At 35.3% G+C, this 72,089-nt stretch overlaps 1 long non-coding RNA gene across 1 annotated transcript; it reads left to right on the top strand.

Annotated features, from left to right (window-relative positions):
- The first annotated feature begins 47,359 nt into the window (after positions 1 to 47,359).
- LOC134761407 (uncharacterized) lies at positions 47,360 to 53,778 on the top strand. The gene is made up of 3 exons (XR_010139984.1): positions 47,360 to 47,620; positions 51,743 to 51,975; positions 53,560 to 53,778. It is a non-coding gene; the product is annotated as an uncharacterized LOC134761407 (long non-coding RNA).
- The last annotated feature ends 18,311 nt before the right edge of the window (positions 53,779 to 72,089 follow it).

Raw genomic sequence — 72,089 nt, 5'->3', positions numbered from 1 at the left:
CCTTTCCAATACTTTTGCATCTGTAGTTTCTTTACTAATTACATTATTTAGATCTAGTACCTAATAGTCACATTATGCACATTGTATCTACAAATACGTACCACGTGGCATTTTACATTTAAGGATATTGAAAGTCAGAGAAGCTAACAAATTTGCCCTGCAGCGTAGAGCTAGCAATATAAAAACAAGCCTTTAAATTCACATTTAGCTGCTCCACAGAGCTATTTTTTCTCCACCTTACTACTTTTGCTTTCTAGGTTATTATTATATTTTTAATTTAAAATTTGGTATGGCTAGGAGGTAACTGGTTTTAGGGATTAGTGGCTAAAGGATACTTCAGCCATACTGGTAATAATTAAGGTGATATAAGACATGCATTCATGCATTATTGTTTATTAAAAATAAATTATGTCTTTTAAAATGTTAGTTGGCCTTAGAGTTTGTGAAAAGTTAGCATTTTAGTAGCTGACTTAGAAAAATATGTTTCATCATAAAACACTGGAGGTAGAAATAAGTATATTATGGTAAATCTTGGGTTAGTTTAGCTATAATTATCTCTTTGAATGTGGCAAAGCTGAAGTATAGCTTTAGTTCTTTGTAAATTGAGGCTCTGCCGTAAAAAGGAATTTTATAGAAAAGTGTTTTTTCTTTTGTTGAGAAATATATATGACTAATGAACAGGATTTTTTTTTTTTTCTAGCAAAGCTATAACTTGAGACCTCTGTCTTTGCAAGCTTCTCTTATATTGGTAACTCAAGACACTTAACCAAGAAATTTATGTGTTTGTCTCAGAAGTTTCTTTCTCTTATGTATAGTTGTCTGGATATTATTTCCTGAGCTCTTATGCCAATCTAGAGCCACTAATATATATTTTTTAATAATGGACTTTTGATGTTGTTTGACATATCATAGAATCACACTCAATCACAAGATTTTTCAGGCAACAAACATTGCACTGTAGTGGTAAAATTAAATTAATGATAAATACTTAAGTAAAGTGGAAAATTTTTGTGGCATTTAAAATCACTTAGTCCCCAGCAATTCCCAGTGTCTCATTAGCAAGGGGATTCAACAGAAAAGATCTCTCTAGAAAAGAATTTTAATGCACATTTTAGGAGCAGAAGGGGTAGAGAAAGCCCGTCACTTAACAATTAACTTTGTGTTAGTCTCCTTATGCAAAAGTTATTAGCTCACCAGTCTATGAAATCCTTTTAGGATGAAGCAAAATACCAGATACGATAAATTTTATCATGGTAGATCAGCAGGTAGTAGACAAAGCAGGCAGAGTCTGCAACTAGAAGGGGGACAAATTATGGGTTCTGAGTCTCATTAGCCTTCCCTACCCATCACTAGCACTCATGGATCTGGTGTCTTCCCTGGGACTGGAACGCACATCACAACCAGTAAAGAAATTTTCATTACAATTGGTTTATCCAAGGAAATATAAAAAGGTAGTCCAGAGCCAGAGTAAAGCATGCAAAGACAAAATCAACTATATTTCCAAGTTTGAATTATAAATAGAAATAGGAGACTATTAATTACCCTTGATATTATTCAACAAAAGCTTCTGAGGAATTCAATCCTCTGTGCAAAAAACACAGAAAGTTCTTTTCCTTAGGTATATGCATTATCAAAACTTGAGTTTTTATCATAAATAATAAATCACATAATGAATTTAATATGAATATATGAAAACATAGATTTACTTATCCTCTATGTAAATAAAAACACATTTGAAATTTAATGCATGGAAGATAAAGCTGAAATCTGAAATTTTTGGAATGGATTTTCATTTTTCATCCCTCTCTGTTAAACGTATCTTATAAATAATTTATTTGTAGCTTTTCTTTTAAAAATGTGACTTACCTTTAAAAAATCATGAGCTTTTGTTTGAAATATCATCACCACTGCACAGATTACTGAATCTCAGTTCATAAGCCATGATCATTCCATTTGTTCAAGGATGTAAGAAGAAGATAGCTTGATTTTGTAAAGCTAGACTGCTGAGCAGCAAAATATGCTTTATCTCATGATTGTATCTAATGAACTCAGAAATTAGAGAATAAGCAAATCAGTCTATTTCTAAAAGGACAGCCTCAAAAATATTCACCACCAGACACCCTTAGAACACCATGGGAAGTCGTTCCCAACTTTATATCCTTGGGAACAAGCTCGTGTTGATTGTTCCTTGCTATTTCATATGAAGACATAATGAACTTGAAACCTGTTCATTAACCTGTATATGTAATTCATCTCAGAAGTTAATACTGTAAGATCGAAGGCAACCAGGGAATACAATGAAATCAGAGAGTTTCAAGACCCCTTGGCTTACAATTGCACATTATAGCATAGAAAACCAAAGTGATTGTTATCTGTGTTTTGGGACATATATATATTTAATAGGAACACTTATTCCCTTTACACACCAACACATTCGCAACTGTTAGTCATCAGCTAGTCTTATTGAGCATTACCATGTTTACCTACTGATTTATTAACTAGAGAAAAAAATGATATAGTTAAAATGATTCAAACAACATTTTAGATTACTCAATTAATTTCATTAAAATGTGAGTGGCATTGATTACAAATTACCTACTTGAAGTAACTAAACATCCAAAGAATAGACCAGGTAGAATCTAGAGTGAATTTTATATTTGCAGAAATAAAAGCATGCCAAAAAGTGATAAAGGTAATTGATGCCAGAATAAATAGTTACATCTTCCAATATCAAGAATTTTTTAAGTAAACATTATATAAAAAAAAAATTTTAAATAGACAAATGAACTTGAATAGATGATGGAGAAAGTGGAAAAACTGTATGGGATTTAGAGAGAAAAACCTTAAAATAGCTTGTGCTTACAGGGAGCTGCTTCTGGCTATGTGTCCACACCAAGTAGGAAAAGTTTTCACTCTCCCTGTTATTAGGAATAGTTTGCAGGAAATTTTCTACGAGCACAAATTACTGTTCGTACTATCATACTATTATTATCGTTGGGTTTTTTTTTTTGGTCTTTGTTGGCTTTTTAAAAAAATAATAAACTGATAATACCAAGAGATTTTGTTTTTGTTTTTGTTTTCTTTTTTTACTTTGAGATGTATGGGTTTTTGCACATTTCCAAGCTCTTGAAGTGAGAAGTTAGGAAGCATGGATTTCTGGACAGATAACAATATAACCATATGAGTTTAAGTGAATGAGTACTAGGTTTTCAGCGGCAGCAAGAGCAATTCATGGGTTCAAGATGCAGGGGCAGAAAAAAAGTAACCCCACCAGCTGTAAACTCAGCTTCTCATTTAAACAGATTGCCTGTACTGAGTTGGTCTTTACTCCTGCTACATATATGTATTCATACAATTTGAGAAAGAAAGGAGGTGTGTTTGTGGGCTTAACCCTGGTAATAATTTTCCCATCTTTTAGTTACCTATTTTTGAGATAACAAAGGATTCTCACTCATTATATGAGGTATTTAGAGAAAAATGGAAAGTCAGTGTGGTGTCATAAGCAGCACACACTGGGTTGAAATAATAGCTACTGGCACTCTCTAGCTGTGTGAGCTTGGGCAAGTTATTTAATCTTTCTGAGATTAACCTATATGTGTGTAATAAATAATACAATCTATATGTGTGTAGTAAAAATCTATATTTAATCTCATCTATATGTGTGTAATAACCAACTTACAGGTTGCTAAGTATGAAATTAGATAGTATATGAAAAAATGCTTAGCTTGAGTTATGACACAGGAGTTTAGGGGGTTAAGGAGTGGCTGCTGTCAATAATACTTATATTTTTAAGTACATGGATTATTGTCATATCCATTACATTATATTAATAACTGTGATGGTTAATTTTTAGCATCCACTTGACTGGGTTAAGGGATAGTCAGCTAGCTGGTAAACCATTATTTCTGGGTATGTCTACGAGAGTGTTTCCAGAAGAGATTAGCATCTACCCTCACCAGTATGGGCAAGCACCATATAATTGGTTGAGGGAAGGAATAGAACAGGTAGAGGAAAGAAGAATCTCTCACTTTCCTGGAGATGAGATTTCTGTATTCTCCTGCCCCTGTACATCAGAACTCCAGGTTCTTAAACTCTGGACTCCAGAACATGCACCATCAGCCCGTCAGGTTTTCAGGTCTTCGGCTTCTGACTGAGAGTTACACCACCGTCTCTATTGATTCTCAGGCCTTTGAACTCTTACTCAATTATACCACTGGCTTCCCTGATTCCCTAGCTTGCCGATGGCATATTAGCATATCATAGGACTTTTCAGACAGCATAATCATGTGAGTCAATTCCCAGAATAAATCCCCTATCCCCTCTTTTGTGTATTTTATATATACACACATATATATATACGTGTATATATATATATGTTTTATATATATATATTTATATATATCTCCTATTGATTCTATTTCCCTGGAAAACACCCTAACACAATAACTTTGTCTACAATTACATTTTAGAACATGACTCTAACTCATTTTTCCTCAATATGGGTTATTTAATCAAAAGCAAGATAATATTATAGTATTCAAGGAGGCAGGATAATATATTAAAAGTAGCAATGTAGTAGGGCTTAAGAACACTAATTGTACTCATTCAAACTGAAACTACCAATGCAATCTTTTAGTTTAGCTTGTAAATTTAATTAATAGGCTTTTTTTTTAGTTTAAAGTTTACAGAAAAATGAGCAGAAAATACAGGGTTCCCATAAAACATTATCTTCCCTCAGTTTTCTCCATTATTAACATCTTAAATTAGAGTGGTAGATTTTTTTTATAATTCATAAGCCAATATTAACACATCATTAACTAAAGCTTATGATTTACATTAGAGTTCACTCTTTGTGTTATACATTCTATGGATTTTGAGAAATTTGTAAAGAAATATATGCACCATTACAGTGTAATACAGCATATAGTCATTCACTTCTCAAAAATTGCCTATGCTACACATTTTCATCCCTTTCTCCTTCTCCACAAATTCCGGGCAACTGCTGTTGTTTTTTACTGTCTCCAAAGTTTTGCCATTTTCATTGCTGAATAATATTTTACTCTATAAATTTACCACAGTTTATTCATTCATTCACTTACTAAACAACTTTTGGTTGCCTCCAAGTTTTGGCAATAAAGGTAATGTAAACATTTGTGTGCGGGTTTTTACATAGACAAAGGTTTTCAACTCATCTGGGTAAATATCAAGGATTATAATTTCTAGATCATATGACAAGAGTATGAATAGTTTTGTAAGAAATTGAAATACTTACTTCCAAAATGCCTGGACCATTTTGCACTCCCACAAGCAATGAATGAAAGTTCTTGTTGGTACCCATCCCAGCTAGTGTTCAGTGTTTTCAGTGTTTTGAATTTTGGTCATTCTAATAGGTGTGTTGTAGTATCTCATTGCTGTTATAATTTACAACTTCGTAATGACATATGATGTTGAGCATCTTGTTATATGCTTATTTGTCAAATGCATACCCTTTTTCCCATGCAAATTTGAGGAAGCCAATGACCTTCTCTGGATCAAGAAATAGTAGAGCAAGTAAAGTAGGTCCTATATCACAGAAGTGTGATGCCGAGACACTCATGAAGGAAATAATGGATGTCTAAAGCTATGTTTCAAGATGAAAGGGAAATTGTAAATGTTTACATGATTGAGATTGTTAAACTGAGAAGGGGGAAAATTGATTATGATTTATAATTGCAATTTATTTGTTAGATCAATTCTTTCAAAACATGGGGCCTGATGTTCTTTTTTGCTTTTTTGTTGGTTTGTTTTTGAGACAGAGTCTCACTCTGTCACCCAGGCCGGAGTGCACTGGTGCCATTTCAGCTCACTGCAACTTCTGCCTCCCAGGTTCAAGCAATCCTCCTGACTCAGCCTCCTGAATAGCTGGAATTACAGGCACCCGCCACCATGCCCGGCTAATTTTTGTATTTTTAGTGGAGACGGGGTTTCACCATGTTGGTCAGGCTGGTCTCAAACTCCTGACCTCAAGTAATCTGCCTGCCTTGGCCTCACAAAGTGCTCAAATTACAGGCATGAGCCACTGCGCCCAGCCCTAATGTTCTTTTTTTTTTTTTTTTTTTCTAAGACAGAGTTTAGCTCTTGGCACGATCTTGGCTCACTGCATCCTCCGCCTCCCGGGTTTAAACAGTTCTCTGCCTCAGCCTCCGGAGTAGCTGGGATTACAGGTGCCCACGACCATGCCGGGCTAATTTTTTTTTTTTTTTTTTTTTTTGTATTTTTAGTGGAGACGGGGTTTCACCATATTGGCCAGGCTGGTCTCGATCTCCTGACCTCGTGATCCACCCACCTCGGCCTCCCAAAGTGTTGGGATTACAGGCATGAGCTACCACGCCCAGCCCCAATGGTCTTTATGTTATAACTTGCTGTCTCTCTGTTATGAGCAAACTTCTCTTGCTCATTTGCATAATTGAATGCTTCAACTCTGATTTATCCCCTCTATTTTTTTTCATAAATAGCCATATTAGAATCTTATATTCTATTGTTTCTTCTCATAGTCTCAAAATTCATGGCCACTGGGTATTTATATTATGACGATACAGTTTGCCTTTCTGTATTACAAGATGGAAGATAAACATTTTCACTTCCTGTAGTAAAAATAGCCTACACTGAGACAGCTGATGATGCTCCCACATTCTGGGGAAAATATTTCACTGACATACTCTGTCATCTGGATTATTGCAAATGACACTGAGGCAATTGGTCTGGCAAGTTTTCAGACACATTTCTGACAAAGCCAATCACGTGAATATGTCAAATCCATTCTATCACTGTTTAACTTAGATCCCAACCCTAAAATATATTTCTACCACTAGAATTTCATAGCATGCACAAACACAGTGTATGAAGATTCTGAATAAAGAGTCCTGAATCTGTTAAGAAAGCCACCTTACAACAATGTGCCTCTACTCACAGATGAAGTTTTTGAACTTACCTTACCACCTTCTGTCAACTATTAGAAAAATTGCTCTTTAGTATATTTATTACCCAATTCAGTTTTTCTGTTTCAGTTTCATTTCCACTTCTGTTTCAGAATATTGATGTTTGGTCCATTTCAGGAACGTTTTCTGGATTCCATATCCTGTTTTACCATCATTGAGGTTATATCAGCTCCCAGTATATTCTTACGCAGGGCAATATAGAGATGGAAGTTGTTGACATGATAAAAGTGTGTTCATTGTGGTAAACAGTACCTTTAGGAGTCTGGAAAAGGAACATAACAACTGATTTATACTTGCATCTATAACATATGTCAATTAAAGATACGTGATACAGCTGCATAAGTGAAGAAAATTAAACTTGACAGAATTAAGTTTGAAGTACAGGAAATCAAAGAACTGAACAATAAAACAAGAAGCCTGCAAAGCTGTTGAAATAAATAAACTTAAGGACCTATTTTTTTTAAGTGAGATGATGAAATTTTAATTCACAATTCACAAATCAAGGAAATCATTAGACTCACTTAAATTCCAAAGTGGATATAAGGTAGGTTTCCCTCATAGTTACGTGTCTATATGCTGTAACCTAACGTTAGCTACATATCCTTAGAAAATATGCTTTTTGGGTTTTTATATTTAGTGTGTATTTTTTTCCTTAAAATAGAATAACTCTTCTCTTTTTTCTCTGAAAGCCCTCCCTGAATTTCCTTCTACTTAATTCATATTTTTTTATTCTTCCATAGTAGCATATTCTGACATCTATTAGAATATTTCTCAGAGTATACCTGAGGGTGTGGGTCTTTCTCCCTTATTTGGCTATAAACTCCTCAAGAGCCAGTCCATGTCCTATCTAAATAGACTTCCAATCTCTCCTCTACCACCTAGTGCAAGCTCTGGCATAAAACATTCCTCCAATAATTTATTTCCATTAACTCCATAAGGAGGGACAATTGTGAACCTTCACCTTCCACAGAGAAGGCCTATAAAAATGTGTATTATAATTACCTGTCATGTATAAACACGAAGAGTGACAAATGAGTAGTTAGAGTCTGAAGTTTGTAGCACTATATCTTTTACTTCTTGTCCTTGGCCTCCACAAAAATCCCACAAGTGTTACGTAATATACAGTGGAACCATTTAAAAAACATCCATGGTATAATTTCCAACCACAACCTTCAACTTGAGGCAACGTGCCCGGGGCCTGGTTTGAATTAACAATAAGTCAACTCAGTACTTACAACTAAAGAACACATTTTCAGGTTCTTAGCAGAAAGAGTTCTTAGAAATTTTAATTCCTTACTAAGGGAAAAAGGGAAAAAAATAATTTAAATAGTCTTAGAAGTTGAGATGAATAAAGTATTCATTATCCTTCTCATTCTCTAAACAAGGTATCAGTGAGTGCCATATCCTGTTTTGGAAAAGCTAAATTCTTCTAGTGACTTAGCATAAGGGAATGAAGAGAGTTTAAATAACATGTCTTGTTTAAAAAACAATGTTGTTAATTTGATACTTTTTAAAACCAGTATTCACTAATATGTCAGTAGGGACTTCTTGTAAGAAAGTTCAAGTAGATGCTGGTAAATAAGTTACGAGAATCCAAGTAAAAATCACTATAGAAAGTTTCCAACCTTTCTCCTTGCAGCTTCCAAAGGAGATTTAAATAATCTTCCAAAGGAGATTTAGATAATCTGATCAATCAATCAGTTATAGACATGCCCCAAGTTTTACTGGAAATAAATATTTTGCAAACATGTTCTATGTTTTTCTTTATTCTCAAAGCTTATATTATCTGAAGTGCTGTATACTAAATACAGATGATAACCTAAAACAATGCTTTTGATCACTGAACTATTTTTTGTTTAGCATTATACTCTGCGTATTCTCTAGAAGATAATCACATATTAACAATGAAATATTTCCTTATCTTTTTCTATATATCATCTGAGTTAAAATATATCAATTCTTAGAGCTTTGTTAATAAATTTGGGTCTTACAAATGGCTTCTAATTCCTGCAAAGCTGTTAATGAGAGAAATGACAACAATCCCTTGGACCAATAATTAGGCGAGATGAAAATATTTACAACTACAGTTTGTCTACTTAAGAAACTGCCACTATATCTATCAGAAGAATCAAGTGCTGGCTGACATTTTCTGTGTGCAAACTGACTCCAGAGAAGGGCTAAAACAATCACTCTCCTCCCAGCCTCCTAGGTATGTTAAGAGGACCAGTAAAAAAGGAGGAAGAGAAGAAAGGTGCAAAACAATTAACGTGCTTTGCCACCTAAACCACAGCTTCTTTTGCGATTGAGACTTTTATTTTTATTTTATTGATATATCTTTTGGAGGGCAGCAGGAATACCTGATGCTTACTGGAATCATATGACTATCCAAACATGACATAAAACAGAAGAGAGAGAGTTGTAGGCTGATTCATTAGAGCATTATCAAATGACTGCCCTAGTCATCTATTATTGGGCAACAGACTATCCCAAAATTCAGTGGCTTAAAACAATGATAACCACTTATTTTTCTCATGAAATCTGCAAGTAAATAGGTCTCAGTGGGGAAGGCTGGTCTCTGCTCCATTCAGCATTAATTGGCATTGCTTAACTGAAAACTGAAGAATCTACTTTCAAGATGATTCATTAACATGGTTGGCGAGTTTTTGCAAGATGTGAACCTAGCTTGGACTGAGTGATGAAGGTCTTGCTTCTTCTTATGTGAGCCTCTCTACGTGTCCTGTACTTCTTTACAACCTGGTGTCTGAGATTCAAGATCAAGCATCCTAAGAAAGAGTCCGCAGAAGCTCTATCACTTTCTATGTCCCAGACTCAGAAGTCTCAGTAGTCACTTCTGTCTTACTTCATTAGTTGAGGAATACAAAGTGTCTTTCAGTTTCAAGAAGCAAAAAGAGGGGCAATAGAATTTACCTTTTCATGAAGGAATAATAATGTTCTGGAAGAACAAGTGGGGTGGGAAATATTGTTAAAGCCAGTTCTGAAAAATGAAATCTTTCACAGAACCACTAGGAGTGATATAAGAAATTTGTTACAGAGATTAGAATTAAAGTAATTAAGAGAGCCAGTGAGGAAGTCAATGTAAAGTCTGAGTCCCTAGTTTAGTGGTGGGCCTGAAGTCTGGAAAGGAGGACGGAATATTGGAATTTTGAGAAGGAATTAGAACTCACCTCAGTTTCTCTCCAGAGTTTGCGTCAGTCTCTCACGGCCTCCAGTCCTCCACATTTGATGGTGCAGGTGAAATGCAGAAGAGGTGACACAGTTGGCCAGAGACCTGTACACAAACTGGTCCAGGACTTGGCAATACTGAAAAAAGGAGGCATACTCAGTGCGAACTGCAGGAGTTAATGACCCCGCTGCTACCTTTCTGCAACAAACTGCGCCAGCAGATCCCTTACAACCTGCCTGAACTGTACTGACCTAAGTGTGAACGTGGCGGCTGCTTCACTTCCGCATGTCTCTCACAACATTTTTCTTGTGGCAAGCAGAGCACTAACCCAAAACCATCCAGAGAAGAGAAGTGTGATTCTCTCAATATATGGCTGATATTGTAAATTAAAATATGGCCACTTTTCATGAATTTGTTATGTGCATTTGAAAGTAGGCTGTATTATCTATTTTGGGGATTAGTTATATATTTTAGGATTAGTTATATATTTTTAGGATTAATTATATTGTATAAATTATATATAAACATCAATGATTATGTTTTTAGACCTTCTACAAGCTTACTAATGTTTGCTCAACTTGCTTAGTCTTGGATTAAGAAAGTTTATCCCGTCATTAGTGTGTTTCTCTTTCTGTTGCATAGTTTATGTGTCCTGTTTTAAGAAAATTAACGGTTTGTTATTGAGTATTTAAGTATTAATAAGTCAATTTTCATTGTGATTGTAGCCTTTAGGACTATACCATGTCCTTTTTTGTTTCTTTTCCTTTTTTTTTTTGAGACGGAGTCTGACTCTGTCACCCAGGCTGGAGTGCAGTAGCCTGATCTCGGCTCACTGCAAGCTCCACCTCCCGAGTTCATGCCATTCTCCTGCCTCAGCCTCCCGAGTAGCTGGGACTACAGGCGCCCGCCACCACACCCGGCTAATTTTTTTGTATTTTTAGTAGAGACGGGGTTTCACCATGTTAGCCAGGATGATCTCGATCTCCTGACCTCATGATCCGCCTACCTGGGCCTCCCAAAGTTCTAGGATTACAGGAGTGAGCCACTGCGCCTGGCCTTTTGTTTCTTTTAATACTTTTGATACAGACAGGAGTCAGGGAAATACTGGGGAGAAGAGGGCAGTCCCCAATGAGGGCCATCTTCTCAAGCTGGAACTACAGCCCAAAATGAGGACATGCATTCCGGTTTGCCTGCCAAAATGCTTTTTTTTTTTTTTTTTTCCAAAACCACCCTGGCCCACCCTGCTCCCCATCCTGTACCCACAAAACCCCGAGGCCTCACTGGTGGTGTGGCAGAACAGCAGAGAAGGAGAGAAGAGACGAAGCAGCCAGACATTGGAGAGAAGCAGCTTGATTTCAGAGGGTTGGCTTTATGGTAGAACCTCGAACAAGAGTTCAGCCAGGATGGCCAAACTGCACGGGACGACTACCTTCCCACTCCATCCCATTTCCAGCTCTTCATTCAGCTGAAAGCGACTTCTGCTGCTCAGTAAAATCCTCCATATTCACCACCCTTTGATTCATTTGCACAACCTGATTCTTCCTGGAAGCAGACAAAGACCCAGGTGTGGGTGCAAGAGGCTGTCACACTGACTCTCCACCGAGTTGTTTAACTCTTTAGCCATCCACGGATGGCAAAGCTAAAAGAGCACACTGTAACAAATGACCTCTGGGGCTCTGGGGTTCACAGGCCACCCTTAGATGCTACCACAGGCCCGCATATAGTTCTGTTCCTGCCTGCCCAGAAGCACTTGTACTGGCCTGTGCACTGGCTCACCTGTGTGCTCCCCCGCCTGCAAGGGGCTGAGAGCTGCGAGCTGAGTAAACCAGCCAACTCCTTCTCAAGTCTCACAAAGGGCTCAAAGGAACTATCACATTTCACTTTTTACCTGATTTTTGTTTTAATCAGATATTAATATTGTGACCTCTTCTCCCTCTGCTTGAATTTCTCTTGTAGATTTATCTTTTTAATTCTTAACTGTCTGTCTGTATTTAAGTGAGCCTTGTACAAATAGCAGAATGTTGAATTAGTTTTGTTAGTCAATCATCATTCCGCAGATATTTTTATTTTATTGAGTTAATCCAATTTACATCATTATATTTGATCAGTTATGTCTTATTATTTTGTCTCTCTGTTTCAGAGGAATGAATATATTTTGTCTTTTAGGGAGTGTTTTATTTTTTCAAAATTTTAATTTTAGACTAAAAAATTAATATAATAATTTCACACTCTCTCTTATCCCTATTTTTTTATGGTTTCCTATTGTGAGTTAGTATATATAAGTGAGCATGTAACCTTTTCTTTCCAAAACAGTCTGTCACCCCAGGATCTGAGTTGAAGTAAGGCTGTTGCCTCACTATCCCAGTTAATACTCATACACGGTCCTGCTTCTTTCTACACTTTTAACAAATTTAGCATATACACATTGGCAGAGCATAGAGCACTGCATTACTAAGTTATCTATTTTACTCCAGTAAATAGGTAAAAATATATTTAAAGCTTATCATTTCTTTCTGATGTCAATGTCTTCATTTTATGTTTGCCTTAAGTTTGTAGATTTTTCAGTAAGTGATTATGAGAATATCTTTGCACATTCAAGTCAGTTTATTGGAAGCCTATGTATTTAAAATTCATTTTGACTAGATATAAAAATTTATGGCTCATATTTTCTTTTATTAAATATCTTACATACATTATTTCAATGTCTTCTAGAATAAAATGTTCCTGTGAAAAATATAAAGACAATCTGAACTTCTTTTCTTTATAAATGACTTGCTCTTTATGCCTGAATTCCCAAAAGATTTTTTTCCTTTTTCTTTACAATTTTGTAGATTGACAAGTTTGACAGTATAATGTCTTGCCTTTCTCAGTTGGTTTTAGCAATGTCCTTTGAGTATGTAGCATGAAGTTGTCTTTTAAGAAATTTTTCTTTACGTATGCTTATTTTTTGCTTTGTTTCATAGGAATTTTTTTCTTTTTTGTTATTCAGGAGCTCTTTCCCTCCATCCTGAAGAAAAAAAAAGGAGGAGTTATATATGTATGTATACCTCTTGTGTATCATATTTTATTCTAAATTTTTATGTCTTTTTTATTTGTAAAATTTTCACACTTTCAGTCTTACATTTTTTCTAATATTACTCATTTTTACTATGATGTTCCTTTCTATTTCATTTCCATTTCTGAAATGACTTTTTATTTTATTTTCTGAGTGTATCTTCTTTCATCAAATCTTTTTATCTCAAATCATTTTATTTCTGAATTGATTTGTGTTGTTCTTTCATAGCATCTGTCATTTTAAAATTAGTTTTTGATCATTTTGAGATACCAGATGACTGTATTCATCTGTTCTGTGAGCAAGTCACTCTAATGCACTTTATTGCTCATTGGGATGTTACTCTGCTTCTTATGCTTTTTTTAAATCATAAATTAAGGATAAAATTTGACTAAAACCTTTTTGTTGTTTTTTATTATGTGAAATTAATTTTTCTATGCTTTTAGAGTGTTTGAGTGGCCTAGGAAAACTTTAGTTTTTTTGGAAGTAATGTGATTTTTTTTTTTAACCTGTATAGATCACTCTTCTGTTGCTTTGGCAAATTAATCAAAAATGTTTATATAATTTTCTTAGTCTGATTTTCTACTTTTGTCTGAATCTTCTCTTTCCCTATTTCCTTTTGTTATTCATTTTAAATTCAACTCCCAGCAGTTTCTCCTTAGCATGGGCCTTTGTCTTGTTAGTTTCACTAAGCCACAGGATTCCACTGCTCCATCACTGTTAAACTTTGTCACATCACTGCCCTTTGCATTTCCTGTGAATTGCTGGGAATGAATTCACTTGTTCTTCTCCTCAGATCTGCCCCCAAATCTTTTCAGCGTGTATCTGTGGAACATTTCTCCAAGCTATCAGAATTTCTGTTTCTTTCTTCAACTTCCTCCCATTGAGAGGCCAATAATTTATAGGTCATGTAAACGTTGGCATTTTTGCCAACTTGCTGGTATATGAAATCCACAGGGATGACTTATTACCTATTTTTTCTGTGAATATTGTTTATGTCATTGGCTTAGACTTACTAGTTGTTTTCCCTGCCTTTACACAGCGATTAGATAGATTTGATTATGTTCTTTTCACCACCATCTTTCAAAAATCCACACCTTTAAAATGGAAATTTCCACAGATGAATGGATAAAGAAAATGTGGTATATATACACAAAAAAGGAATACTATTCAGCCATGAAAACAAAGGAAATTCTGTAATATGTGATAACATGGATGAATCTAAAGGACACACTGTTAAGTGAAATAAGTTAGGCACAGAAAAACAAAATACTGTATGTTCTCAATCAAATGTGGAGTCTAAGAAAGTTGATCTCATAGAAATAGAGAGTAGAATGGTGGTTACCAGAGACTAGGGTGATAGAAGCATGGAGCATTAGGGAGATGTTGATCAAAGGATACATATTTATAGTCAGATAGGATGCATAAGTGCAAGAGATATACTGTACAGCATAGTGACTATAGCTTATGACAATATGTTCTATTCTTGAAAAATGCTGAGAGTGGATAAGCATTTGCACCACAAAAATAATAACTATGTGAACTAATGCATTTGTTAATTAGCTGAATTTAACCATTTCATGATACATAGATATATATATCAAAACATCGTGTTGTACACAATAAATACATACCATTTTATATAAGAATCTAAAAATAAATACTTTTCAAAAAATGCAAATCTGATCATGTTGCCTTAGATTTAAATTTTTTTTTCCTTTCCCTTAGGAACAATATTAATGATTATATGCTTCAAATTATTAATGTTAATGTAGTATACATAATTAGTTAAATCATGAAACTACTAATCATAGTAAGGGTAACAGGAGTTCTTGAAAAAATAATCTTTGAAGTGACTACAGGGCATCGAGATAGATGTTCTGGCAGAAGAACATACTGTTTTGTTTCATGCTCTATTCCAAGTTCTTAAAAAAATGATTGGAAAGTAGTACATATTCAATAAATCCAGCTGAATAAGTTGAAAACATAAATGATTTAATTAGCCACCCAATATGAGTCTGAAGCTTCATAAAAAGTTTAAAGAAAGTAATGTTTATTTGGGAATAATTTGTATGTATATCCTTAAGGTAAATAAATGTTATTTGAAGACACTAGGGAAGATAGAATTTTTCCCCTGGAATATTTGTAAGTTTGTGCAAATACGACAAAAGCTGGTACAGAAATCTAAGAAACAGTGTCATGGAGCCTCTTCAGGTGTTAATGGCGGATCACCTGAGATCGGGAGTTCAAGACCAGCCTGACCAGGAGAAACCCCGTCTGTACTAAAAATACGAAATTAGCCAGGCGTGGTGTTGCAAGCCTATAATCCCAGCTACTTGGGAAGCGGAGGCAGGAGAATCGTTTGAACCCAGGAGGCAGAGGTTGCGGTGAGCCGAGATCATGCTATTGCACTCCAGCCTGGGCAACAAGAGTGAAACTCCATCTCAAAAAAAAAAAAAAAAGAAAAAAGAAAAGAGAAAAGTTAATTTTCTGGGTCAAATTTTCAACTACTATTCTTTTGGTTGAAAGTTTCAAGTGTGATTGTAAATATCTGTTTTCCTTTGGTTTTATGATATAAGAACATTGTGTTCCAACAAAAACATTTCTAGAAGCTCGACATATAAATCAGATAACAGAGAAAGGGGTTCACATGAAGAAGAATAGAGAGGAGCTTATTGTCATTGTCCCTGATGAGCCTCTGCTCCCCAGCTCTACCCACTTATACTCTGCACAATTCCAATCCCAGAGACTAAACCTGGAAGAGTAAAACAATTAGCAAGCACTACTCTTAGTTATTGCAACTGTATAGGCCTGCTTAATATAGGCTTTCCACCCACTCACCTCAGAGGGAAAAAAAAGTAATCTCTTGATAATAGAATGCTGCCTTTTTAAATTTAGTGACAACTATTTATTTTTACTTTTCACAAAATATTTAGATGTCAACAGGAGAAAAAATATATAGATTCTAATTAGAAGAAACTAAGAGTCATGATTCATAATAAATAAAAATTTTTTTAAATAATTTTAATCATACAATAATAGGAGATTTGGAAATCAACTTAATTAAATTTTCAAATAAAATTCTGTAGCAAGATCAGTGAGAATATTCTGCAAGTTCTATGAAAGACATTAATAAATACAAAATTAAATATATATAAAAACACTATTATTAAAGAAATTTTACAGACTGGTAATAAGGAAATAACTGTTTAAAAGAATTTGTTTTGTAATTCATCTTCAAATATTCTCTTTTTTCTCATTTATAAAGTTTTTTTATAAGAAATATAAGATTATATGCACAAAAGGATAAATAAAGACAGAAAATCCTTTCCTCTGGTTAAAAATTGACATCTGCTGTCCTCCGATTTTCCAAGAATTAGGTTAAACACAAAAGTGCCATGTTATAAAAATGTATATCTTTTATATTGAGCCATATAATTTTTAAAAGACAAAAGAATTTCTACATTTATAAAGTTCTGTTGGGAGCGATCTGGAAGAAAATCCAAAGTTCTTCGAGATAATACTACTTTTACCTCAATACTCAGAGTATGATTAGGATTTTTAGCTGATGTTTCTAACATCAGATGCGGTCCTGACATGTCTAAATTAGCCAGGCTCTAAGTTTATTAATGAGTCTATGCCATGCATTCTCAAAACTGCCCCAGTGAGAACAACAACTGGTTCTTGGTGATGAGGTTCAGGGGGAACAAAAAAAATAATTATTTTATATAGAGAGCATACATACATACATATATATATATATGTATGCATTACAAAAATAGATACAGTCTGTAATATTAAATTTCCTTGGTAGAATTTTTTTTAATATCTAAAAAGACTGCTTAGGATGTAACAATGAAAAGGATGAGAAATATTGGAATACACTGAAATCTCATCTTCTTACTAAGCATCCTTCACCAAATGAAATTAGTTCTTCAAAGATGCATACATAGAAAAGAAAACTAGGAAAATATAACAATGCAATCAATAGCCTGGCATGATCTTGCGTTTGTGATAGTTTTTAAGATAGTTGCATCCTTTTTAATTTATGAATGGATGAGCAGCTGTAAAACATTTTGGCATGATCGTGAAGATTACGTACTGAAAGAAAAGGCAATGTACAAAGAATTAAAATATAAATACAAAATCACAATTGCCTTTGTTAATAAAAATATTTTCATGCAGATCTATTTATACTTATCACTAATCTACTATACAAACATCTATAACTTTCTTTTATACACAGATAGTTTATTTGCAGACAACATAAAATAAAATTATTTATTTACTTGCCCAATTATTTTGGAAGTAAATGGTTTAATTCAGCAAAGTATTTTAAAAGTTTTTTTTTTTTAGACTGTTGGTTTGACTAGGTCAAACTGTGCCTTTTTCAAATTAGCCATGTCATGAAGACACAGCCATGATTTTGCCTGTCAACCTGTATAAGCAAAGAGAGGATTTAACAATCAATAATCTAACAGAAAACTACATTTGTATTGAATGTTTAAGCACCAGAGAAGATGCACATATGTGAAAGAGCAAGAAGACAATTTATAATTGAACAAGTTTCTAGCAATATTTTCAGTTTCAGAAAACAGAAAGAATAAAACACCTTTGGGCAAACAGAAAGGTCTTAAGAGGCCAAAGAAAAGTGAAAATTAAAGGAAATTTAAAATTGAACAAAAATTTAAAATAACACTTATACAGTACAGCTTAGAATGTTAAATATGAATCCCCAATTTATAAAATAGACTCAACTGGATTAAGTATAATGGTCTGCATCTAATAAGTGACAGTATTGGTAGTTGTAGCATTTGAACCTAAGCCCTTCTAATAACTAAGTTCTTTTGCCCCCATTATTGTCACACCTCTCTAGTATATGGTACTTAACTATATAAAATACGCAACTTTCTCAGTAAAATACAGAACACCTTGCTGAAAACCAATTTGTAACAGAGAAGAGGAAATTTCTCAGGAGAAAATAGCATGTGCAGAACAGACTAAACATAGTTTGGGCACTGGGGAACATAATACAGAGATCTTTCTACCTGATAAGGTTCATGTTAGGGAATAGTAAGAGTTAAGTTTGATACAGAGGTTTGCTATGTGCTCATTTTTTGTTTGTTTGTTTTGTGAGACCAAGTTGCACTCTGTTGTCCAGGCTGGAGTGCAATGGCGCGATCTCGGCTCACTGCAACCTTCGGCTCCTGGGTTCAAGCGATTCTTCTGTCTCAGCCTCCCAAGTAACTGGGATTACAGGTGCCCGCCACCATGCCCAGCTAAATTTTTGCATTTTTAGTAGAGATGGGGTTTCACCATGTTGCCCAGACGGGTCTCGAACTCCTGACCTCGGGTAATCCACCTGACTCAGCCTCCCAAAATGCTGGGATTACAGGTATGAGCCACTGTGCCTGGACTGGTATGTGCTAATTTTTATAAATAATTTGCTTTTTTGATAAATACATCAGTACAATATTATTTTGTTTTTGGCCCTCCAGCAAGATTTTATACTAGTTTTGAGCTTCATAGTTTTATTAAAGTATTCCAGAAGTATCTAAAACTATAAACAATATTGGTGTATAATAAGCAACTTTCCAAATTTTCCTTTCTAAATGATGCAAAATAACTCAAAAATGTAGTTGGCTATATAAAAATATTTATTTTATTGCATGACAAAAAATATACCATAACCAAAGTCAAAACACATTGACAAGCAAGGAGAAAAATATTTGCAACATATACCACAAGAGCTGAATATCCCTAATTTTTAAAGTACTCTCAAAAACTGAAAGGCAAAGTACCAAAGATCCAGTAGGAAAACAGGAAAAATTCATGAGCAAATAACTCACAGATGAGACATGCTTTACTCACCTCTCACTGTAAACCTTTCTAAAACTTTCTATAATCCATAAATTCACCAAAAATCCTTGTAGAGGCACTTTACCCAGCATAAAATATAACTCTCAAGGATATTTAGTATTATACAGATTTGTGTCCTTCAACCCTAAACTGTACTTTAAAATTGAGCCATAGCAAAGAATACTTCCTGATTTTAAAATATTACTTTAAAAATTAAGCTTGTAAAATTGAATCAGCTGTCACTGAAGTACTTGAATAAAACATTTCCTCCTTGAATCACTTTGTGCTCTTTTTCATATAAGTACTACTTAATCACCTATTAAAAACTGAAAAATTTATCATTATTTACTTTTCCAAATCTAGCAAAAACTTGATATTTCTTCAAATGTTCTCATCGTTTTAGACTCTCTTCAGTACCCTAGTCATACGCCTTTTTTAAAAAAAATTTCTAGAAAAGGCCTGCATTGATCCAATTATCCCAATTGTTTCAGGCAGAAATGCCCATGAGCACAATACAGTTTAGTCCTCCCAGCAGACCTGAACCAGGTGTGGGGATGTTATCCAAGCTGTGGCAAGAAGTCATTTCAGATGAATTTGAACTTAGTACTCAGAAAATCAATTAGTCTCTCTCGGAGGCTCCGAACTGTAGTGTGGAACAATAGCAACAAAGCAGAGCCTCTCAAAACAAAGGACTAAGTTTGAATTCTTTCTTTATCACTTAATAGATGTACAATCAAAGGCTAGTTATTAATCTATGTGCCTCAGTTTCCACATGTAAATTGGTTATAATGGAAGTACTCACCTATTGGGCTCCTGTGAGGATTATACAGGATAAAATATATATTGAGTACCTGACAGTGAATACTTAATAACTGATGGTGGTGGTTGTTACAGTTTTTGTTTTATTGTTACTTAGGAATGCTATAGATAAAAAATTAGAGGACACTGACTTGTATTTAGAGAAAATGAGTCAAGAAATAGACTAATGGCACTTGAGTCCTTGACTTCAATTGTCTTTAATGTCTAGTGAATTCCCATGAGCCACTGCACTCATCTCTTTGTATTTATTTATATATATTTTTTGAGACACGGTCTTGCTCTGTTGCTCAGGCTGGAGTGCAATGGCCCTATCATGGCTCACTGCAGCCTCAACCTCCGGGGCTCTAGCAATCCCTCTAACTCAGCCTCCAGAGTAGCTGGGACTACAGAAGTGCACCACCAAGCCCAGCTATTTTTTGTTTTTTTCAGTAGAGATAGGGGTCTCATTATGTTGTCCAGGCTAGTCTTGTACTCCTGGGCTCAAGCAATCCTCCTGCCCTGGCTTCCCAAAGTGCTGGGATTATAGGTATGAGCCACTGCATCTGGCCTATCTCATAATAAAATCTCTTAGTATTTACTTTTATTTGAGATATACCTACATTCACACAGAAAAGCCATACCTAGTATCAGAATCCTCCATATGCCCAGATTGTTTATCTACTTTATTAATTCATCTAAGACTTCTTAGAAGATTTTATCATATTTAAATATGATTAAACTAAAACTATTCGGAAGAGTTGGTCACAGCATTCTTTTCTGTCCCCTTTAATAGTAAACAGACATTGTATATGTAGACACCAGAGTCACTTATTATTCTATGCATCCAACTTCAAATTTCATTAACCCTGTCTCAATGAAGCAGCTAATGAACAAACACATGTGATGGTGCGAAATTATTTGGCAGCCTACATAATTTTAATAAAAACATCATTTTAAACCTTTGCCATCTGTCTTTTGCTCTAATTATAGCTGCAAGATGAGTAAAATTTTGAATTGTGTCACAGAATAAGGCACAAGTGATTAAATGTTTTGCATTTTTAATCAATGGTTATAATCCAATATAATTTATTCATTTTTTAAGAAGTAGAAAGCAAGAGCCTATGAATGGGACATATCTTGAATTTCTCACCAAATAGAAAATAAACATTGTAAACCATTCAAATAATAGAATACTAGTAAGTGATTAATAATGATGCAACATACATAAATATTTTTTAAAATTAATCAAAATCAGTTTAAAGTAAAAAACTCTTGTGACTAAATGACTCATGTATTAAAGTATGTATGTGTGTATATACATATGTACATATATTATAAAGTATGTGTGTGCATATATACATACTTAAATACAGTTTTACATGTGTGTATATTTATGGAAACACATACACTCCCAACCCTCAAAAACTATGTGAGATAAATGTTTGTTGTTTTAAGCTACTAAGTTATTAGCAGACTTGTTGAGCAAAATGGACAAGTAATACAAATGTATAACACAAATATAACTTCACAGAATCCCACAGGCATACCTCAGAGATATCACAGGTACAGTTCAGGACCACTGCAATAAAGTGAAAATCACAATAAAGAGTCACATGAATATTTTGGTTTTCCAGTGCCTATAAAAGTTATATTTATGCTATATTATAAACTGTTAAGTGTGCAATAACATTATGTCTAAAAAAGGAATGTTAATAGTTCAATTATAAAATGCTTTATTGCTAAAAAAAAATACTAATGATCAGAAACACAAAGTGAACACATACTCTTGAAAGAAATGGCACCAACAGACTTACTCGACACAGGGTCACCACAAATCTTCAATTTGTACAAACCACAATATCTTCAAAGCACAATAAAATGAAGCACAAGAAAACAAAACAAATATTTCTCCACAGTTGATCCTGTGAGAAGGATTTGAGTATGTGTGATGGATTTAATAGTGTATTACTTGTCTATTTTTGCATAACAAGTTTCCTGATAGCTTATAGCTTAAAACAACAAATATTTATCTCACATAGTTTCTGAGGGTTGGGAGTACGGAAATGGCTTGATAATTCTTCAAAGTCTCTTCTAAAGCTGCATTCAAGTTGTCAGCCACCATCTGAAAGTTTAACTGGGACAGACGTTCTGATTCTAAAAGGGCTCACTTGCATGGCTGTTGGCTGGAGGTCTTAGTTTGTTGCTGGCTACTAGCAGCACATACATAATTTCTGCCACATTCTCTTTATTAGAGCTCTGTGAGTAATTCCAGTTCATACTCAAGAGGAGGGAAATTAGGCTCCACCTCTTGAAAGGAGTATTAAAAACTTTGTAGATTTATTTTAAAACCACCACATTAATTTAATCTCAGGAGGGACTAGTAGAGGAATAGGGATATAAGGCAGGGAATGCAAAGAGTTCAAAACAGGGTATGCTAGTGTACAGGCTAATAATTGTTGTGGGCAACTGGACTTAGTTTCCCATAGAATCCTGTGGAAGAAGGTTTGGAATATGCTTTTGTTAGTTTGAGTGCTCTGTGAAGCAGAATAAACATGCAATACATTTATTAGAGGAAATGTCTATTAAGGATAAATGGAAGAAAGAAAGAGTAGTCAGAGAGAGCATTTAGAATGCAGTACAGGTCTACCACCTGCGGAAGGAGGATTTGACAGGGAGAGTCTCAAACATCAGTACAGTTCTAAGAGTTTTAGGCCGATACGCATTAGAGAAATCCCAGACCTACCAAGAATGGGCTGGCATTAGTAATTCACCCTGCTCAGTTTTCCACTTAGAGTAGCTCTGAGGAAGTATACCTGTTGCACAAATGTAGTGGTGGATCCAGAAAGCTGGCAGCTAGCACTGTCTGTCAACTATGCTCCTTGCAGAGCAAGATCTGGGCATAGTTTCACAGATTCTACATTTCACCCACTGCATTGCACAAATCTGATTCTCAATGCAAGTTTAAGGAGTGGCATCACCATGTTTCCTATGACCCTCCCTTATTTAAGGGAAACTTAAAATAGAGAGACTGGTAACACCAGCTACACCATCCACTGCTGTAGTTGGTTTTGGGCTCATAAATTATACTCATCCTTTTTCTTCTCCTCTATCCTTTCTAAAAAATCCCCTAACCTTCAGCTATTACTTTGACAGATCTTGGTGCCTAATCATGTGTTGTGATCCAAACCTTCATTCCTGAGGGCCTAAGCCCTTGGAAATCATGGGCTTCTCAGGCTATAATTGTTGTAAATGTCCATTCAGTTACAATGGGGATGAGGGTACTCAAGAGGTCCACATGGGTAACCCATGTTCCATATATTTGTCTACCTGCACCAACTATGTAAATGCAGTCCTTCCACCTCCTGCTTATAACCATCAATTACTCTAGCCAAGACGGTGACTGCTGTCTTCACCTGGAGTCCAAAGTATCCTGGTAGCAGCTATAGCTTTTATTTTAATGTTAACCTTGCTATGCCAATTGCAACCATTTTGACCATTAAGTCATTTGTTGACCAGTCCCGAAATTTCATTTTACCTTTGTTTTCTCTTGCTACTCCTGGCACTACTTGTGTTAGTTTAGATTTTTTGAAAAGCAGGCAAAATAGGATTAGATATACAAGAGATTTATTCGGAAAACACATGTGAAGAGTAAAGAGGAGAAAGAGGTTAGAAGGAAGACTCTTCAGATCATCGTACAGGTCTGACCTCTGTGAAAAGAGGGGAAGAAAAGATGATTGGTTAAGAAGAAACTCCATAAGCTTTGTCAGGCTAATGGAGAATGCTGCAGCCTTAGTTTCTCTTTAGAAGTGTCCCACAGTGAATAGGAATAAACCACCACAATGCCTTAAAGTCATTCCATCTGAGTTTCAAGGAAGCTGAGCTTTTTATGTTTTAATTCTCATCGTTGGCCAAAAACTGTTTCCTGGGGCATTGACTCAGCAACACTTCAACTGAAAGAATGTTCTCAAGAACAGCATCATTGATGCTTTCAAGAAGGTATCAGGCATGTGCCAATGAGGGTGTAGGGGATATTTGTGCAGCACCAACAGAAATTCCTACAAATGTGTTCATATTCACATATATATTTTGAAAAATAAAATCTGAAAACTGAATAGAAATGTTAACAATGATGATATTTGAGTGATTATATTTGAAGCTTCTGTTCAGCTTTTGATTTTTTTTGGATTCTGTGATAATTTAATCTTTTATGGCATAATTTAATTAATGAAATTAATTTTATGTATGATTAAAATGCTATATAGAAAAATGAAAATGCTTATATCATTCATGTGAGCCAGAAGAATACAAACGGCATGGATTACATATATGTAATATATGTTTAAGCAAACACACAGGGAAAAAATGCAAAAGTGATAGTTGTATTGTATGATTATGGTTATTTTTTCCTTTTTGTTATCACAAACTGAAAACGTATTGACACAGGCAAACAAAGAAAGAATCTCTTACGAGTTCCCACTATTACTTTACCTTTTACCTCAATTAAATTGAAAGTTGGAACTGGATTTTTCCAATAAAAGGTTTAAGAATTGAATTTGCTTTGAATTGTAATACCCAAATATCAACCTCATATTCACATTTGGAGAAAATCGTAACAAATTATTTGGTGAAAAATAGTAATGTGATGTTACTATAAACATTTTTTATAAACTGCAACTGAATTAGCATTTCAATAATTACAGAAGAAAAACACCGATGCAGAATGCCACAGAGCTGGCCCTGCTGCCAAACATCATAGAGCCATCATACATCTCTGCAGGAAGGTCACGTAGTTCAGGTCCTTTCTTCTCTCCTGCAAGGCTGTTCTTTTCTATTGGCAAGAAGGGACTGTTGATGGGATTCTGCTTCAGGAGGCAAAAGTAAAAAAATAAAATGAAAATCATCTCAAATTTAGATAGATGTCAATTCATATCAAAGGACAAAGACTTGGCTGCCAACCAAAACTAAATACCTAAAGAAGAATTTTGAACACATTTGACATTTTCTTCACACTTTAGTTTGTTTTGGATTCTGTTTGAATTGACTAGATTTTGAATACCTTCTTTGAGCTCCAGTTATTTTGCATTTGGTCCTAACCGTAGCCCACCTTCAATTTGACTCTATCATCCTACCACCATTATCCCTGAAATAAGCACTACTTTTTTTTTTTTTCTTTCTTTTTACAGGGGAAAAAATACAAGGTCCACATTACAACCTGTATTTTACGGTTTTCATTTTTAGAAATTCAATGTGTTTGGGTACACACAGACATAAACATGGGAACAATAGACACTGGGGTATGAGAGGGAAGAAGACAAGGGCTGAAAATTTCCTATTGGGCACTGTGTTCACTGTATGGGTGACAGGATCAATAGGAACCCAAAACTTAGCATCACACAATGCACCTATGTAACAAACTTGCACATGTACCTACTGAACCTTAAATACATTCAATTTTCTTGTTGCTTTACATAATTTTTTCTAAAGTTCTCTTGTTTTGATATTACAACCTTATGTTTGGAGAATTTTCCCTTTTGTTTTTATGCTATTTGCTTTATTTTTTGGACACTGTTTCCTTTTACTAACATACTTAGTCTGATATGTGATTTTTTTTAAGTAATTTCTTTTGTATTTTGGTCATAGCTGATTTAATACTCCTCCACTGAGTTCTGAGGATCCCTGGGACTTTCCAAAACTATTCCTAAGATCCTTGAACACTCAATAAGAAAACTTTTAAAAATTACTTGAAGCGTTTTAGATCATCTGGCTGCCTAAGATTAAATATTACTATATTTGAGTGGCTATGTTTGTATATTCCATGTTACTGGGTTGGCAATAACAGTACTTTATCACAGGCTAATAAGGAGTTCGGAGGGAAACTGGACACAATAACACAATTCAAACCAACAAAACAGTAAATAGTGTCACTGATACACACATAAAAATCTTGGAACAGCTTGAAATGGGAAATTTTATGACAGTTTGCCTGGAAGAGCCTGTGCCTAAGAAGCTGGTATCCACATCATGAAAGACAATTTTGTTTCAGCGAAATAGCATTATTTGTCAAAGAAAAATTAATGTTGTTAATTTGAATTTTATTGTTTTTATAGTTTATATTTAATTTGTTTGGCTTTATAATTTTGTGAGAGCTATTAGCATAAGGGACTTATATCTGGTTTAATTTTTCCATCTTTTTAAATACTATTGCAATTAACATATATTATTATAAGATTGTGGATTTATGATTTTTTTCCTTTAAAAATGACATATATATTTTTCAAGTATAAGAAGCTCTAGAATAAGATATAACTATAAGTTCTTGCGATATTACCTGCACATTGCGCACATGTACCATAAAACCTAAAGTATAATAATAATAATAAAAGAAAAATTAAAAAAATAAAATAAAATAAAATAAAATGTATAAATCATTTATACACACACACAAAAAAAAGATATAACTATAAGTGAAAATTTCTGAAAACCAAAAGTGATAATAAAATAATAAATTCAATAGTGCTGTAGTCCCCAAACTTTTTGATACCAGGGACCGGTTTTGTGGAAGACAATTTTACCATGGACTTGGGTAGGGAAAATGGTTTCAGAATGACTCAAGAGCATTTATTGTGCACTTTATTCTTATTAACATTACGTTGTAATATATAATGAAATAATTATACAACACTCCATAATGAAGAATCAGTGGGAGCCCTGAGCTTGTTTTTTTGTGACTAGATGGTCCCATCTGGGGGTGCTGGGGGACAGTGACAGATCATCAGCCATTTGATTCTCTTAAAAAGCATGGAACCTACAACCTCACGTGCACAGTTCACAACCATTCTACTCCTGTGAGAATCTAATGCTGCTGCTGACCTGGCAGGAGGTGGAGCTCAGATGGTAATTTGAGTGATGGGGAGTGGCTGTAAATACAGATGGAGCTTCACTTGCCCAGGGCTCACGTCCTGCTGTGGGACCTGGTTCCTAACAGGCCAGGAATCATACTGGTCCATGGCCTGGGGGTTGGGGACCCCTGCAATTGTCCACACATGCAGAATTCAGATGTTTCCCTCTACCTTCTAGAAAATCTGTGGAAATAGATTTCTTGACCCCCGTACTCTTCTCTGAACTATTTCAGAGATTTTGAAAGGCATGAGTTAGCTAGCTAGTTAATCTCATAATATTGCCAATTATTTTCTTCCAATTAATGACTAGGCATATACTTCGATCTGTACCTTATTATTTCCAACATGTTTGGAGAGTATTTCTCAACAGCCATTTTCACATTTCACTCATATCTTTTTCATGTGCCTCTGTTCATGTGCCTGTGTTCAGTTGCATCTGTTTCTTTCTATTAATATTGATTAGAGATGATGACAATCATGCCTTAAAAATAATCATGTTCATTGTATTTATCTTCAATTGTGGCTTTTAAGGTTATCAGTTTATTTCACGACTCTTACAAAATATTTTGGAATATTATCTACATCCACTTTTTCTCTTGAAAATCAAGAAGACATGATAATTGTTCTTCAAAAAAGTTCTGATACATTAAAGAATTATGTCACTTTAAAAAATATTATGAAGTAAATGATATGTAAGCTCATTGGAGAAAAATGATATAAACAAACGGTAGCATTTTTATATTATTTTATGTGAGGATGAGAATGAATTAGAGGGAACAGATTAATGCAAAATACTGTGATCATTGTAAACCCATTAAGTGCAGTGGGGGAACTGAATACTATTATTTCTTTTCTCAAAATATTTTTATCTTGATGGATCTAATCCATTGTATTTTTCCTCATTAAACACAGGGCATGCATCTCTCCTTAAAATCTTCAGCATTGTTTGTCTTGTCAATCATATGGTTCAGCAATATAAAATTAAAATAGAAAAATAGTATCATCACCTAAACCATTGGTACTGACAAATAATGCTTTTATTCTCATAATCAGTGGATCCAAGGAAAAAAAATCAAAGATGAAAAGTCAGTAACAAGAATCTTATCCGTTAGAAAGCATGATTAAGAAAATGAAGTATATTCTCCAAATTAAAAATCTGTCCCAGAGAGATTCTCAATACAAAGACCCATATTGAGTTTGAATTATTATAATCTAGTAGAATTTACAGGGAGTTTGCAATTATTATTCATGGTTCTTTCTGTTTTTGTTTTTGTTTTGTTTTGTTCTAAGGATAGAGTCTTGCTGTGTCGCCCAGGCTGGAGTGCAGTGGCCTGATCTTGGCTCACTGCAACCTCCGCCTCCCAGGTTCAAGCGATTCTCCTGCCTCAGCCTACAGAGTAGCTGGAATTACAGGCACCACCACCAGCCCGGCTAATTTTTATACTTTTAGTAGAGGCGGGGTTTCGCCGAGCTGGCCAGACTGGTCTCAAACTCCCGACCTCAGGTGATCCGCCCGCCTTAGCCTCCTGAGGTGCTGGGATTACAGGAGTGAGCCACTGTGCCAGGCCTGCAATTAGTAATAATAATTCATGTTTATGTTAAAAGCTTCCATTACTAAACATCTAAAACCAGAAAACAGAAGAAACAATGACCAAGATTCCAAGTCCATGGTACGCAATATCGCTAGAATGGTTAGCTATTAATTCAATTTGTTAGATTGTGAAGATAGACTCTTCCGTAAGTCAGGATGTAGTACGCGGGCCAGTCTAATGAAAATGCATAACCTTGCCAAAAGGGGATCTGATGAGAACCATGAACAATACGTGTGGCCATCTTTTTTTTTTTTTCTTTGAGACAGAGTCTTGCTCTGTCGCCCCAGGCTGGAGTGCAGTGGCGAGATCTCGGCTCACTGCAAGCTCCGCCTCCCGGGTTCACGCCATTCTCCGGCCTCAGCCTCACAAGTAGCTGCGACTACAGGCGCCGGCCACCGGGCCCGGCTAATTTTTTTGTATTTTTAGTAGAGACGGGGTTTCACCGTGGTCTCGATCGCCTGATCTTGTGATCCGCCCGCCTCGGCCTCCCAAAGTGCTGGGATGACAGGCGCAAGCCACTGCGCCCGGCCCACGCGTGGCCATCTTAAGTCACTACTGGCCGTAGAAACCCAGAGCACACGCACTATTACTTACGTATTCAAAATACCTTCATGTAAAATAGACATCACCTGTTCATCACCTTTATGACGAACAAAAACAATTTTCATTTTTTTTCACAAAATAAACTTTAGACCTAAGAAATTCTAATACATGATGACGAGTAGCACATAAACAAGAAAAATGCCAGATTTCAGTCTTAATTTTTTCTACGATGTGGAAGATATCTGTTCCATTCAGTAAATAAGTTGACATCAGTAGGTTATATATCTTCATGGTTTTGCTTTTGTATTTTTCTTTTGGTTGGTGAAAGTAACATTGTTTCTTTACACATTTACCATCAGAAATGGTAGAAAGTCAAAGCATAAGGATATTTCAATATCATACTTTCTTTAAGGAAATAAAAAAGCAATGGTCAGATTCTGTGACACTACACTATTTCAGAAAACTCAAGACACTTGCCATTACTTATGTGCTACTTCTGAAAATGTTCTTATTTATTTATTAATACTATGAAGGTTACCATGACATCTTTAGCAAAAAGCCACATTTTTCTGTCCCTGGAAAACTGATCTACTTTTTAAAAGAAATATTGGTGCCGCCAATATAAATATTCTGCATGTATCAATTTTTTTTCACAATTTTTTAAAGACACCTACTCGCTGAGTTTATGCCTCAAATTGCTCAAATGTCATTTTTTCCCCTCAACATTACCACCATGTTTTAAATCACATTTGTTCTAAAAAAAAAACCACGGAAAAAATGACTTTTAATACAAAGAGTTGGAATGGATGCTAAACGAGACAGATGGAGTAAATGAGATTGCTTTTCCATTTCTTTCCCACTATTTCAGGCAGTAGTAAAGCCACATCTGACTGTTTTGAAAAGCTATAAAATATCATCTCTCCAGTAATGAATACTTGATCAACTGGTGATATTTTCAAAACTCCTCTTACATCTAATGGAACTACAGGTCTATTCTGTTCCTAGTGTTGACTGTATAACTAATACACTTCAGCTAACAATCCAATTCATTTGTGAAAAAGAGATAGACTGATTATGAAGAAAATCGCTACAGCAAAAACATACTCAGACGCTGTCTGACAGAGTCACAAAAGCCTGTCATGCATAAGGGCCACAAGAAGCCTAAATGCTTTGGGTTACTGCTTAAAATGTGTAATCAGTATAGGAAGCATGATTTACAAAAATGAGTGCAAAGTACATGATGGGTGTGTGGTTATTTGTTAATATATATCCCCTACTTAGCCAACAACAAAAATGAGTGGAGTTTGACAGCTCTATGACTATTTTATAATAGAAGAATCAGCCTTTTAAACATAACTCGTTGTAGATATTAAACATATATAATCAAATCATCAGGGGCACAAGTAGTCAATGATTAAATTTTTTTTTTCTCAAGGGCTTCTTCCCTTTAAGAGAACATAAATAGGAAACACTGCTCATCTGACTTTGAAAAGACTGACAAAAAAAGTTAGAGAGCAAAGGAGGAAACGGGAGAGGAAAGGAGGGAATAAAAGAGGAAACAAGTATTTAAAAGCCTTTTTTCCTGACCCTATAAGCATTAAATATATTATATAAAAATAAAATATAATTATATTTTAGAAACCAAGTAAAATAAATATAGACTCCTTTACCCAAGTTAACTTTACCCAATTCAAACAGTCAGTATTCAGTCACCAAAATGAATGCTAAAAGCAGTAATGTTCAGGAAATTAATAAACAGCCCTCTCTCAGTTCTCCTATATGTGGGAAAACCAATGCCAGGGATATCTATTTATTTTCTTTCCTACCACTGAAAAGCAAAGTCTTATTACTGAAGATAACCTTTTAAAATGATAATATAAAAATAAAATAAGATTATATTCTATCTTCACCCCAAGTGCTATATGATATTCTTTTGTTTTTATCTGGAGAGAATTATTTCAAATATTTACTCTAGTTGAAGAGTTTAATAGAAAATAAATGAGAATTTTTAACCCTAATTGTTTTTTTTCTAGTTTTTACTGTATTATTCATATCAAAGGCCTTTTAGCTCTGAAAGTAGGCCTAAATCTATAACAGTACTAAATGCAATTTATCTACTTTATACATTCTATAATTTGTCCTCTGACCCTATTATTGACCATTTGTTTAGCCAAATGGTCACACAGCTTTCAAGTTGACAATGTAACTTCACTATATGAATCTTAATCTTATTCTTGCTTCTTTTGAGCCTACCTACGAAAGGATTTTACTTTACCTGTGGCATTTATTATCCATTAAAAGCTTTTTTTTTATCTTACCCATTTGTAAAAATGATAGAAACTGAATCATTAAAAAGAGTAGAATATGTTTTCTTAACTTAGAGAGCAATAAGATGTATTATTTTTTCTATGTGCCTTTAGAATATGATAAACATTTTACAGTTTTCATATTCATACCTGAGCAAGGTGTTACACTGGTTCACTTCTATTGATAAGAAAACTAAAGCTCAGTGATGATATAATTATTCTTGTTTTGCTCATTTCTTGAGATATGGAACTGGGCTTTAAACCTTGTTTGTCTAAGGGTATAAGTTCATAACACTATGCCTATTTCACCCTTAGAGTTATGGATCGGATCTACGTAATCTTGTAGAATGTAGGGATCAAGTCTTTTTTCTATTTGTACACTTTCAGTGGTACTCTATATATGGTGTGCAACAAATATTCAAATGAGTAAACAATTAAATGAACAATTCTAATAAACGTGCTTTTCGGTTAGCAGCAGCATGGTTGCTACTCTCAAATGTCTTCAGAAAGTTGCCCTTTTAGATTTTTATCAGGCATGTTTTTATGAGGCATGTATCTCTTAAAGTGTATCTCACTTGCATAGACAACTTATTTAAATACAAGCTTCACAAATAAACATGTAAACCTGAAACAGCAGCAAATAACTCAGAGCAATACTTGATATGTTGCATCTCTTAACTTACAAAATAATAACAGGTTTTTATTTTATACTTCATTGTATAAATTTGTACTATAATTTAGATGATCTTAAAAATATCAAAAGCCACATTTTTATAAACTAGGTGTTTATGCATAGTCATAAGGGGTTAATTGAGCATAGAAAGCACACACTTGAGACTCCAAATTGAATAATTTGATTTGTAAACAGGTACTTAGTGTACAAGAAGCCATTACACATGCAATTATCTGACTTCAATTAATTGTGTGTATCTCTAAGGAGCGACTTAAGAATGTTTGTTTCAATTTCACTGGCTTTAAGGCCTGATATCTATAAACATTTATTTTACTTACGCTATAGCTTTCAACTTTGGAAAAGACATTGCTAACATCAATTATTATGTTCCTGTGAGGGAACACTGGAAGTGCCATAATCATCCCCCAGGTTTAAGCCCTTTTCCATTCAGCCCCCTCCTCACACACAAACACACAGGGCCAGAAACAAAATCAAGTTCAGCCTTCTCTAAAAGATGGAAAACCACGTGTTAAGAAATATGTGTTTGTAAATAAGAAATTGCTCTCATTTCAATAGCTCTTTATACTGTGTGCATTCCCCATCCACCTGTAGAATTTCAGAAGCCTCATTTAGGTCGCCTGATCACCTATGCTATTATTCCTGTAATGACCCAGAGATCTACTGTGCCAAAGTTAAAGCAAAGACAAGACACACTATGGCCCTTCGAAGATGACTTCAAAGCTATCATTCTACAGGTACCTTTTTCCTATCTCTTCAGTCATGAAGGAACAATTCTCACATAGCTACTGGAAGACCCCTTCACTGGGCTTTCTATTTGCTTAGAAATTTAGTTCTACAAACATGTGATTGATCTTCTTCTTCCTTATTATTCTCCTTGTTTTCCTCTATCTCTATTTCCTCCTCATCCTTCTTTTTTTCCTCATAACCCGACAAAGATAGAAACTACAAGTCCAAAATAGGTAGGAGAAAAGACTATGAACTCCTAAGCAGAGACCTGATCTTCTCTATCTTTCTACTCCCCAGCCTTCAAAGGAGTGATTGGGATGGTCACAATAATCAACAAGTCATTGCTAGATGAGCGATTTTTTCACTGAAACATCAAAATGATAATGCCATTCTGGAAATCCTTCTGGAAACTGCCGGTCTGAATGTGCTGCATTTCAATCAGCTCTTTTATTTTCCTGTACTTTTATCTATTATATACAACACAATAGGTGAAATTCACTTTTGACATTGGATTACAATAAAATATTCATTGTCTATCTCTACCACATATTGAGGACAGGAATTGCTATAAGACTACGAAACGATATGCAAAAAAGTCTATAGAACCCTCAGAGATGGTTTGTTGGGAGAATCTCACTTTGGACTCTAGAAACAGACCATGACACAAGGAGTTGAGCACAAGCTGTCTATTTGGGAAGATCAAAGGGTGAGTAGGGAAGTGTCAAGGGAAAATAAGAAAAGGAAAACTGCCACTACAGATGTCCTATTAAGCCAGCTGACACAGGGAGTGACTGTGAGAAAATTCTGGGAAACAGAGCACCACAGATAGCTCAGAATTATTCCACCTCAGTGATGAGGAACTGAGGTATTTATCAACTCCAAGTAGTTATTTGTTAAATGGTGCTAATTCCTCTGCACAGTTGACATCATCCTAGTGGGTTTCTACAGTTTTGGGGAGAAAGAGTCTTCAGAGACAAAGATGCAGTTACTACAGGTGAAAATGGGAAGTCAGCCAGAGCATTGACCTGAGAAAGTTTAAACAAGCTTCAGAGAGTGAGTGAAGGCATGCTGAGGGGCAATGAAAGCATTTGCTGCAAGGAATAGCAGGAGCTATCACGGACCAAGTGAAGTTTGAGATTCTATTAGACATCTGATAGGAGATGTCAGTAACATGTCTTGATTTCGTGGATGAGTGCTAACAAAGAAGTGAAAGCATTGCCAGCATAACACAGAGTGAGGCAATTTTAACCCAATGGGTGGACAAAAGAAATAATTAAGAAAAGTAAATAGCCTGCTTATGAGGTACCTGAATTTAAATCATAATGTATCATGCTTAACACTATTTATCAAAGTATTTATTTCACATTTACAAAAAAGTAATTTTGAAATATTCCTCTGTGCAGTAATCTCAAAAGGCCAAAATCTGTCATCTTTATTTAAGATTCAATATTACAGCCATTAGTTCCCTTTCAATTGCCAAACTTTAAAAATTGCAGCTTATATTCTCAAAAGGATTTTGTTAAGGGTTTATTATTTTATTAGAAAGCCAATTGTTTAAAAATGGATTAACTGCAATTAACCAAGTCAAGTTATATATAAATCCATATCACCAATATTCACAAAAGAAGTCTGAAGCATTGTGTGGATGATTCTAATTAAATGTGAATCTTTCTGCATGAGCTCAGAAGCCTTCATCTCCATATAGTTTGCAGTGTACACAGAGTTATTTCATAAACATCATCAAAGGAAGCATATTGCTTTTAAAGGTCAGTATTATTGCAATACTGCTTTTAAAGGTAAAAATTATCCCTAGTTAATAACATAATTTGTATTATTAAAATAATGATTTTAAATGTTAAAATTATTTCTAATGTTGTATGGAAAACAAAAACTTTCCTAGAATTAGATGTAAATTTCTAGAACTAGACATTCACAGATACTTAAAACTCGACATGCTTAAATAGAAACCCTATCTACCTGATAGAAAACTTGTTTTCCCTTGTAGATTATTTATATCATGACTATTACCCTTCATTCAATCTCCCAAGCAAGAATATAAGGAGTCCTGCTTCCTTTCTTTTTTTTCCCTCACTCAGTAAATGACAGAATCATTTATCCAATTACTGGCATCAAAAATCTAAGAGTTCTCTCAATTTTCTCTCATCCAGTTCATCAGTATGCCCTGTCAACTTGACCTCCAAAGTATATCCCAGTCTAAAGCCAGAAGGACTGTTTTTTTCCAATGTCACTGCTATAATCCTTGCTAAATAACCATTGTCCTGGATAGAGTATTGTAATATCCTCATAATTTGTCTCACTACTCCCATCTCTCCTGCTACAGTCTATTTTCTATACAACATCAGAGTAGTATTTTTTGTTGTTATTTTGGAGTTTTTTCCCCTTATTTGTAGGCAGGGACAGAGTGGCATTCTAAAAATGGAAATCACTTCATGTTAGACTTCTCTATTACAACTTTCTAATGGCTTTTCATCACACTAAAATAAAATCCCAACATCCTATCCCAGTTTACAACATTTAATGTAATCTGGCCCCTGACTACCTCTCTGACATTCTTACATCATGCTACACCACTGGACTCCCTCCTGCTGTGCTCAGATACACTGGTCTCTTATTACTTTTTTTTAGCCCATTTAATACATTTCCAATTTTTTGTAAAGTGTCTTAAGGAATGAGGAGGACTTAACCAGGTACTGTGTAGGAATGTACAAACACAAAAGCATTCAATCAATGTAGTCTCTATTAGGAAAGCTAAGGTGTGTGCTAGGAACCACAAGCAGTTTAATGTTGCTGCAGTATAAATAAGGAATAAGAGACAAGTCTGCAAAGGTAGCAGGAGTACAATAAAATCCCTTTAGGCTTTCCTAAGGACTTTAGACTTTTTATTTTGATGGGATACATGATCAAGACTCCTTGTATAATCTGAAAAAAGATTGTATATATTTTCCAAGGGTGATACAAATCACTAAGAAGCATTCTAACAACATCCTGCATACGACTTCAGGTGGCGTCCTAACCCACTCAACACTGTTCTTAGGGTTAACATTTTTGCTAGACAAGAAAACAAATAACCTGATTTTAAAATGGGCAAAGAACCTGAATAAACATTTCTCAAAAGAAATTACACAAATGGCCATCAGATACATTAAAAAATGTTTAGCATCACTAATAATTAGGAAAATGCAAATTAAAGCCAAAATGAGACATTACCTCACATCTTTGTGAATGGCTACCAGAATGGCTATTATCAGAAAGATGAAAGATATGTGTTGGTCAGAATGTGGAGAAAAGGGAACTCTTGCACACTGTTGGAAGGAATGTAAATTAATACAGCCATTGTGGAAAACAGTATGGAGGTTGCTTAAAAAACTAAAAATAGTGTTACCATATGATCTAGCAATCTTACTTCTAGGAACATATCCAGAGAATTTGAAATCAGTATGCTGAAGAGCTATCTGCACTCTTATGTTTTGTTGAAGCCCTACTCACAATACCCAAGTTTTGGATTCAATATAAGTGTCCATCACCAAAGAACAGATGAAGAAAAGATTTTAAATATACACACAATGGAATATTATTCAGCCTTAAAAAGAATAAAATTTTGCCATTTGTGACAACATGAATGAACTTGGAGGATATTATGCTAAGTGAAATAAGCCAGGCACAGCAACACAAATACCACATGGACTTGCTTATACGTGAAGTCTAAAAATATCAAGCACGTAGAAGCAGAGACCAGAATGGTAGTTACCAGAGCCTGGGGACAGGGAAAAACTGAGAGGTAATGGTCAAAGGGTACAATGTTTCAGAAGGGAGGAATAAATAATAAATATTTGAGGTGATGTGTATATGCATTTGCTTGATCCAATCATTCCACATTGTATACATATATCATAGCATCACTCTGAACCCTATAAATGCATACAATTAAAAATCATCAATATCCAATTATATACATTTTAAGTAACAAAAATAATTCTTAAATTTTTGCAATAGTTCTTTTCAGTTATTGAATAATATTAATTAGTGTGCTATTTTAAATAATATATTATGGTGAACTTTGGCAATAAAATGGATGTGAGAAATACAACATTGAAGCCACTGGGAAGAATGGTTAGAAAATTATTCAGTAAGTCCAGAAATGGTGGATTTCATAAACATGTCACTTATCCAATAATGTCCAAAGGAAATAGTAATTGATTGCATATTGGTAGCAATAAGAAGAGTAGTAATTTTTTTTGTTTGTTTGTTTTTTTTTTTGAGACGGAGTCTCACTCTGTTGCCCAGACTGGAGTGCAGTGGCGCGATCTCGGCTCATTGCAACCTCCGCCTCTGGGGTTCAAGCAATTCTCTGCCTCAACCTCCCAAGTAGCTGGGATTACAGGCGCCCACCACCACGCCCGGCTACTGTTTTGTATTTTTAGTACAGGCGGGGCTTCACCATCTTGGCCAGACTGGTCTTGAACTCCTGACCTTGTGATCCACCTGCCTCGGCCTCCCAAAGTGCTGGGATTACAGGCATGAGCCACTGCGCCCAGCCGAAGAATAGTAAATTTTTATACTCAGGTTTCTGCCCTAGGTTCGTCATAAACCCCGTGCCATTTTGAGCCCTGTCACTTTTAAGTACTATTAATGACTTAATTTTTTTTACCACCATGAGCATGTCCACAAATGACCAGGAAAGTGTCATAGCTTTGATTTTGTTTTTACAAATATATTTTAGAAAGTTGGAAAATTTGAAAATATAGAATCTGCAAATAATGAGAATTAAATCTTTTTTAAAGATTTTTGGAAAATCAAATTAGACATTTAAATTATAGCTTCAAACACATATGTAATTTAGATTTTTGAAAAAGATGTTCTTGGAAATATTCATTAATTCAAATTGAATCTTCGATTTATAATACTTACATATTAATGTAAAAATATGAATGTGAAACAGTTTAAGCAAATTAACGAAATGATTTTTAGGATAACATATTGCTATGGTTTTCATGTGTCTTACAGAAACCTTCTGTTGGAAAATTAATCCCCAATGTAACAGTATTAGGAAGAGGAACCTTATAAGAGGTGTTTAGGTCATGAGGCCCCACCATCATGAATGGAGTAATGCTAATTACAAAAACGGTTTGAAGCTATGAGTTTTCTCTTTCCCTTTCTCTTTGCCCTTCTGTTATAGGATGACAAAGCAAGAAGGCTCTCACCAGATGCCAGACCCTTGATCTTGGACTTTCCAGCCTCCAGAACTGCAAGCCAGTAAGTCTCTGTTCATTATGAATTGCCCATTCTTAGGTGTCCTACTATAGCAGCACAAAATGGACTAAGACATAAAATTCCCAGTGCTTTAGCAAATAGGCTCCAAGTAAATGAGATTATTGTGGTCCTTACAGTAGTAAAGCCATCAAACACATAGTAATGCTAAATGCATAAAGAAACAGCTTAGAGAAGAGTACCGTGTTTTAAAACATAGAAATAAAAATTAACCTGCTGAGAAAATTTAAACTCAACATCTTTGCTAAATGACATGCTTAAGTTTTGCTTTGCTTGAAACAATCTGAATTCATTTTTAAAACTTTCACATTTTACTTAACTTGAAAAGTTAGAAATTAAAGTATAACGTTTACTTTTACCTGGAACTCTATACTCCTATTTCTCTGAGTAGAAGAGAAGCTGAGGAAGACCTTGCAAAACCACCAAAACACTTTGGAGGTATGCCATTGGATAACAACCATATATTGGTACTGACTTCTGTCCGGGATTTAGTAAATAATGATACCATCATAACTCATTTTATTACGATATCTCTTCTTCATCTATTACAAATGGCTTACTAAGAAATGTGTCATTTGATTTTTGCAATAATTTATGAATTAGGCTAGTATTAGTATCCTCAAATAAACTGTTTAAATTTTTGACTTGACCGAGATAAAATTTGTGCACATTGAGATTTTTACTACTTGTAGATCACGAGATTTGCAATGTGACTGGTATGCAGATGAAAGGCTTATTGTCATAGGAACTATATTTGCACCTTTTGCAAGCAGACAAGAGCTATGATTAGCTCTCACTAATGCTCTCTAGGATCACCATATAAAGTTTCCATGAAGTGGGAAGAATCACAGTATAAGCTAGAGAGAAAGATATATAAAACAGCCTATGACTAAGAAATTAGAAATGAATATAGAGGCATAATGTTCTCTAGAAACAAAGAAAAAATTTTTTAAAAATCAGAGTGAGCGTGTGAGTGGAAAAAACAAACTCAGTTTCACTCACTGTCCCTCACAACATGTTTCTGACACCAGCTGTGTGGGATTTCTCCCGAGCAGCAAACAAGCAATCAATTCTGCAGAGGAATTTGCAGCTGGGCATCCTTCAATTCAATCCTGACACAGACAGGTGGGTAAAGGCTCAGTCCCAGAAGAGTGTCCCCCACTTCCAGTGCCAATCACAAGCCCCAGGTTCTTTTAACTGTGCTTCTGACAACAAGCTATAAAGTGGGGTCCCCATAACTTCCTCTTCAGATTCAAATAACTTGCTACAGCAGCTAACAGAATTCAAGGAAACACATTTACTGGTTTATTATAAAGGATATTACAATGGATACAGATGAAGGGAAGTGTAGGCTGAGGTATGAGGGAAGGGATGCAAAGTTTTCATGTTCTCCCCATTCAAGCCACCTTCCAGGGACCTCCATGTGTTCAGTTATCCAGAAACTCATCTAAACTCTATCATTCGGCTTTTGTGAAGGCTTCATTATGTAGGCATGATTGATTAAATTATAGGCCATTGGTGATCAACTTCACCTTCAGCCTTTCTCCCCTCCTGGGAGGTTGGGAGGTGGGCCTAAAAGCCTTAAACCTCTAATCCTACCTTGGTCTTTCTGGTGATGAATCCCCAGCCCCATCCCAAGGCTACCCAGGGGCTGCCAGCCGTCAGTCGACTGATCTACAAAAGACACTTAGTACTTTGAAGATTTCAAAGATTTTAGGAGTTATGTGCCAGGAAACAGGAACAAAGACCAAATATATATTTCATAATATCACTGTGTGGGTTATAAACTTGTACATGGTAATAAGCAATACAATTTAATAAAACTATAAATAAAAGCAGCCTGACCTGTAGATGCAATTTTCTCTGCCTTGGAATTCTAGAACATTACCTATTCTGATGAAATGCAGCTCACTTTACTTTCATTGAATGAAACTTCCTAGTTGGAAACATTTCTCTGACAGTTATTCTTTTGAAGCCCCAGTATCATTTTGAGTTAACTTAAAGATGTGTCCTAGAAAGAAGAAACAATAAGACAAGGACAATAAAGAATTAGGAATGTGTAGTAATAAGGAAACAGGCCAAAAGAAACACTTACTGTTCAAATGTATTAACAATTATTGGACTGGAGAAAATATATATATATAAAAATATATATATTACAATTTAGAAAGGAATATAATTATAACAAATTCTACCGATTTTATTACCTTGAGGGATGAACAGAGCTTCAACTTAAAAAGATGCTTGTGTCCTTATATTTCCTCTATAAATCTATCCAGAGGTCTTGAGGTAACAGAAAAGTTGACAGATCTGGTCTTATTTCTAGCCTTCAATCAAGAACTAAAGGCGACTTCACTAAATTTAAAGTGACACCTAAAGAAGGTTAAACAGACCTTAAATATCAGTGTGCACATTAGTAAGTAAGTATCAATTGTAGAGGAAGACTTCTATAGGAGCACTAAAGAAAACAGCTGAATAAGACAAATAGCTCAGGCTCAGTGGAAACCTATTACACTGAACACTAGCTTCGTTTACCTATCAAGTATTATTTGGCTACCATTAGTATATATAAACAAAGATAACTCTGTAACTTATACCATATTAAAGCCCTGTTCTCATATTTTTCATAAGTAGCTGTGTAAAACTGAAGCCACTTTTTGGAAGATTTTTACATTTCAGCTTGTTAAAAAGAAGATTTAAGATTTGTACGTAGATGCTGGTAGCAGTTTTGCCATTTACTAGTTGTGTAGCATATAGACATTTATTTAAATTCTGTGGCTTTCTGGTTTCTGCCTCTGTACGATGAGGTTGGACTAGAACCATATGGTGTATTCAGTTCTTTCTATTAAAAATACAAAAATAAGTGCACAATTAGATCTTCATTGAGGAAGTAGAAGTGCTCATCATTGTATTAAATTACACATTGATACTATTCAACTGATAAAATTCTTTTTCAAACCATGTGGTAGTGTATTTTGCAAAACATATGGTAGTCTATTTTGCATTGCTTATAAAGGAATGTCTGGGACTGAGTAATTTTAAGGGAAAGATATTTATTTGGCTCATAGTCTTGTAGGCTATACAAGAAGCATGGTGCCAGTATCTGCTCCGCCTCTGGTAAGGCCAAAGAGAGAAGCGGGGAGGTCCCAGACTCTTTTTAACAACTAGATCTTGCCTGAACTCATTACCACAGGGAGGGCACAAAGCTATTCATGAGGGATCCACTCCCGTGAACCCCACACTTCCCACCAGGTCCCACCTCCATTAGGGAATCACATTCATTAGGGAATCACATTTCAACATGAGATTTGGAAGGGACAAAAATCCAAACGTGTTAATTAGTGATTTAAAAAAAGCTAATGGATTATTTATTGGCTTATGTAGTGATATTTAAAATATAATATTCTCCCATTACTTTATTTGCCCACTAATAGCATACTTCATTTATCCATGAACTTAACCAATTTCTATGCTCTAGGTAATTGTCCTATGCTTGGGCATATGGTGGTGTTCTCTGCCACATACAGCCCAGAATCCAGTGGGAGAAGCAAAGAGTAAGTAAAAACAGAAACATGTAGTTACACATAGTAACTAATTAGAAGAAAAGAACAAGGTGTTTTGAGAGGTAATAATAAAAAATTCACTTTAGATTTGAAGATGAGGGAAGAAAATGAGAAAACACTTTCAGGCAGCCTAACTGCAGATATGAATTATTTCCCAAGGTGAGAAAATGGCTGTTGTGTTTGAGGAAGTGAAATAATATAACAGTTTAAGAATGATGGAGAAACAGACAGGATGAGTGGCAGACAAAGGTTGCATAATACTGAGTATTATAAGCTTCCTTAAAGAATAAGTATACTACTTACGGGCAACTGACAGCCATTAAAATGTTTATAAGCCTGGGAGTAATGGAAAAGGATGTACATTTTACAAAGATGACTGTGAACGTTGGTATAGGTTAGATAATGGAGTGGACAATAGCAAAGGTTGTAGACTATTCTAGAGGTTTAGGAAAAAGACTTTGTGTTGGTGGTATGGAAGAAGATAGAAGATAATATTACCAATACTTAGGAGGTGATTATGCATTTCTAGTGAAATCAGTCTCCCCAGTTGTAGGGTTTTGTTTAGTTTTAGATTGGTTTGTTTTTACCAGAATTATTAAGTTTATGGGTCCATGCATGAAAAAAGTGGATAGTAGAAGATATTTGTAAGAGTGTGATTATTATGGATCAAGAAATATAATCAGGGCAAGAAGGGCAATAACAGATGGGAATTGACAAAGGGGCAAAGGGCATTATTTAGCCTGTGAACTGAAAGGATGCAATAATGTACTTATTTAGACATGGTGCATCACCAGTCCATGTGCAAGTCACCAAATGGTTACAGGAATGAAGAGAAACTTAAAAACTGAGGCATGAATCCATCACTGGATAAACGAATATGGCATGGCACTTATATCACAATTTTATCATTTCTGAGCTCAGCTGTGTGTCTTATTGATACTTGAACAATTAATAGAAATGTCTCTTACTCAAGAGGTAAGCTTAAGATTTATTCTTTTAATAACATTGGAATGTGATTTATATTAATTTTACTATAACATCATGTTACTAAAAAGCTGTCAAAATCAGTGTTAATGCAGAATTATCCCAAAATTTTAATAACATTTCTCCAACAACCTTTTAAATTGAACAAGTGGTTAGCAATGTAACTGGCCTGCCATTTTAAAAAAAAAATTGACTTTATTTAAAGGAACTAACTTATGAAGTTTGAAAATATGATGAGATGACATAATGTATGTGAGAAAAACCTGTCATCCAGATTATGAAGTTCCAAAGGGCATAAAGCTTTATTCGATAATCAAAATATGCTGAAGTCTGTAAATTTAAATGCACAAAAGTTAGTACATTCAAAATTAATTCTTCTGCCCATGAGCCACCAACTCTTAAATATAAACAATATGTAACAATTATCTTTACCACATTTTTGACTCCACACACATACTGACCTTTCAAATTTAAATATGTGTGTTTAAATATGTTTTTATGTACTACGATTTAAAAGAAGTATATAACAGTATATTAGTTGTCAGGTGGTTATTTAAAATTCATCATCGAAAATGTAAAAGAAAAGATTATGCTGAATGTGAGACTATACTTAAATTAGAATTATTTTAAATTCAAGATAAAAAATGTTTGACTGTCTCCTATATACTAGATTTCATGCAAATATCAGTGAGTAAAAACATGTACTTGTCTTCAAGAAACAAATCTATTCAAGACTTTTTTAACCCAACCTTTAAAATTTATTTTATTGATTTAGCATTTTAAAATTTTCAACAATATAATCTTGTGATTTTTTTTATCACTGGTTGTACTTAACTCCTTGCCAAAGCTATACTATTATCATCAAAATTATTTGAAATATAAATATTTGATTGAAATATTTTAACTCTATTTTAACAGTGGTGACTATTTTAACAGTAGTGACTCTATTTTAAATGGCACAGTTTTATTCTCACAGCAAGGATACAAAGTATTATATTTAATTGTTCTATTTTAAAGTATATTTAAAATTTTTCAGATGATCTGTTTAAAAGTATATTTAAAATTTTTCAGATGTTCTATTTAAAAGTATATTTAAAATTTTATGAGCATTTGATAACATTTCAGTAGACAGAAACCCTTATTCAAGTCTCACTCTTTTACTATCTTTCTATTTTCAGCTATGACAGATGCTGCTCCTCTTTCATTGTCTAGTCCTTCCTTTTTCATAGGAATAGAATACCTTAATTGTTATCCAGAAGACCACAGTCCTCCAAACTCCTTGGAGCTCAACATGCCTACGTACTATGGTCTGGACAATGAGTTATAAGGAAAGCAAAGTATTAAGCAATGACTTACAGAAACCATTCTCAAAAAACAGCAAGTATATACCAATATTCTTGCTTTTTCTGCCCTTCTACCCTGTTGCTTGAAATAGAGATGCTGTCATTTGTGAACTGAGGTTAAGGTCATACCATGGAACAATAGGGTGCCTGAGTCCCTGACACTGTGGTGCTATCTGTAAGCCCTAAAACTGCATATTTGACTTTTAACTAAGGGAAAGAAGAATGGCTTTGTTTATGCTCCTCTTACATTAGTTTTTTTTTCCTTTTTTAAAATTTCATTAAAATTTTAACATGGTATTTGCAAAATATGAAAGCAATTAAAAATCATATATATCAGAATAATTTTTAAAATGCTTTTTAAAGATATTTAACTGTTCTAATCCTAAATGAAAGAAAGTAATCCTAAATCAATACTGTTTTCCCTCCCACTTAGAAAAACCCATGAAACTCGATTGAATTTTCTTACAAGCATACTTAAAGGATCAACAATCAGTCTAAAATTCTAATTCTTTCCTATTAAAATTTCTGTAGATAGATGTTCTGTTAGTTCATAGCCCAACTTTGTTGGAAATAATCTGAAGAAAAAAAAATCAAAACCTAGAGAGGCTCATTCTCTATTTAGAATTATCTGGATTCAAAAATCTTTCAAAGTATATCACTTACTTTCATCATTTAACTTCATAGCTCTTAATGATATCATATATTTTTTAAAATGGGACTTCTGGTATTTTCTGCAAAATGTCATTCTGCATAAACTTTACTGTAAAATAGACCCATCACTATTTCTCCTTCTCTCCATTATATTGTTTATCCTGTTTTTATAAATTTCCTTATCTTAAAAAAAATCCATTTGAAAAACTAACTTGTGATATCCTATTTTCTAAAACCACTATTTTAAATCTAGTCATTCAGTCTTGTTATTTATCTGGAATTTTGTTTCCCCATTTCCTTAAATGATGTAAACTTTGGGGATTTGTTGATGATTATTCTACTGTCATTCAGTATTACAAAAAGAAAACTGATATTGGCACACATATTCCAAATACAGCTTTTAATAGTATCTGTGTGATAGCTCCCTCTCACTATTTTTAATATTTTATATTCTAAAGATTTCCCAGCCATCCCATTACTGGGTATACACCCAAAGGACTATAAATCATGCTGCTATAAAGACACATGCACACGTATGTTTATTGCGGCACTATTCACAATAGCAAAGACTTGGAACCAACCCAAATGTCCAGCAATGATAGACTGGATTAAGAAAATGTGGCACATATACACCATGGAATACTATGCAGCCATAAAAAATGATGAGTTCATGTCCTTTGTAGGGAAATGGATGAAATTGGAAATCATCATTCTCAGCAAACTATTGCAAGGACAAAAAACCAAACACTGCATGTTCTCACTCATAGATGGGAATTGAACAATGAGAACACATGGACACAGGAAGGGGAACATCACACTCTGGGGACTGTTGTGGGGTGTGGGGAGGGGGGAGGGATAGCATTAGGAGATATACCCAATGCTAAATGACAAGTTAATGGGTGCAGCACACCAGCATGGCACATGTATACATATGTAACTAACCTGCACATTGTGCACATGTACCCTAAAACTTAAAGTATAATAATAATAAAATTTAAAAATTAAAAAATTGAAAAAATAAATCAGAAAAAAAAAGATTTAGAACCAATCCTTAAATAGTAAGAAAGTTAGAACATAATCTAGTGCAGAATCAATCATATTCGGGACACCCTGAATGCAAATACTTCATAATCCAGTTTTATAGTTTAATGGACATTTTTTAGCATGGCATCTCTCAGATCTGATATATCTTGTTGTGCTTAAAATTTGCCTTACACTTTCATTTAAAATTACCCTGTTCTCTACTTACCACATGTATAAAATATTCTATTTTTCTCTTAATGTTTTACAAACTGATAATTTTCACTATCAGTAGTGGATCTTTTTATAACTCACCCTATGTCCCCCAAAATATACCAATAATGCAACGATTAGATTAGGAAACCTGGCATCTTTTTAAAAGACATGCTTTCTTTTTTTTCTTTTTAATTTTATTATATTTTGCCATGCACAGTTTAGCCTAATATAAACCAATTTAGAGCAAAAAATGCCTTCCCTGCTGTCGTCATCTCACTCACCCACATTAGCACTGTTGTTCTGATTAAAGATGGTATATATTCTTTCACAATATTGTTGAGGAACTCTGCAAAATAAACCACAAAGCCGCATTTTTATTTTTAAACAGAGTGACCCAGGAAAATTCACTTCTTTTAAAGTTTAGTTATTTTGTCTATTCATTAAGGTTTTCTTGCCTGGTGGCTTTCTTCCTGTAGCATCTAGCATCCACCTCTCTTGATTAAGAACTTTCTAATCAATAGCAGGATGCTCTGAGATAAATGCCAAATCACTGTGGATTTATTCATGTTGTAACAGACTATCTCAAGCCAAAACTACTTTGGATTTTAAGGGCTTGCTATAAAATGTTGACCAAGTGAACCCTGGACAGGTGGATTGCTGAGTTTTTCAAGCCTGTTTTAAAGAGTTTGATCTCAGTCCTTATCTGCATTGGGCTAGAATACACTAGGTTCCTTTGAAATTCACAGGATTTTAATTCGGCTTCAGGCCTCTACATTTTAAAAAATAAAGTGCTAAATATAATGGTGTCTTGATTATTAGATTAGAAACATTATAAAACAGGTGAAAATTAAATTTAATATCAAGGCATTAAATGTATGCAATTCTCACTGGAGAGCATAGAAGCAAGAGTCTTCACTGCAAGAAGACTGTTTCATGTGACTTTAAGTTTGAAAATTCCTATAAATTGAATGAGAATGTCAGGAGAATGCATCTGTTTAGCAACTTGCAGTTTGGGGAAAATTCTTTAAGAATACTACATTAGCATCAAAATGGCAATGTGCAGATTGGAAAGATATTATAATGGTTTACAAAGTCTTACCCTCCTTCACTTAACAATATGAAGGCCACGCCAAGGCAATCTGGGTTGGAAGTTGTTGGATGTCTATGTTCTGATATTACTGCTGCTGATTGCGAAGCAAAAATAAATAAAGAAAAAGAGGAGAAAAAGAGGTTCTCTGTATACCCCCTCCAGCTGAAGGCAACAGCAAACTTTACAAGTCAGAGATACCACTGAATTATGAGTGTTCAAAGCCCACTTAATAAGTAACTGGGATTAGCGCTCTCTTTCAGGAATGCTGCCTTGAGTTTAGGCTCTATTTGCGGAAGAGAAATGAAAAATAACAGAAGCTTCTCAGTAAATGATAAAGAAGTAGAAAATAAGAAAAAAGCCTAGAGCTCAAGTCAGGGAAGTTGGCGTAAGCCTAAAGTATAAGTTCCTTTTCATAAGCAGTGAAATGTGTAAAAGCCATTTCTCAATGTCTCTATGTATATAATGGACCAATGTTATGTCAAGCTATACATTTATAATCAAAGGTAAATGCCATGATAACATGATGGTCTTGAGGCATATTGCACTTTGCATAGGAGAAAAACACCATTAATTTACAACACTGTTTAATAAATCAAATTTGCCTGAAAGATTGGGCAACTACAAATGCATTTGTTCTTTCCCCACATCGGTCCATTTTTTCCACAGGGAGCAAAGATTTGCTAATTGTGTCATGAATGTAATGGAATCTCGAGGGCACCTTCATAAGAATATGACTTGCTTTCCGTCAACCTTTTGACCCTGTTACCAGTACACTTGGTTTTAATCATAATTTGCTTCCATCCAGAAGACTCTGGGTCATTCCCAACAGAATAGGTAAAAGCACTGTCTTACTACTTGGAGGGAGGGCTACACGGGAACATTTTAAATAATCATAACTCATATTTTAATGGGGATTTACAGTTAACAACGTGCTATCATTAGCATTATCTCATTTGATTATAGGCTGATTTGCCACTGTGTGTCTTGCATTTAATAGGAACTCAGGAAGTATTTGTGGATTGATTAACTATACAGTCTTCTTGCTAATGCAAGCAGTGACATGTTCAGTAACTCCGGTTACATCATTACCTCAGCTCTGTGGTCCATCATGATAATTTCCACAGGGAAACTGCTTCTGTGAACAAACAGCACAGCCTTATGGAAAAAGTGGGAAGGTTTATCCAGGCAATTAGATAAGGGTGTGACTTTGTATGTTGTGCAAAGACAAAAGCTGCTGCTTTGTTTACCTGGTGTACCAAATTCTATACCACAGCCACTCGGAAGCCATGGCTTGTCCCATTAATATCCCAGTCACAGTGATTTGTTCTTACAACATTTTTCATCATGCGAAGCAATACTTAAGTGTGCTTCGGCATCAGATTGCTTTTGGGTTTTGTTGCATAATGTTTTCATTAAATGTGTATGCTAAAAGAGGAATGAGTCAGGGAATAGAAATTACCATTGGAAAATTGTAGCCAGGCAAGCCTCATAAATAATGCTTTGTTTTTGCGCTGATGTCAATACAGGCTTGCCTTTCAATGCCTATCTTTGTTATTCTGAATGCTGTAGTTGCTAGCACTAGAGCTAGCACTCGCTCTCCCTTTTTGTAAGAAAACACAGATAGAAAGATTGTTGATGAAGCCATTACTGAAGATCAAAAATTTGTTTTGTCACAGAAAAAAAAAAATCAGGATACAAACAAATGCAAAATAGAGCAAAGTATAAGTTTATTTACTTTTTCATAACAAAATAAAACAAAACAAAAATAAGTAGAAGAAAAGGGAAAATAGAATGGTAAACCAAGTGGAATGTTTGTCTCACAAACTGCAGTAAATAAGAGGTATTTGTTTTTAAATAGCACTCTCTCTCTATATATATATAGCTATATATATACATATATATGTGTATATATATAGCTATTTATATACATATATATGTGTGTGTATATATATATATGTAGCGAGACAGCGTCTCACTCTATCAACCAGGCTGGAGGGCAGTGGCACGATCTTGGCTCACTGCAACCTCCACCTCCCAGGCTCAAGCCATCCTCTCACCTCAGCCTCCTGAGTAGCTAAGGCTACAGGTGTGCACCACCATGCCTGCCTAATTTTTGTATTTTTTGTAGAGAAGGGGTTTCACCATGTTGCCCAGTCTTGTCTCAAACTTTTGGGCTCAAGTGATCTGCCTGCCTTGGCCTCCCAAACTGCTGGGATTACAGGCAAGAGACACCACACCTGCTGCTAAAATATATTATTGAGAACAAAAGTCCTTTAAAAAGTCCTTTGAACCATTTTAAGTTACATATATTTTTTTTTATTTTTAGAGAGAGGGTCTTGCACTGTTGCTCAGACTGGAGTGCAATGGCATGATCATACCTCACTATAGTCTTGAAATCCTGGGCTCAAGTGATCCTCCTGCCTCAGCCTCCTAAGTAGCTGGGACTATAGGCACATGCCGCTGCGCTCAGCTAGAGATGCATACTTTCATACAAAGCAATCTCACAAGAAATATAGGCAAATACATTAAATGATATATGCTTAGACTTCAGGTGCTTGCACTATGACACTTAACCATGAGCTTGGGAGATGCTCATTTAGTCCCTCACGTTAGACATTATTAAGATGACCTCTCACTGAGTCACCCTTGTGTGATCCCTTAACCTAGAGAGCAGGAGAAACCTCTGACTGGCTTCACGACAATAGAATGTGGCAAAAATAAAAATTAAAAAAATGCATATTTGTTACATAAGAAGGTTAATTTTATGTGTCAACTTGACTGGGCTAAGGAATGCTTAGATAGCTGATAAAATGTAATTTCTGCGTGTGTCTGTGAGGATGTTTCTGGAAAAGATTAACATTTGAATCAGTAGACTGAGTAAAAAAGACCCACTCTCAGCAATGTAGGAAGGCATCATCAAAACTGTTGAGGGCATTAATAGAATAAAAATGGTGGAGGAAGCATAAATTCTTTCTTCCTTCTTGAGCTGTGACATCTATCTTCTCCTGCCATTTGCCATGGAAGCTCCTGATTCTTGGGCATTTGGACTCTGAGATTTACACCAGTAATCCCAGTGTCCCTCCCTTCCTACTCCAACTGAATTACACCACTGACTTTCCTGGTTCTCTCACTTGAAGAGGGCATATTGTGGGATTTCTTTGCCTTCAAAATCATGTGAGTAAATTTCCATAATAAATTTCCCACAGTCTCTCTCTCTCTCTCTCAATCTGTGTGTGTGTGTGTGTGTGTGTATTTTTATATATCTCCTATTTGTTCTGTTTCTGTAGAGAATCCTGACTAATACACAGTTTTAAAAGACTACAGGGAGAGACTCCCTAGATGGTTTTAAAGAAGCAAGCACATGTGTTGGGAACTCCCTGTGGAGAAAAATTCATGGCTTATAGCATATAGTCAGCAAGAAGCTAGAATCCTAAGTCATTCAGCCATAAGAAATAAGCTTTGCCAATAACCTAAATGAGTTTGAAAACAGATTCTTCCCTAGTCATGCCTCCAGATAAGAACACAACCTGGTTGAAATATTGATTGCAGCAGCCTCTGTGACTCTGAGCACAGTACTCAGCTAACCTATGCCAGAACTCAGACCACAGAAACTGAGATAAAAAAATGTGGGTCCTTTTAAGCCCCTAAGTGTGTGACAATTTTCTAAGTGGCAATAGAAAATTAATATCTCCAGTGTGATTATTAGATTGGGTAGTCAGACAGACATGTGCAGGGCAGGAGAGGCCCCTCCCCACCACCAAGAACTTTAGGTGACCATCAGGTGATGGTCAGGTGGTTGTTAATTGTGTCTCTAAATAATAATTGGTGGCAGTCAGCACCAAGGAAAGGCAATGGATAAAAACACCTGAAACTGGTGATCAGAGCTTCCTGATAAGATCTCGGAAGCTGGGCAAGTGGGCTCAAGCGTGGGCCCTTAGAGGCAAAATTGTGGAGTTTAAATGGTATATGACCTTCTAGAGACCTTTGACTGGTAAGGGAAGAATGCCTCAAGTGAGCATGCATACACCTCCAGTAAACACACTGCACATGTGGCCCCTTCCAAGTGCTGGCAGGCCACTGCGCATGTGAAGAGCCCACCCCAAGGGAAGAATCAGGGGAGGACTAAACTCAGACCCTGGAAGAATGCCAACATATAAAACCCCAAGTCAAGAATCAAACCTCGTACCCTCGTACTTGATCTCTCAAGTCATGTGATTGGTCCTCTTTCAAGCATACTTTACTTCCTTTTATTTCCTGCTCTAAAGCTTTTTAATAAACTTTCCCTCCTGCTCTAAAAGTTGCCTCAGTCTCTCACTCAGTCTTAGGCCCCTCAGTCAAACTCTTTCTTCTGAGGAGTCAAGAATTGAGGTTGCTGCAGACCCATGTGGATTTGCCACTACTATTAATAACATGATCAATTTGAACAGAATGACAACATTTGTAGTATGTATGTAGCACTGCTACCACAGAGCAGTAGACTTTAGAGAATGGCCTTTCCAGAACTGAGTGACTTTCTGCAGAGTAAAATAAATGGTAGTACCATTTTAAGATTAAAGAAGATAAATTTTAAAAAGTGGAATTACTTATGATTTCCAGCAAAATGAGGGTGAAGTATTTGGAGTTATAAATATTAATATAAATATATATTATAAATATATTAAATGATAATTATATAAGGCTATTTGAACACTTTAATCAATATATAAATTATTAAATTTATACTATTGGAAAGGAGAAAATAATGTGAATTACTGGATGTTTAAAAATCTTCATTGAGTAAAATTTAAAGTAGTAGAATCTTAAGACTGGTTACAGATGCATAATAACTAAAGAACAATTGAATTATCTTCGGTATGCTTTGTCTATGAAAGGGTTGGAAAAACTCACTAAGCAAGTGTTCCCAGTTTTCATAAAGTATAGATAATAAGAATTTTGCAATGATTTTTCACAAAACAGAATTTGGTTGGACATGAGGGAAAGCCCCGCTGGAAACAATATTTGCTAAAAATTATAGAGCTACTGAAAAAGATGAAGAACTGCTGTTTGTTGGATGAAAGAATGAACTAGTTGCCATCTATACTCAGCAATACATAAATCTATTTCTTCAGCTCCTTCAGTGACTGGGCAACCCATGGCTTCTCCACTGGAAGTGCTGCCCACAGACTCTGGAGCAGAGGTGGAGGCTGGTTGTGAGTACGGGTTCTGGTGCTGTATGTTGGGGCCAATTCTGTGGAATTGCCAAGGGCTGAAGTTGAACAGGTTCTCCTAAGGCTGGAGACCAGCCGAGGCTGGGAACATGGGGAAAGCAGGCCAAAATGGAGCGCTTAACCACCCTGGAAGTGGGAGAGTTCTAATTGGTGGTCCCTACCTAGCATAGTGTGATACAGTTGGGCAGGGGCTATGATGCCAATGCTTGGAGGGCATTGGGCTTCCTCTGCCTCATGTCCATTGGAACACAATAAAAATGTCTTACTGCTATGGCCCCTCACAAGAAAAATAATCTTATTTTTACTTTCAAAACATTTTGATGACAAATTCCAAAGCATATATAGAGAAAATGCTTTGCCTCGAAGACTTGAAAATGCAGACTGACTTATTAAGGATAATCTTTCTGTTTGGGGACTTCTGCATTACTCTCTCTGTTGAGAACACTCATGGCTTTGAATGACCTTGCTGAACTTCTCTTGCACAGCACCCTTATTCACTTTCCAGTCTTCTCAGATTCTGTCTCATAGTTTCTTAGGCTTGTTATCTTCGACAAATTACCTACCCCATTTCTCTTTTCTCAAGTATCTCACAGAAATGAGGTCAGGATAAAACATGGTCATAAATACATAATACAGATACTCAATTTTTTCATCCTCTTCCCCCTATAAATATACAGTTTTGGATTATGATTGTATTCACCTCAGAAGCCCAAATGTTTACCTCTAAAACTCTTTGCTATGAGGACTTCAGCTTTCTTTCAGGATTCTGGAGGAATAAAAGTTTTACTGTACCACAGTAAATTCAATAAAAAAAAATGAACTCTTAAATATGTTCAACACGGATACCTTTTAAATTTTTCAAGAATTACCTGTAAGCCTAAAGAAACTGCAGTTGACCTTTGTACCTCAAGTACATAATTAAAAGTTTGGAAGGTCAAGGGTGTTTTTTATTTTTCCACTTTGTATATTTTGTCACATGAACAACTATAGGGTCCTAAAAGTGGTTAAAGATAACAGAGCAGGTTAAAGTGTCTGGTGTTTCTCGGATTGCTGAATTTCACAAAGTCAACATTTGAAAGGCTCTCTACATTCTCTCTTTAAGGTATTCACTGTCTTCCCCCACCACCTGTAATTCTTTTAACAAATGTTTATAAAACTGTATCATTTAGCAATATTTGTTTATTACAGCTTAAGTTTTCATCTTTCCCTCTTTCCTAGAAATGAGATTGTTAGACAACAACATTTTTTCTCCAAAATGTCAAACAATAAGTAGACTCTCATCCACCAACTATGTTATAATGAATACAGGAAATCAAGGTCTTATGTCAATAGAAAGTTTTTTAGTATCCCTTCAAATAATGAAGATTAGCAAAGCACTTTTCCAAGATGTAATTCTGATTATATAAGATCAGTAAAAAATAGTGTTCTCATCTGACTGAAGTTTACTGACAACAAGCATCCCAAAAGCCTAATAAAATGTTTCAAATTCAGTTTACATAGTGATTCCGTAACATTATCATTATCCCACCCCATGAGGTTTTGATTGGCTTCTCATGAATTTTCTAGGCTGCCAACACAATTTCTGTGACACAGAAGAGAGAAGAAAGACACAATTTAGAAACATCTCTCTGGTCCAGCCAGCCCTACAGAAGCACAGAGAAAAACAGACTGAGAATAAATTGCTGTCTGCATCAGGCATGACCATGATTTGGATAATGAAGCACTCTAGAAGCACTTAAAGACTGGACTGAGAAGAGCTAAACGCCAAGGTTAAAATTCTGATTGGTGATGCCACTTCCCCCAAATCAAGGCTTTCTTCATTGTCAGAAGCTTCAATCTATGAATTCATTTATTTTTAATTGAGCCTATCTGTTTTTCTGGCATTAACATGGCCATTTTCTCTTGTAATATAAATATGTTAAAAGTTGAAGACAAATCTGAAGCTCCTCAAAGTTTTCTTTCAACATATCTTTTAATCAAAAGATTGAAAAAGTTTTCAGTTCATTTTCTGATATGCATGGTATATTTTTTGATATTTTCATTAGTTTATTTTTAGTTGTATCTGCATATTTTTACTATTTTGTTTTAATTAAAAATAAAAATTATATATATGTATTATGTGCAACATGTTTTGAAATATGTATACTGTACATTGTGGAATGACTAAATAAATGTACATTACATAGATACTTTTTGTATTAAGAAAATAAAATCTGCTCAGGAATTTTCAAGAACACAATATGTTCTTATTAACTATAGTTACAATGTTGTACAATAGATTACTTAAACTTTTTGCTCCTGTCTAACTGAAGTTTCATATCCTTCAATGACTCTTAGCTCCTGGTACCACCAGTCTACTCTCTACTTCTATCAGTTGAAACTTTTAAAATATAAGATCATGTAGAATTTGTCTTTCTGTGCCTGGCTTAGGTCACTGAACATAGTGTCCTTCAGGTTAATCCATGTTGTTACAAATGACAGGATTTCCTTCATTGCATAATATTCTATATTGTATATATATCACATTTTCTTTATCCATTCCTCTATTGAGGTTCATTTTACCATTGTTCACAAATAGCAAATCTATGGAATCTTCATTACTTTTTGTCCTTTCATGTATCTACCTTTTTTCCCATTTAAAGTAGGTCGAGAGGGAGAGAGGAAATGAAGATTGGTCATGAGGGAGAGAGACAGAAACACCTTGTGAGTTTAGGGAAGTGACAAGGAAATAGAAGATTATGTCTCTTTTTTAGTTTTGTATCTTATCTGGAGTGAATATTTAGCCACAAATTCTAGTTTTGGAGGGGTGTGGTAGTGAATAATGGGATTATTATCAAACCCAAGGAACTAGAAAAAAAAGATGAAATAAGAATAAAAGGAAATAGGAGGCAGAATTGTGGAAGGGACAGAAAAGCAAAAAGAAAGCAAGTTAGCAAAGTCATAGTAACATCCAACATTTATTGAGGGTTATCTATGTTCCGATCATTCAATGTTCAAAACAATCTTGCAAATTCTGAGCCTTAGTTTTGCAGATAAAGATAATGAGCCCAGAGAATCAAATAACTACTTAACTACTCTGTGGTAAAACCAGGATCTGCCAATATGGCTGTGTGATCCCAGTGCGCCAGAATGTCATCATTATATTATCTGTTCTTATTCTATTACAGTTTCTGATTTTCTTAAGAATCTTTCTTTGGCTGTCATAATAAATGCAGTTCATAATAAATAAAATTTCATCGGGGTAAATAATCACATAGTTTCCAGGAACAACTGCCAAGGCACATTAATGCATGGCCGACCTTTCGTATAACCCTAGCTATAAATTTACATAAACTAACAGCCTGGTTTCAAATTCTTAGACTTTTAGTTTTATAAACATTAATACTCTTTCACACCTGAATGTATTCCAGTTATTTTAGGGAAAAAAATTAAGTTATAATCAGTTGATAGACCTTAAAATTATATTATCTAAAATTTAAAGTTTATTATAATTAATATTAAGAATTTAAATACTATGGGACTTTCTAGATATTTTGAAGATGTATTTGTTAATTCTTTAAGTGAACCACAGGGCAAAATTAAAGCATGCAATTGGAAATAAGTATTTCAGAAATCCATAATATATTCAGCTTTTGAGATTTACACTGCTATCTTTATGTATATTAAGCAATAAATAAAAGATTGGGGAAGATTTTAGATTTATGACATATCAATTAGGTGATAAGCAAATCTCAAAAGATTTCATGAAGTTTTGATAAGCAGTCAAGGTTTCTTGGACTTATTAGAATTCTATCTCAAACCAAATACATTTTTAGTAAAAAAGAAATTCAGACAGAATATTCTATGAGATGAAGCTCTTACATATAAATTGGCGTAAGTGTTACTCATAGTTGGGATGACAAATGCTTTTCTTGTATTGGTAATCATTAATTTACTCATTAACTATTAAGTACCTTTAATGCAACTAGCCTAAGGCTCAGGCAATGAAGACAGATGTATGAATAAGATATGGCCACTTCCTCTCCAATAACACACAGTCTCATAATGGATATACCACGTTAAAAGTAATTATACTTCTGAAAAGTAAGTGCCAATAGAGGATATGGATAGGATCAGACTTGGAGGATGGTAGCTTCTGCCAGAGGTAAGGGCATTGCCAGGAAGTTTTCTTGAGAAGAAATATCATATTAGCAGAATTTTCAGTATATTAAATCAATAAAATAAATTTTATACAAATTTCAAATTCAACAATGCTTCATTGTTTGCTAATGTTCTAAAAATAAACTCTTGAAAGTCCTACCTCTTATTTCTCCCAAATACTGTAGCTTAGCATTCTGAAAAACACTCTAAAAGCTGTTGTGTTTGCGAGCTAAAGACAGAAACCACATGATTATCTCAATAGATGCAGAAAAAGCCTTCGATAAAATTCAACATCCCTTCATGTTAACAACTCTCAGTAAACTAGGTATTGAAGGAACATACCTCAAAATATTAGTCATATATGACAAACCCACAGCCAGTATCATACTGAATGAGCAAAATCTAGATGCATTCTTCTTGAAAAACAGCACAAGACAAGTAGGCTCTCTCTCATCACTCCTATTCAACATAGTATTGGAAGTTCTGGGCATTCTGGCCAGGGCAATCAGAAAGAGAAAGAAATAAAGGGTATTCAAATAAGCAGGGAGAAAGTCTAATTATCTTTGTTTGCAGATGACATAATTTCTTATCTAGAAAACCCCATTGTCTCAGCCCAAAAGCTTTTTAAACTGATAACTTCAGCAAAGTCCCAGGATACAAAATCAATATGCAAAAATCACTAGCATTCCTATACAACAACAACAGGCAAGCAGAGAGCCAAATCATGAATGAACTCCCTTTCATAACCGCTGCAAAAGAATAAAATACCTAGGAATACAGCTAACAAGGAAAGTGAAGGACCTCTTCGAGAAGAACTGTAAACCACTGCTTAAGGAGATCAGAGAGGACACAAACAAAGGGAAAACATTTCTCGCTAATAGGAAGAATCAATATCATGAAAAAGGCCATACTTCCCAAATTAATTTATACATTGAATGTTATTCCCATTAAACTACTATTGACATTCTCCAAAGTATTAGAAAAGCTACTTTAAAATTCGTATGAAACAAAAAAGAGCCCGAATAGACAAGACCATCCTAAGCAAAAAGAACAAAACGGGAGGCATCATGCTACGTGACTTCAAATTATACTACAAGGCTACAGCAACCAAAAAAGCATGGTACTGGTACAAAAACAGACACGTCGACAATGGAACAGAATAGAGAACTCAGAATCAAGACCACACACCTGCAGCCATCTATTCTTTGACAAGTGTGATAAAAACAAGCAATGGGGAAAGGATTCCCTGTTCAATAAATGGTGCTGGCAGAACTGGCTAGTCATACACAGAAAATTGAAACTGGACCCATTTGTTACACCTTACACAAAAATTAACTCAAGATGGATTAAAGACATAAATGTAAAGCCAAAAACTGTAAAACCCTGGAAGACAACCTAGGCTACACCATTCAGTACATAAGCATGGGCAAAAATTTTATGACAAAGACACCCAAAGCAATTTCAACAAGAGCAACAAAAATTGACAAATGGAATCTAATTAAGCTAAAGAGCCTCTGTACAGCAAACGAAACTATCATCAGTTTGAACACACAATCTACAGAATGAGAGAAAAATTTTGCAATCTCTATCCATCTGATAAAGGTCTAATATGCAAGGTCTACAAGAAATGTAAACAAATTTACAAGAAAAAAACACTAAAAATTGGGCAAAGGACATGAACAGACACTTCTCAAAAGAGGACGTTTATGTGGCCAAAAAGCATATAAAAAAAGCTCAATATCACTGATCATCAGAAAAATGAAAATAAAAACCACAAAGAGATACCATCTCATGCCAGTCAGAATGAAATTTATTATAAAGTCAAGAAACAACAGATGCCGGAAAGTTGCAGTGCAAAAGGAACACTTTTCCACTTTTGGTGGGAGTGTAAATTAGTTCAACCATTATGGAAGACAATGTGGCAATTCCTCAACTATCTAGAGGCAGAAATACCATTTGACCCAGCAATCCCATCAGTGGATATATGCCTAAAAGAATATAAGTTATTCTATTATAAAGATACATGCACACATATGTTCATTGCAGCTCTGTTCACAATGGCAAAGACATGAAATCAACCCAAATGCCCTTCGATGATAGATTAGATAAAGAAAATGTGGTACATATACACCATGAAATACTATGCAGCCATTAAAAAGAATGAGATCATGTTCTTTGCAGGGACATGGATGGAGCTGGAAGCTGTTATCCTCAGCAAACTACTGCAGGAACAGAAAAAGCAAACACCACATGTTCTCACGTATAAGTGGGAGCTGAATGATGCGAACACATGGACACATGAAGGGAACAACACACATAGGGACCTCTCAGGGGTTGGGATAGGGGAGGAAGAGCCTCAGAAGAATAGCTGAGGGATGCTGGGCTTAATACCTAGGTGATGGGTTGATCTGTGCAGCAAACCACCATGACACACGTTTACTTACGTAACAAACCTGCATATCCTGCACGTGTACTCCTGAACTTAAAAGTTGAAGAAAAAAAAGAAGCTGTAATGTTTGTTTTGATGAAATAAGCTAATCCTTGTATAACTTTCCATAGAAAAGTCATTATTTTCTTCAAACGTGAAGGATTCCTTTTGTTAATAATCAAAGACATTAAATTATGGAAATATTCATTCACTGTAAGTAAAACTGAGACAAGATGTATACTACACCCACAAGAGAGCACCCTAGGAATTTCTGACCCTGAAATTTGCCTAGTGAGGAGCCTATAAGCAGTTTTTCACTTCAGAGGAAAGAAATCTTGTTCTAAATCCTTGAGGAATTGCCACACTGTCTTCCTCAATGGTTGAACTAATGTATATTTCCACCAACGGTGTAAAACCATTCCTATTTCTCCACAGCCTCGTCAGGATCTATTGTTTCTTGGCTTTTTAATAACTGCCATTCTGACTGGCATGAGATGGTATCTCATTGCGGTTTTGATTTGCATTTCCCTAATGATCAGTGATGTTGAGCTTTTTTTCAAATGTTTGTTGGCTGCATAAATGTCTTCTTTTGAGAAGCGTCTGTTCATAACCTTTGCCCACTTTTTGATAGGGTTTTTTTTTTTTTTTCTTGTAAATTTGTTTAAGTTCTTTGTACACTCTGTATATTATACCCTTGTCAGATGGGTAGATTGCAAACATTTTCTCCCATTCTGTAGGATGCCTGTTCATTCTGATGATAGTTTCTTTTGCTGTGCAGAAGCTCTTTAGTTTAATTAGATCCCATTTGTCAATTTTGGATTTTGTTGCAATTGCTTTTGGCATTTTCATGGTGAAGTCTTTGCTCATGCCTATGTCCTGAATGGTATTGCCTAGGTTTTCTTCTAGCGTTTTTATACAAATCTGCATGTTCTGAACACGTAACGTGGAACTTAAAGTAAAATAAACAACAACAACAAAAATAGGTTATAGGTTATGTCCCCATGCTATTGAGACTTGTTTAGCTTTCCAAATACCCCTTTCCTTCAAAAACTCATCTCTACTTCCTCAGCTTCAAGGCTTCCCTAGCCCATATGTTGTTTTCATCTCTTGAAACTTGTTTCATCTCAACAGACTAATAGAATTTCCTCTGTATGTGCTCTCCTAACTGTATGCAATTTCTGTTTTCAACAAATTCAGCTAAACTGTCCCAGCTTATTGGCTGTAAGCATATTCAAAACAGCATTTAGCATAGCCACAAATGCAACTCAGATTTTATTCTACAGAATTATGCCTGTTAGTTTTATTTTTATTTCTCTAGAAAGGATACTACAACAAATTTACATTAATTTGAAGAATTTCTTAAAGCTGTAGAGAATGAGTTTTAAAAAAAACTTAATTTTTTCAGCATATTAAAAAGAAGAATAAACTAATTAACAGAGTTGTGGAATTTGAGAATATGATAAGGCCAATATAATCCCTTCCAACCCCTTTATTTTACAAATGGAGAAACTGAGACTCAAAGAGTCCCATTACCTACATGTTTATTCAGTGTAATTTAATACTTTAAACTTGGTAACTCTATGTTTATGGCATGAATTTCACACTTTATTCAAATATGTTTAGTTTTTATAATTCAAATGTTTATAATAGTGTTGGGAGTATTTTTATGGCAATTTTTTTGAAGTTTTTCAGTTATTGGCAAAATGCAAAAACAAACAAACAAAAAAGCACCTTCTCCAAAAGCCTGATTTTAAAGAGCCAATATAACTTTTTTCCTTATACTAAATGTTGCTGAGTATTTTCAATCTATTTTACAGATGGATAGCTCATCAACAGCAACTCAGTGGAGAAAAGAAATAAATAAGTAAAACGTTTAAAATCTGTAGATATGTTAGACTTGATAATAAACGTATTTCCTCTTTTATTCTTAACGTAAGAGTAAAAAAGGAGTAAAACAAAGGGTAAAGACTGTTTTCTTTTACCTCTTCCAAAAGATTTGAAATAATTTACTAAGCGACATGGAGAAAGGCCATATAAGAGAGGAAATAAGCATTCCAAGAAAATTAAAGAAGAAAAACAATACAAGGAAGTCAGGAATGAAGCACATTAATTAATTTATGTCTTAACACAACTTACTGCTGCAGTAAACAGCAAGAACTCTGACCTTTCATTTTTCCACTTTTTGTAATGTTTACCCTATTTTCAGGTAAAAATCACATTAGGTTACAGTGCAATCAAACAATATTCTTTGAATTGAGCCTCCTGCTATTTTTATTTTTAATCAAGACTGAGGAAAAAAATGCTGACTCCCTTTAGCTGCATGTTCTGCAGGTTTGCTACTTTTTTAATGTGAAGAAATAAACATTTTTCCCACTAAGTAGTAATAGTTATCCAGAGTAAATATTTACATTCTTCTCAGAGGCAGTCAACCAAGAAAACTATGAACAACTGTTTATCAGAAATATTAGCTAAATAAAAGAGTACTATCAATTTATTTAAAAAATGTAATTCACACTGCCTGTCTCAGCAAGACAACTCTAACATGAATACTTTGTATTTTTTTAATTACTAAAATTATACGTGTATATATAAAATGTCAAATATATGTATAGCATTCTATATATATTTAGTTAAATATGTATATATTTACAAACAGATGACAACCAAAAGAAAAATTGAACAAATGGTTATGTAATTTTCACTCTCTGGAAAGTGATGAATACCAAAATTTAGCTGCTACATATTACATTTTATCTTGGACTTTTCATATGTTATGAACATTTAAGGTCGATTCTCTAATTGATCTTTATACTTAGTTGTTAACATTAAACATTTCTAAAAATGGGTAATAAGCCAACATTTATTTTGGATTTTGTGAAATTTTTTTTTCCAATATCAAAGATTGATGCTTTTGATGTCAAATTTTATATTATTTCACATCAAATTAACATCAAACAGTTCGATATCACTTAGTCCTTATGATAGAGTATGCAGATGGGATGATCTAATTTACTTTTCGACAGGAAAAGAATAAGCTTATGTTAGAAAGTGTGATTAAAATGTAACACTTGCTTGTTAGTGAAGCTGTGCAGAATAGATGTGAACTTGGAAAGTAGGTGCTACGTGATAAACTATTACGCATATGCTCTCTAATTTGCCATGCTCAATCATTTTCAAACTGTGATCACCCAAAGTAAAAATGGAACAGCTGTCATTAGTATCTAGCAGTGTGAGAAAAAGAGAGAGAGAGAGAATACATTTGACCTCAGGATTGTGGAAAAGGATAAACTCTAAGCTCATCTTTCTGTAAGTTAGTTTTTGGTTTTTGTTTGTTTGTTTGTTTGTTTGTTTTGTTTTGTTTTTTGACAGTCTTGCTCTGTCACCTAGGCTGGAGTGCAGTGGCACAATCTTGGCTCACTGCAATTTCTGCCTCCCAGATTCAAGCAATTCTTGTGCCTCAGCCCCCAAGTAGCTGGGATTACAGACGTGCACCACCATGCCTGGCTGATTTTTGTATTTTTAGTAGAGACAGGGTTTTACCATATTGGCCAGGCTGGTCTCGAACTTCTGGCTTCAAGTTATCTGCCTGCCTTGACCTCCCAAAGTGGTAAGTCAGATTTTTAAGACTCAAATATATCATTGACTAGTAAAAATTTTAATCTTATGGCTGGGCTCGGTGGCTCACGCCTATAATCCCAGCACTTTGGGAGGCCGAGGAGGGTGGATCATGAGGTCGGGAGATAGAGACCATCCTGACTAACACAGTGAAACCCCATCTCTACTAAAAATACAAAAAAAAAAAAAAATTAGCCGGGCGCGGTGGCAGGCGCCTGCAGTCCCAGCTACTCGGGAGGCTGAGGCAGGAGAATGGCATGAACCCGGGAGGCAGAGCTTGCAGTGAGCCGAGATCGTGCCATTGCACTCCAGCCTGGGCGACAGAGTGAGACTCCATCTCAAAAAAAAAAAAATAAAATTTTTTAATCTTACCTATCACCAGGGATAGGTAAAAAAAATTCTTTAATGAATTAAAATGTAGAGGTAAACATAATTTTATCCAGAGAAACTAAGATACATAATGTTGAATGGATCTCTAATATTATCAAATAACTTTTTTAATGCTGTGAAATTGAAAAATAATACCATACATTTAATCTGTAATAAAGAAGACATGCTTCAGGAGAGAAATTGATTCTTTTATTCAAAATAAAATCAGCATTTATGTTATAATAAAAATACCAATTATTTTGAAAGGATTGCAGTGATAAAATATAATGTTATTAATTCAACACATATTTACTGACTTCTGTATTAGTTTTCTGTTGCTATTTAACAAATTACCACAATCACACTGGCTTAAAATAATGCCATTAGCTCACAGTTCTCTAGATCAGAAGTCCAGGCAGTCTACCTGGATTCTCAGCTCAGGGTTTCAGAGGCTGAAATCAAAGTGTCAACCTGGCTGACTTCTCCGGTTCTAGGGAAGTATTTGGAAGATTCTTATCAAAATTGGTAGAATTCAGTTCCTTCCTGTTGTAGGATTAAGGTCTTCATTTCCTGGCTGGCTATCACCCAAGGGTCTGTCTCAGCTCCTAGAAGCCCCTCCCATTCCCTATCATATGGCCCCAACCATCTCCAAGCCAACAACAGACAGAGCCCCTCATGTCAAATCCCTCATGTTTTAAATTTCTCTGACTTCCTGTGTCTCTGACTTGTCATGTGATTAGATCAGGCCAACCCAGATCATCTTGACGAACTGCAAGTGATTTGTGACCTTAATTTACATCTGCAAAGTCCTTTCACATCAGTACTTAGATTATTCTTTGATTGAATAACTGGGATAAGATGTGTGTACATCAGGGGTTGGAAATTATAGGGGATATTATAGAATCTTACTAGTGCAAGCACCTACTATGCATTAATCTTTGTTCTATGAACTGAGGGCCTAAAGGTAAAGACAAAGATATAGCCTTCCCTCTGGGAAACTCAGAAACATTTGGTGAAAGAAGAGAGTTAAAAAATTCAAGAGTTAATTATATTATACATTACATTATAAATTATTTATAAATATAATGCTATTTCATAAATGATATTTTTATATTGGGAAGTGGTAAGTGTAACACAGAAAAATATAGCAGAAAACAGGGAGGAGTTCTAAGGGGGGACTAAAATTTTAAGTGGGATTGTTAAGGAAACCCTATCTATCTGAGAAAGTGATACTTGAGTTAATTGAGCAAGCTATGCCAGATAATAGAAGAACATTGCAGAAAGAGAGAATGTAAATACAAAGTCTCTGAAGCAGAAGCATGTTTAGAATGCTTGGAGTGTTCTAAGAATAGCAGGTAGCACAGTAGGGCTGGCACAGAGTGAGTAAGGGCAAGAAGATAAGGAAGTGCATTCACAGAAGATACAGGGTGTGTTAGTACATTTTCACACTGCCATAAAGACAGTACCTGAGAATGGATAATTGATAAAGAAGGGAGATTTAATTGACTCACAGTTCCACATGGCTGGGAAGGACTCAGGAAACTTACAATCACAGCAGAAGGCAAAGGGGAAGCCAGGTATGTCTTACTTGGCAGTAAGCAAGAGAGAACACAGAGGGGAACTGCCAAACACTTTTTAAAATCATCAGATCTTGTGAGAACTCACTCACTATCATGAGAACACCCATGGAGGAAACTGCCCCAATAATCCAATCACCTCCCACTAGGCCCCTTCCTTGACCCATGGGGATTGCAATTTGAGATTTGGGTGGGGACACAGAGCCAAACTGTATCAAAGGGATATGGAGGAGGTGGGGCAGCAGATTGAGTAAGACCTCATAACACCTTGAAAGGACTTTGGCTTTTCTTCTAAGTAAAAAGAAAAGCTGTTGTAGGGTGTGAATGAAGGTGTCACAAGATCTGATTAAGGATCACTCTGCTTGGTCTAAGATAGACTTCAGGAGTAAATAAGGGAGACTGGTTTGGAGGCTACTGTAATAATTAAGGTGAAGGACAATGGTGAGTCAGAACACAATGGTAACTATGAATGTGATGAGAAGTAGTTACATTATGGATATATTTATAATGAAAACCCAATAAAGCTTTGACTTGAAGGAATGTGGGGTGTAAGAGGAAAATGGAAATTAAGAATGATTTCAAAGGTTTTGACCTAAGCAACTGGAAGGATGAAGTAACTAATTAGTGAAAGGAAACATAATATATATGGAGCAGATGTGACATGGAGAGAAAGCAGGACTTCAATTTTGGATATATTTATGAGATATTTCAGAGGATAGGTAGACAGTTGCATATATGAGCCTGAAGGTATCTATGAGTTGTAGATGTAATCGTCTTGTCTGGTCTGTATCTCTGGTCAGCAAATTAATGGTATTTAAAGCATAAGACTAGATGAGATAACCAAGGAAATGAATTTATAAAGTAAAAGATAAAAGATTGAGAACTGGATGTTGCGATACCAATAATCAGAGTTTGGGAATATGAGCAAAACATAGCAAAGGATTCTGAGAAGTAGTGCTCAGTAAGGCAGGAATAAAATCATGAGAATATGATATCATATGTGCAAGTAAAATATATTTCAAATGAGAGAACGTGTTATGCTCTGCCAAATGCTGTTGATAGGTTGTCTTAGCCCATTTGTGCTACTATAAATAAAACAAAAATATCAGACTGGATAATATATAAATAACAGAAATTTATTTTCTCATAGTTCCGGAGGGTAAGACCAAGGTCAAGGGACAAGCAGTCAGTGTCTGAGGGGAGCCTTCTTGCTGTGTCCTCACCTGCAGAAGAGTGAATGGTAAAAAAGGGCCTAAGCTGCTGGGCACCATGGCTCACGCCTGTAATCCCAGCACTTTGGGAGGCCAAGGTAGGCAGATCATGAGATCAGGAGTTCAAGACCAGCCTGGCCAACATGGTGAAACCCCTTCTCTACAAAAAAAGGTAGCTGGGCATGGTGGCAGGCACTTGTAATCCCAGCTACTCAGTAGGCAGAGGCAGGAGAATTGCTTGGACCCGGGAGACTGGTTGCAGTGAACCCAGATCACACCACTGCATTCCAGCCTGGGCGACAAGAGTGAGACTCTGTCTCAAAAATAATAATAATAATAATAATAATAATAATAATAATAATAAAATTTAAATTTAAATTTAAATTTAAATTTAAAAAGGCCTAAGCTAGTTCCCTCCAGCTTTTTTATAGGGCAGTAATCCATGAGGAGCCCTCATGACTTAATCACTTCTTAAAAGGCTCCACCTCTTAATACCCCATGCTAGGGATTAAGTTTCAACATGAGTTTTGGAGGGGACACATTTAAATCATAGCACAGGTTAAGTAAGATAAGAACTGAAATTGACCATTGGATTTCAATGTAGAGAACAATGTTTCCCTTGGCAGCAATTTCATTTTGATTGGGGTAAATTTAAGTGAGCAAAGAAGAAAAGAAATTGAAGGCAGAGGAATTTGGAGACAACTTTTTAAAGAAATTTTACTGTAAAGGAGTTAGAAAGAGTATTAAAGGGCATATAAAGCAGTGAGGTCAAAATAAGTTGTTTTTATTTTATTGTTTTCTAAATTTCCTCAGCAGCCGCCTCCTCCAAAATAAGTTGCTTTTAAATGAGAAAAATAACAGCATGTTTGTCTGCTAATGGGAATGATCTTCCACAGTGTGAAGAGGGCAGAAAAGCTGAAATAATATCCTTGATTAGGCTGAAGGGAACAGGATTTTATGCACAAGTGAAGGAGTTGACCTTGGTGTGGCGTGGAGAGTCCATCCATCGTAACAAGAGTGAAGGCAGAAAACATCCCAGTACAGATGCTGGTAATTGGGTAGATGTACTAGGTGCTTGTGGGTGTTTGACTCCAATTGCTTCTACTTTCTCACCTAAGTCAGATTATCAATTAATGTGCTGAAGATAAGAAAAGCCTAGTGGACTAGAAAGAACACCCCTGAAATAATTAGAAGGACTGGATTCTCACTTGGCCGCCCTTGAACAACCCTATAGCTACTTTGAACAGTCAGGTATAGCCTCTATGCCTCCATTCTGCTATCTGCAAAAGGTGAGGATTGAAATAATTGCCTTCACATCTCTTCCAGTGTTGAAATGTTAATACTGTAAATAATAACACCATTTTTACTGACATATTTGGTTTTCATTTTTAACTACAAGAAGTTAACCTAGTACTGTACATTTATATGAAGTTAAAGAACAAACAGTAAGGAAATGTGCCAGACTCTATCATTCCAGTTGAAACATATCTCTCTAATTAGGAAGCTGAGTATTTCTATTGAAAATTGGCAGGGCAAGATTTATTTATTTATTTATTTATTCATTCATTCATTCATTTTTAATTATTACTATTATTTTTTGAGATGGAGTCTCGCCCTGTCGCCAGGCTGGAGTATAGTGGAGCGATCTTGGCTCACTGCACCCTCTACCTCCTGAGTTCAAGCGATTCTCCTGCCTCAGCCTCCTGAGTAGCTGGGACTATAGGCACATACCACCACACCTGGCTAATTTTTGCATTCTTAGTAGAGACGGGGTTTCACCATGTTGGCCAGGCTGGTCTCGAACTCCTGACCTCAGATGACTCACCTGCCTGGGCCTCCAAAAGTGCTGGGATTACAGGCATGAGCCACTGCACCTGGCCAAGATTTATTTTTAATACAAGGGCTATACAAGTCAATTCCCCTCACAGCAAATGCCATAGAGTCTTAGATTACCTACAGATGACATGCTTATCTAAAACTTTAAAAAAATAGACATAGAAAAGACCTTAGAGATGATAATCCAAGGCCATCACTTCTCAATAGAGAAAACTGAGGCCTAGCAAAAATGAATTAACTTATTCCAAGGGTTTAACTATACAACCACTTAGAGAGATTAGACGCCAGGTCTCCTGGCTGCCAAACAAGTGTTTGTACATTATGCCAGGTAATAGACCTTATTTGTCAAAATAATTATTCATCTTTCTTCCTGGGTTTGGACTACGCTTGCTTACTGTTTAGAGCCCGAATGAAATTTTTGGTAAATATCTTTCAATTTTTGCCAATAAATAGTGCATCCGTTATTTCACCCATTCAAAAAATCAACAAGTATTTATTGAACATTCACTATTTTCTATGAATAGTCAGCTCCTATTTTAAAATTGGTGATACAGAAAAAAAAAGAAAAAAAGAAACTCAATAGATGATATCAGTGCTCTCCTGGTATGTAATTCTAAATAAATAAATTTGTTCTCATCCCAGGGATAGGGATAGATAATCTCACAAAAACTTTCTTTCATCTTTTTTTCATACATTCCAAGACATGGAGCACTAGGATCAGTTCTGGCAATAACGAGAAGCATAAAATGTGGTCCCTTCTCACAAATAGCTGATAGCACATTGAAGCATAAAGAAATAGAGAATGATAACTTCACTTGACATTGATAAAGGCTGGGACAGGAGTGCGCACAAAGGGGAGACCTGAATTAAGACTAAAAAGTCAAATTCAGGTTCCTGATATAGCAGATGTCTGTATCCAACAGGATTAAAAATGCATGAAGAAATTAACATGTTAAGGGCAGGAAATTAAACAGCTTTTCAAGTCAAGTGTAAAAGCCAAGAAGTAAAAGAGTAAAGATCATAATGTGGGAAATGCAAGACATTCTGCAAAAGAAGCAACCATATAAAGAGAAAGATGAGATTGGTATGAGGTAAAGTTAGAGATGGACCTGTAAAGATAGCAGAAAGTAATTCTGTCTATTGGATTTTCACTATGTGCCAGGAATTGTGCCTAGCACTTTTTCTTCATAATAATCCTATAATTCAACTTAATCAATTATATTAGCCCCATTTAACAAGTTAGAAAAATGAAATTCAGGAAGTAAGCAACAACCTGTAATATAGTGTGCATAAGAAGTGGAGTCAAATGACATTCTTCCTCAATTCAAAAGCAGAGTTTTTAATTGTGGACTGAAAACATTTAAAATCATATTTTAAATATTTTCTGTTTTTGTTTTTGCTTATTTGCTTTTACTTGCTTATACTTTTTAACTGATGGCAAAGGAGAGTCTTTAAATGGAGTTTAGGGAGGGTTTGAGATGATACAAGTAAATTTTATCTATTTGGATTTTTAAATATTCTGGCTATAAAACATATTTAGAAAAAAAGTGCATATATGGGAGAAGACAATATTAGAAGCAGAGACACACATTTTAAGGCCCTTTTAGAAGGCTGTAAAGATAATGAGTGTCTAAGTTAAAGTAATATAACAAGGTATGAACAGAATTAGATATATTAAAGAAATGCTAAAAATGCTGAATTAACAGTACTTTGCAATTGGGTGTGGAGAGTGATAGACTAGGATAGGTGTCCCAGCATGAACATTGGGAATACAACATTGCAAGTGCGGTGAGCTGACTTGTGTGCCCCCAAAAGATATGTTCAAGCCCTAATCTCTGAAATCTGTGAATGTATCCTTATTCAGAAATAGGGTCTTTGCAGATGTAAGCAAGTAAAGAAGATGTCATACTGCATTAGGGTGGACCCTACATCCAGTAGCTGGTACCTTTGAAGAATAAGAGGGTATTACAAAGACACACACAGAGGAAAGTGTGAAGATGGGGACAGAGATTGGGATGATGCAGCTACAAGCCAAAAAATAGCAAGGATTGCTGGCAACCACTAGAAACTAGGAGAGAGGCCTGAAATAGATTCACCCTCAGAGCCTCCAGAAGGAACCAACCCTGACAATACCTTGATTTCAACCTCCAGAACTATTACAGAATAATTATCTTTTGGTTTCAGCCACCAATTTGTGGTAACTTATTATAATAAACAGAGGAAACGAATACCATTAACAATGTGATAGGTGGGGGAAGAAAAGGTACTATTGATTCAGATTGTTTTCATAACTATAATTCAGTTTGGCTAATTTTGAGGTCATTGTAGAGAAATTTAGAAGGAATTGGAAACATAAAAGTTGAAGATTAAAAAAGAGATCTGAGCTGAATGTATTAAAAAAAAAAAAAAGCTGAATGTATTAAAAAAAAAAAGTTCTTCTTAAAACTTTCTTCTATTGACTAAATGATTGACCCTTTTATTTCATTGTTCTCAGATTAAATATTTTTTCAGAGGTCTTTACCTGATCATCCAATCTAAAGTTGCTCTTAGATTACACCTATATATTACATATTTTTACTCACTTTATAGTTTTATCACCCTATATTTTTCTCCTTTCCTTTTTACATTTTTTTTTTCCTTCTCATTAGAAAAGTCTAGGTCATGGGAACATTAAAATGAAATTTTGTTTGGCCTGGGAAGCCATTACTTCACTATGTTCTTTAGGAGTTCCTAGAGGACACAGCCTTCACTGAGGAAATGAGAAACACACTAGTGATGGTGGTACCAGAATCTAGATGCTCAGTAGAATCTGTCCTTTGCAGGATGGCAGTGATGCAGGGCTGCTGCCATCAAATATCAGAGGCTAATGGTAAAGCAGAGTGGGAGAGACTAGATGGAAATGCGTAACTATAAACCAGAAGATCAGTGTAATTCCAATGTAATTCCATCAATGGGAGATAAGATTAATGTGACAATTAGGGCATGTCAACCTGCAAGTGTGTATAGCAACGGGTCAAGTTGTGCCGAGGGGTAAGATAGATGGAGAGTCACATAGTGTGTTACTGCATTTACACAGTCAGAAGAAATCACGACCAAGCAGAAGGCTGATGCCAGCTGTTGCAGTGAAACCATTGCATCCCTTCACCCAGTTGCCACATCTAAACCAGTTCTCAGTCTCATATGGGATCCCCTCACCAGCATGTGTGTGCGCACACACACACACACACATTGAGGATGTGGATGGACAAGAATAAAATAAGAAGAATTCAGAAAAGGGATAAGAATTAAGATAAAAGAAAAAGGAAAAGATTAATGAAAGAGGAGGGACACCAACTATGTACTAATGTTTACATAGGAATTTGGCAGAAGTGAAGAACTGAAGACTATGTGTTAAGCTTTGAAGGAACATTTTAGCATAGCGTTTCTATAAAAAAAACAAGGAGCCACATTCCTTGAGAAGGTTTTATGGTGTAGACTATTTTTAAAGAAACTGACTAAGCTCACATATTTGAAATTAGTCAATATTGTTAAGAAATTTTTTAAATTAAAAAATGTAACCTGATATGGTAGATTAAAGCTGGCCACAAATACTTTTTCTTCTCCTATTGAGAGGTAGAGACTAATTCATTTATCTTTGAGTTGGAACAGCTATTGATCTTCCTGGCCAATACAGTACAATAGAAATTGTATATGGGACTTAGGCTAAGTCATAAGGAGTACTGTGGCATCACCTCAGGCCTCTTGGAATGCTCACTGTCAGGATCCACTTAGGGTGCTCCCTCCTGGAATTCAGCTGCCATACTGTGAAATGCACAAGCCAGGTGGAGAGGGTCCAGCCCATAGCTGTAGCTAAGTTCCCAGCCAATAGCCAGTATCAATGATCAGCCATGTTTGTCAGCTTTCCTAGAGTTCAGTCCAGTCAATGCTTTGGAAATACAGCCCAACCCAAGGATGCTAAGAAAGGGGAAGGCTCTTACTCCATTAGGAGGAATGTAAAGTAGTACAACCACTATGGAAAATAGTATGAAGAGTCTCCAAAAAACTAAAAACAGAACTACTATATGATATTGCAATCTCACTGCTAGGTATATATCCAAAAGAAAGAAAATCAGTGTATCACAGAGATAGCTACTCTTCCATATTTATTGCAGCACTATTCACAATAGCCAAGATTTAGGATCAATCTAAGGGTCCATCAAGGATGAATGGATAAAGAAAATGTGGTACATATACACAATGGAATACCATTTAGCCAGGAAAAAAAAGATGAAATCTTGTCATTGGCAACCATGTGGATGGAACTGGAAAACATTATGTTAAGTAAATAAGTCAGGCTCAGAAAGACAAATATTGCCTGATCTCATATATAGGAGCAAAATAAAATTGATTTCATGGAGTGAGAGAATAGAATGATGGTTACCAGAGGCTGAGAAGGATAGTGAAGAGATATGTTAGACTGTTCTCACATTGCAATAAAGAACTACCTGAGACTGGATAATTTATAAAGAAAAGAGGTTTTTGGCTCAAGATTCTGAGAGGAAGCATGCCTGGGGAGGCCTCAGGAAACTTACAATGATGTCAGAAAGTGAAGGGGAAGAAAGCACATGGCCAGCAGGAGAGAGAGAGTGTAAAAGGGGAAGTACTACACACTTTCGAACAACCAGATCTCTAGAGAACTCACTACCACGAGAACAGCAAAGGGGAAATCTGCCCGCATGATACAATCACCTCCCACCAGGTCCCTCACCCAACACTGGGGATTACAATTCAACATGAGGTTTGGGTGGGGACACAGAGCCAAACCATATCAGGAGGGGATATAAAGAGAAGTTGGTTAATGGGTAAAAAAAAAAAATACAATTAAATAGAAAAAATAAGATCTAGTGTTTGGAGGTACAACAGAGTGGCTGTAGTTAACAA

Source organism: Pongo abelii, chromosome 4 (genome assembly GCF_028885655.2).
Source record: "Pongo abelii isolate AG06213 chromosome 4, NHGRI_mPonAbe1-v2.0_pri, whole genome shotgun sequence".
NCBI classification, from domain to species: Eukaryota; Metazoa; Chordata; class Mammalia; order Primates; family Hominidae; genus Pongo; species Pongo abelii.
Note: the sequence above shows the minus strand (reverse complement) of the source record. Positions and strands in the feature narration are given on the sequence as shown.